The sequence below is a fragment of the Enhydra lutris genome, unplaced genomic scaffold (assembly GCF_002288905.1).
Source record: "Enhydra lutris kenyoni isolate GAN:26980312 unplaced genomic scaffold, ASM228890v2 scaffoldscaffold20, whole genome shotgun sequence".
Lineage (NCBI taxonomy): Eukaryota > Metazoa > Chordata > Mammalia > Carnivora > Mustelidae > Enhydra > Enhydra lutris.
This window is the reverse complement of record NW_019154104.1, coordinates 7,655,143-7,727,231: the sequence shown is the minus strand read 5'-3', so window position 1 is coordinate 7,727,231 and position 72,089 is coordinate 7,655,143.

Sequence of the window (72,089 nt, the reverse complement as noted above, 5' to 3'; positions counted from 1 at the left end):
GTCCCTCTGCCCCAATAATAATAATAATAATAATAATAATAAATAAATTTAAATAAATACATAAATAAAATCTAATTATGAAAAAACATATTTCTGATCCAACAGCTGACAAGTCCTCATGTGTTTATGCAGAGATTTTTATAATCTAAATTATAAAAAATATAAATAATACAAAATTTAAAATTTTATAATTTTAAAATCTCCTTATAGAAGGAGATTTTTTCTCCTGGGGCACAACACTAGGAGAGAAAGGAATTAACTTCCTTTTCTTGTCCTACCCATGAGCTGCCAAACAGTGCAAAACAGAGTGTTTAGAAACAGGCAAAATTTGTGTGCAGGACTCCTCCTCTACCTCTTACTGATTGTCGACATCCAGTTAGGGTGATAAAAATATTTGCTGAACTTCTGTCACTGCCGTTTTCTCTAAATCCACAAAAAAATCTGATCCTGCACAGAGATGTCTCATGGAGTGACTGCAAACATCTTTATCCACTGCAGGAACTTCACAGCTGAAATAACAGAATGTAAATCCAAATGTTTCTAGCATGAAACCCATGACACGTTAAGTCCTCATTCCTCTCCTTCTGCTTAAGCTGAACAACACAAGAGAAAGCCCCTGTAGACTTCCAGTCCCTGACTTACGTGACTTAGATCACACACTGCCACACGCCACCCAGGACACTGGGTTCAGCTCCTGCCGTAATGGCAGAGCACCAGCTGAAGTCCTAGCAGAAACATCAGAAGAGGTCATAAAGGATTCAGGGATGTGTTCATCACTTGGAAAGCAACTGTCACTGTGTGTTGGGGAAATTATTCCGGAATACAAAAGCTGAATGTTAAGGTGTTGAAGAGTGAGAGGTTGTCATAAGAAGAGGCAAGTTGGTTTCTGACCAGAGAGAAAAGAGTTGTAATCCACTGACTACCACCCACTGCAGCCTCCCCACCCCCAGGCCCTACTGTGGGTAGAGGGGTTTCACTGATGGCCAAATGTGCAATTGTGAATCTGCCAAAGATGCAGTTCCTGTTTGGTATTTCTTTGCATCTTTCCAGCATAGTATTTGGTATGTGTTTAAATATCTAAATCTAAAGATGCACATGACAATTTACAGTAGAAAGTGCTTACCAGCTGGCCCAAGCTATCGAATGCAAATACAAAAATTCAGCACAGCACACTTCTGAGAGTATAGTTGGTGTGAGTGGAAAATGAATTCCAACACGAAGTCCTCATCTGTGGCTCCAACGGAAGCTGATAAGGTACTTAATAGACTTTTAATAGAGCTTCTGAGACCCAGGTCATGAAAAAAACCAAGTATGCCATGCAATTCATTCCCCAGTTTTCCAATGGCAGCATGAAGCTTTCCAAAGAAAAAGATTCACAGAGGTTTTTCCATGGAGCATACTTATAATTTGGAAGAAATTCTATCGCAGTGGATGGTTTTTGTTAATAATTTCTCAGTAGAGAGGCAGAGTTCAACAGACAGAAAGAGCTAGAGGGAATCTTGTAAAAACAGGCAAGTTTCAAAAAAAAGTGTTAGTGTGGAAGGTTCTTTAATGGCAGAAATGTGGAGGGACTAAATCCTCAGGCATTCTGCTAGAAACCAAGGAGCAAGGTAAATGTGAGTTAACATGTAGACCCTAGAATTGGGAAATGAGAAAATGCAAGGAAAAAAATAAATCATCTCTACTAAATGATTGTTCTTGTGACACTAGTCTCTCAAAATGACAACATTAATACTTCATTCATTATTGGTTGGACTATGAATTCATAGAATCTCAGGACTACCTCTTATGTCTCTTGTCAGTAGAATTATGCCCCTTCACTCCCAAAATGCTCACATCCTAACCCTGGAACCTAGGATGTGGCTGCAAAGGGACTTTGTAGATACTATTAGGGTTAGGTCCCTTGGATGGGAAGATCATCCTGGATTATCTGGGTAGGCCTAATCTAATCCTGTGAGTTCTCCTAAAGCAGACAATTTTTCTTGGCTGTAAAGAAGGGATAAGGAAAAAATGGTCAGAGAGAGGCACACTGCTAATCTCAAAGATCGTTTGAATTTGCTCAGGCTGCCACACAAAGCACCACAGACTAGGAGACTTAAACAGCAGAAATTGGTGTCCTCAAATTAGAGAGCCTGGAAGTCCAAGATCAAGGAGTCAGTGGGTGTGGTTTCTTCTAAGGCTCCTTTCCTTGGCCTGCAGGGCTTCGTGCTCTCTGGGTCATCAGGTGGCCATTTCTCTGTACACATGCATCCTTGACCTTTCTTCCTCTTCTTAGAAGGACAGCAGTCGTACTGGATCAGGGCCCTCCATAACAGCCCCATTTTAACATAACCATCTCTTCAAAGACCTTATTGCCAATCGTGGTTTCATTTAAAGGTACTAGGAACTGGGACTTCAACATACAAATTGGGGGTGTGGGGGACATAATTGAGCCCACAACAAAGATGAAAGAAGAGGTTCTTGAGCCAAGGAATGGAGGCAGCCATTAGCTGGAAAATGCAAGGAAATGGATTCAGCTCTAGAGCCTCCAGAAAGGAACATGGCCCTGCTAATGCCTTGATTTTAGCCCAGTGGAAATTAGGTCAAACTTCTAACCTATAGAACAATGAGGCAACAAATCTTTGTTGTTCTCAGCCATTAAATTTGCTGTTGTTTGCTATGACAACAACAGAAAGGTAATGCAATGTGCAGGCTTTAACCAACAGATAAATGTATCCCATCTCCCTATTGTGTATCCATCAAAACGTCATGGATGGTAACCTACCTTCCAGGGACTTGTGCTTTCTTTCTGCTGCATATGGAACCACCCTAAGAATGGTAGTTTATTTATTTCTTTTTAAGATTTTATTCATTTATTTGACAGAGAGCACAAGTAGGCAGAGAAGCAGGCAGAGAGAGAGAGGAGGAAGCAGACTCCCTGCTGAGCAGAAAGCCCGATGCGGGGCTTGATCCCAGGACTCTGAGATCATGACCTGAGCCGAAGGCAGAGGCTTTAACCCACTGAGCCACCCAGGCGCACCAGTATGGTGGTTTAAAATAGCAATCATTTATCATGGGTCACATGTCTTCAATCCACTAAGGATAGGCTGCTCAAGGTCAAGCTTGGCTGAGTCCGCCCACTTCAGGCTTTTTAGAGAAGCTCTACTTCCCCTTCCAGGTCTGTGGGTCACCTGGGGTGGTTTTGCTGTACAGGTACCTCATTCACCTCAAACCAGAAAGCCCACAGAACACGTTCTTATGCAATGGCAGAGACTCAGGAGAACAAGTCTATATACATCTTAAATCCTAGTCCCCTAGTCTTGGGCTGACATACTGTCACTTCTAACCACATGCCTTTAGCCAAAGCAAACCACATGGCCAACCCCAAAATCAAAGAGCAGAGAAATTGACTCTGCTCGCAATGAGGCCATGGCAACATTATGGATGCAGGAGAGGTGAAGGCCTGGTGCCATAATGTCATCTACCACAGGCTGGCACTCCGATCGCAGAGAGACAACTAGTAAACATGAAACAAACATGGATTTGGATACTACAAGGTGGAAGTACTGATGTATTGACAAGTATAAACTAAAATACAAAAAGGAATATAGTAGTCAATACACTATCCATTCTTTTGCTTGTCTCAAATTTATTTGCATACATTTGAAAAATAACTATTACATTTTACCATGTTGAGAACCCATCTTCAAAATGTGGGGAAGGTAATGAGGAATTTATGGTCCCACATTGGAATTGAGTTGAATACCCATTTCAGAAGAGATTCCAAATGTCCTTGAAAGCCAACAAATTATCAAAGATTTGAAGCTCAACTTAAATGCAAGTGAATAAGCTTGGAAAATCCTGAAATTAAATTTCTTTTTGTAATAAGAAACAAAATTTCCACAAATATTTCCCATCCCTCTTTGTATTTCTACCTTGCAGCAGCTCTGGTCCATAAATGGAGTCTATTTCTGTGCCACTGGAATCTGGGTTTGGCCATGGGATCTGCCTTAGCTGATGGAACATTAGCAAATGTGAAGTGAGCAGAAGCTATAAAAGCTCTTGCAGACTGGGCTTTTCCCTTCTTTCTGGGACTCCTTCCAAAACTATGTGAATAATCCTGGACTGACCTCCTAGAGGTTTGGAAACCATGTGGAGGGATGTCTCTGCCATTCCAAATGGCCAGTTGTCCTACCTGAGCCCACAGACATGTGAGTGAGGCTGTCCTAAGGCGCTGAACCTCAGCCAACCTGACCCAAACCAGAGAAAACAATAAAGCAACACTTAAAAGTGTGAGAAATAATTAAATGTTTGTTCCTTTTAGCCATTAATTTTTGGGATGGTTTGTTACTCAGAAATAGCTTACTGGTAAACCTCCCTGGCGTGTGAGGTCTGTGTGGCTGGCAAGCAAAAGAACAGCAAGGACTCCAACCCAAAACATTCCATGCTGGCTCCTTCCACAAGCTCCCAACCTGGAGGCTGAGAGCTCACACAAGCTGGCAGAACTCACATGAGTAATTCTATAACACACATATACACCATGCATTGTCTGTCATAATATTATTGACCTCATACTCTTGATATGTATCTGGAAGTGTGCTAATGATATAGCTGCATCATATCATTTAATCTTTACCACAAGCCTATGTGGTGGGTCTTACTAATATGTTCATTTTATGAGTGAGGAAGTCCCCAGAAGTTAGGTATCAGGTATGTGGTATCACCCACCTAGTCAACCACTGATAGGGAGCTCACAACTCTTAACAAATATCCTTCACTGGATAAAAAAATGCCTTCTGCACAAATATACCTTTCTTCAAATGTCTATAGATTTTTTTTGTGATGCGTAAAATCCAAAGGGACTTAATGTATTCCTGATTGCAAAATGACGTCTAAGTGTTATTTAATTTTTACTATAAAATGGCATTCTTCAACTTTTACATCAATTTACCTATCTTTCTTATGTCAACACACAGAGCCAGAAAGCTAAAATTGACCAATTCATATATGTATATATTTATCCAACAGAGAATTCCTAAGCCCTTTCTATGCAAGATTATCTTTACAGGTATAGATGTTTTCCAGATTTTGTAATAGTCTCAAAATACGTAAGTCAGTCAAACGCTACAAATATAAGATATCTTTACAATAATATCTGATATTTAATAAGCACTTCCTGTGTGTTGACTGCTGAATACATGAACAGGTCATGAACAGTGTTAAGCATTTATATGTGTCATTACATTTATTCTTCCAAATAACCCATGAGGTACTATTAACAGCTTAATTTTACCAAAGAGAAAACTGAGCCACCCAAAAGTTAAGTAAAACACTTAGGGTCACTTTTAATAAGAGGGACTTGGGAGACAAGACCAGCACTCTGGCGCCATGCTCCAGATTGCTTTGTTTTGGATACCTACTGCTGTCCATCAAAGCCTAGGTTAGGCCTCAAATTTGCCAGGACAGTCTTATTTGGAAAATGATGTATTATTTTACCATTTTACTTTTATTTGTGAAAAATAATAATGACTTCAAAATTGTAAGTATTCTGTCATGAGAATTCTGACAGCCATTTAGAGGAATTTCATTGTGCATGGAATCTTTCCTTTGGTTTTCACACCTATATCTCAATTTTAGAAAAAGCTTTTTGATTCTTCGAGCTATCTGTAGCTAAACGTTCAACAAAATATTCAGTGTTTCTGAATAGTGCTAGAGCCAGGCTGCTGTTCTTCCATACATACGCTCCCCTTCCATTCCCATTGTTCTCTCTGGACTTCATTTGTTAAACAATTCAAGATCTGTTTCATGTTTTTGCAGGCATTCCCATCTGCGGCACTACTAACTCTTCATTCGACTAGTTAACCTGAAGAACAAGCAGAGAGAACGGAAGGAAGCCAATTTCATTTAGATAATTTCTTAGATTTTTTTTTTTAAAGCACATCACTAGCTTTTCCATTTTAACATCATTAAGCTTATACTAATATGCTAATTACATCACGGTTGTGTTTTTAAAAGCCACATTACTAATTCTAATATGTTATTGCTGGCTAGTGGTAAAAGTTTGACAGCCAATGGGGGCAAATGAAGACTTCTCAAGAGTAAAATCTTATCTGCATATATTGTTGAAATTGAGCTGATGGAATTTGTTTCCCTACTCCAGACGTTTTGAAAATAACTTTTCTTTGCAAATAAGTTCTCCATGTACCCTTCTTCCTGATTTGGTCAGAATGATAGACTACAGATTATAAAATTGATGGATGTCTCCCTTTTTCCATTTTCTTACCAAACGAACTGGCCAAACATGACAGTCTTGAGAAATTGATATATTTTCTTGTCCAGATAAAAAGGAGAACTTCTTGTCAAATTCTTTTGCAAAAGAAATTCCTTCCAGGATGATATCATTGTCTATATTTATCTTAATCAGTCCTCTACCTTAGTAGGTAAATCCAAGAGTATATTAAATATAATGACAGGATCCTGCAGCCCATAATGTGTCCTCATACTCAAAGTGCTTAGGAAAATAAAACACTAGGATATATAGTACCTTAGGGATCCTGAAGACAAAGTGTCATAGCAGACTCCATGGGCATCAATCATTTTATTAAAAAGTCTCATTGCACTCAACACACAATGAACTCGATCCTTCTGCTTAGAAACAGGCTTAAGGTCAAATGGATCTCTTTCTAACATTTAAATGACTTCAGATGAGTCCACTCCCCTATTTTACCCTCATAATCTGAAAGAAAGAGAGAAAGAGAAAGAGAGAGAGAGGGGGAAGGGAGGGAGGGAGGAAAGAAGGGGTAAGGGAGGAAGGAAGGTAGGGGAAGGGAGGGGAAGGATAAGGAAGGGAAGGGAGAAGAGAAGGGAAGGGAAGGGAAGGGAAGGGAAGGGAAGGGAAGGGAAGGGAAGGGAAGGGAAGAGAAGGAAAGGGAGGGGTGGGGAGGGGAAGAGAAGAGAAGAAAAGAGAAGAGAAGAGAAGAGAAGGAGGAAGGGAAGAAGGAAGGAAGGAAGGAAGGAAGGAAGAGTAAGGGAGGGAAGGAAGGAAGGAAAGAAGGAAGGAAGGGACAAAGGAAGGAAAAGAGATATACTTTTTTTTTTTCCTATCCCAAATCTCCTGGCTTATTTCACTATTATTCTGATAAATTTTACTCTCAATGTCAGTAATAGCAAATATAATAGCTTCTTCTGCAGTAAATGGTTCTCCCTTCATAGAGACAGCAATCAAACACCAACAGGACCAGGCAGGGGGCAAGGACGGCAGGCATCAAGAATAGTGCAGTCCCACTGATTGGGACCACCAGTCCCCAATCCCAGCCTGTATTGCTAGGTGGGCAATGGAGCAAAGTATGCAAAAATAAATACTGACTTTTGTAGGAAAGACCCTATTTTTTTTTTTTTTTTACATCTGGCTTAAAATTTTCTGTAAGTCAGATACATATCCAAAACCACCTATGATCTAAATGCGCTTCCTGTGTATGCACTGTACTGCCTGTGACTGCACTGTAAGTCTGATTTTTCTTATTGTCTCCCCTTGTCTCAGTGAATTGTACTACCTCCTTCTCCCGAATTCTTAAAGCACTTTGTATCTCTCTTTTTGTGTTTCTCATATTCTGCTTTAATTGTTACAGTAGATTTACCCTTTACCAGTTCCATCCTTCATCAGAAAGTAAGCATTCAGCCGGTAAGTAGCATAAGTACCATCACAGACATCTGTCGTAGAATACCTCTAGTCTGGGTTATTTGAACAACTTAAAGAGAGCATCACGAACCCAGGTTCTTCCCACCTTTTTGCTATCCTGTTGGTTCATCTGAAGGCAAGCTCTCCTTTCGAGGAATAAGTGAATATAACATTCCCAGGCATCAAACCTACAAATGAAAATATCCTGCATTTCTGTGTCTCTTTGTACCCATGAAGGAATCTTTCCTAGAGGGTTCTGCTGACAACTCCCCTTTATGTGGACAAGTGTTGCATCACATGACCCCCCCACAAAACAATCACTCATTGGCCATGATGGGTTTGGACTGATTGGGATCTTGCCTAAGTCATGGGGTGGAGGAGGACCCAACAAAACAAAATGAGGTCCCTTCCAGCAAAGAAGAGTAGAAGTAATGCTGGCTTGGTTTTTAATCAATAACATCTATGGCACTCTCCTAACAGACTATAAATTTCTTGGGAATGAGGATTATATTCCCACGTACTACAGTCCAAGAAAGAGCTGGTAAGGATTTGAAGTAATACAGTAAGATAGGGATGGTGAATTAACGCACTGCTGCTGCCCTTTAGCACAGAACATGACATCTAATAAGGACCGAATAAATATTTGATTGAACAGATTTGAGAAGTCTTTTAACAGATGTGTATCCAGGCACTATGAGAGAAGAGAGGAAGGAAGGAGTCATTTTGCTTGGGAGAGTCAGATAAGTCTTTACCACAGAGGTGATCCATCAAAAGCAACAGCTACCCTGTCATTAAGTAAAATCTCTCTGTCTCTCTTAGACCAATTAGTCTCTCCCCATCATTGCTAGGTGGTGTGACTAACATGCATGTCAAGCCTACTGTAGGTCACAGGCAGAGTAGGTTACCATTCTGTAGATCTTCACCAGGATCACAAAATTGTCTGAAAATAATGCGATAGTCACTAACAAAAGGGCAAAGCCACTGCCCATCATGTTCCAAATATTAAGATTTTGAGACCTTTGCCTCATTACAAAAAGTAATCTGTAATTCTCTTGATAGTTTCTAAATACCTGTCTTGCACATCTGAGTAGTAGCATCATTGAGATGCAGGTATTTTTTTGGCCATCAGAGAGCAGACATTTCTTCATTCCTTGCCTCGAGCTTTCCTTACACTCCATTTTCTCACAGATTGATATGAATAAAGATTGCCACTGCACTTTAGCCTTGCGTTTTTCTTCTGAATGATCCCAGGATTGTGTAATCAGATCAATTTATTGTTAATCTGAAGGAATTTTCTTTCCAATGAGACTTGTCAGACACATTTATGTCCTTTGAAATCACTGTAATTGACCCAGCAGAGGTAAAATGTGGAACAGCACCTGTCTGCTTAGGCAATCAACGACAAAACGGCAGGCACTGAAAGCAGAAATCCTGGCTCCTTGTCCCTCTTGGAGCACTCACACTGCAATAGATGTAAGTCAAGTCCTGGGAGGCTCCCTAGCTCAGGTAGCAGCTAATGAAGGTACCCCATGAAATAGCATATGGATAACCATTTAAGATAAAAAGCAGTAGCACACAGAGAAGAACCAAAGGCCTGGCCATTAGTCCCAGCCAGCACTAACTGCCATTCAAGAAGGGGGGGTACATTTTGGAAATTCCAGCCAACCCAGAGCACTAGCTGACACTACTTAAAGCAGAAGAAGTACCTGGCCAATCCACAGAATCATGAGAGATAAGATATTCTCACTGTTTCAGACCAATTCACTTTGCAGTATTTTGTTCTACAACAATCAGTGGCTGAAACATTGAGATCCTATCACAGAAACCATGAGGGTCATGAGAGGCTGATACCAAGAACATAGCTGGTCCTAAGAGTTCCCTTGGTTTCCAATGACCTTCCTTTTCTAATTCCAAGAACTTGTTTAGCTTCACAGTAAACCTCTTTTTTATTGAAGATGGTTTCTGTTCTTTGTAGCCAATAATAATTAATTGACATCAAAGTGACGGGGCTCAGGCCAAAGAGTTCAGCTCTGAGTCCTGGTTATAATCCTTGAGACTGCAAAGGGAAGTGGGCTTTACCCTGGAAGGATCCTGAGTCCAGGGAAAATACCAAGGAGGCATTCAGGGACAGGACAGAAGTTCAATGTGGCATCGAGAGATGCAAGGCAGACCACACTGAACCTAACCAGTAGGACAGCACCTGCTCAGGTCTCCCGACCATAGTGCTGGGACCTGGAAGCATGATTAAGGATACATATGGAGATGAGGGGACCTGCACTGGTGAGGAAAACAGACAGACAGCTCCAGAGGCAGACAAGGACAGACAGACACAGGCCTTGCTCACCATGAGCTGTATAGTTGGAAGGAGGACAAGTGGCCCAAGACTAGTAATGCAGCCTCTGTCTAGCAGCCCCAGGACCAGCCTACCTATTTGTAGCCCCAGCCTGTCTGTGGAAAACTGCAGTGCATGTCAAGTTTGAGCAGCAGGCAAAAAGAATCAGAGACAGGAAATGCAGGGAGAATAGAAGAATTGAAGAATCCCAGAGCCACCCTTCACAGCCCCATCTTTCTTTATACCTGTGTGCAATTCAGTTTGACGTTTGGAACAGGTTTTAGCAGGCTAGATTCAGAGTACAATAAGTGGGAAGAAAAGACAGATTGAGCAGAAGCGTTGGCTTGTGGCCTTACACACCCTCTGACAGCCATTGGATAGGCAGAACAACTTGATAGGGACCAAAGATCCACACAGATTGATGGAGCTGCTGGCAGTTATAGAGACATCTAACTGGAGCTAGAATTGAAGGATAAGGCTCAAAGCACTTAGGATGGGCCAGGTTATGCTGCAGTAACAAATCAAAAACCTCTTGGCTTACAACAGAAAAGTTACTTCTTACTCACATTCCTTCTATCATGGTCACCAGGCCCTGTTCATCACAGCTTCTCAAGGACCCAAGCCTTGAGAAGATCCATCCCTGTGTGCCTCTGTCACTGGAGAGATGGAAAAAAAATGATCACCCACAGGTTAAAGGCTCTGCCTGGCAATGACACATCACTTTTGCTTATATTTCACTGGTCCAGGTAAATCACATGGCCACATATGCACTCGAGGAGATAGAGCTGTCTAATCCTCCTGCAGGGAGGGTCTGCAACATGGGTTAGGAGTCAAAGCCTGTCACGGGCTCAGGCTATAAGAAAGGACCAAGCAAGACTCCACGCATCTATAAGTTAAGGGACCTTGCCAAATGAAGGATTTGACCAGGAGGAGGAGTTCGACATGTGTGGCTGAGTCTATGGGTAAGGGCATTGGAAAACAGCTGAAAGCAAATTCATGAGCCAGGGATAAAAATAAGCAATAGTGATATTAGTAATAATGACTACCATCTATTAAATCCCCCTTTTTTTGGAACCAAATACATTACACAAAATTTTTATCCTCATCACACATCGTACAAACATTATTTTATCCTCTTAAGAATTCTATGAGTTTAGTGCTTCTATCCCTACATTATAGATATGAGACTGAGAGTCAGAAAGACTGTATCACTTGACCAAGATCATGAAACTAGAAAATAGCAGAGTCCAGATTTGAACCCAGCCTTAGCTGGCTTTAAAGCTCTTGGTCTGTCTTCTCTTTCTACGACACCCTCCTACCTCCTTTGGTACAACAGCAATGTAGGACCAGCAACAAGATACATGGGATCTGACCTGCCAAGTCAGCATCCTTAAATCCTCTACAGAGATGTTGAAATGAGCAACTTAAGTGTATTTTGAATATATGATATGGGCAGAGGCAGTGGTGAAAGGAAGAAGGTGGGGAGACCAGAGGGCCAGGTGATAATCAATTTTATTCTTCCAGTCAAACCCCACTACCTATTCCTTGCACATAAATCAAGACCCTAAAGCAGCAGAAATCGGCATCTAAAGAGTTACATGTTGCAAATGAGGGTCAAACTTTTCTCTTTCATGCCTTATGGAGAGTCCAGTGAACCTTATAACAAAAACAAATCCCCCCGTCAGATTGCACTGCCGAGAAGCAGCTGTGGAGGCTTCTGTCACACACAGATTACCATATTCACTGACTTCACAGATGAGCTGAGGGTATTTCACTTTGCCAGACTATTTAAGATTCACCCAGAGCATCATTTCTGCTGAACTGCACACTCGTAATGAAGGCAGTCACTGTTCCTCCATCTCCTCCGTGTCTGCATATACTTGTTCCCTTAATGTAAGCCTCTTCTTGCCTTAAAGAGTTCAAATTAAAATGCTATTTTTCATTTAGCATTAAAAATACTGCAACTACAGGACACAGTAGTTAAATCTGAAGATCGTCTAGTGGCTTCTGGTTCCCCATCTAAGAAATAAGGCTCCTCAAAACCCCACATATCAGGTTGGCACATGCCCCAGGCTTTCTCAGAGCATATCTGAATTGTGTGCTTTTTATTGTCTAATACAAGCCAAACAATTGGAAGAAGACTTTGGTCAGCTCTTGAGATATAGCTGTCTGGGAAATCAAAGAACTCTAAGAAAGTGCATCAACTCACTGTGCGAGATCCAGAGATATCGAGCAGCATTAAACAAGTGTTTATTGAGTTCCCACTCTGTACCAGATATTGTGTTGGCAATAGGAAAACAATGGTAGATGAGACATTACACCTTCTCTCAAAGACTCTGCCTGAAGGGGGTTGTAGATGCACAAACACTGTGTCACAGGAACAATACAACGCACCAGAAAAACACTATGGAAACACCAATGTCAATGAGTTACTTTTCCTTCTGTAAAATTCATAAGCCAAATTAACATAACTGCTTTCAAATAAAATAGGGTCGATTTTTGATTGCACAACTCCAAATAACAAGATATCTACATTCAGGGCATAAAGGAATAATTCTGATTGTCAGGTAGATCATTGCATGTGCTGCATCAGGTAGATCTAGATGTGCTGTCTAGATGCTGCTAAGTATTTGCCTAAGAATGAGTTAATTAAAATACACTGTATACCAGTTTCAGCTCAGAAATATGGAGAGCTGCAAAGAGCATTCAAACTTACAACACTAGACCAACTCAAATGACCAACTTTTGTTGGACCCCTCAGAAAGTTTAGCTCATCCAGAAAATAGACACTTTTACACCTAGAAAGAGATTGGCATTTGCAGGGAGAAACGGGAACCAAGAATTTGTTTAGTTGGAGCAGAGGCTGAGGGGCAACACATAAGCTGGTATGAAGCTAAAATGCTTTAATGAATTGCTAAAACCATAACAAATTACAATTAACTAATTATATCAGTGCAAGAGTCTGAAGCCCCTGGAAGCCACAGATGTATATAGGAGGGTTTGCATCCTTGGGCACACTTTCCTTCCATGAATTCACAGGCGCTCACAGGGAGGATGAGAGAGAATCCTGGAAAATTTCCCAGATATTGCTGTTTTGGAAAGTGGAACAGCAGCCACTACTGAAATTCTATCTAGACTTAGCTCCACTTTCTTCCCTAAAGAACACAAACTCTAATTTGCATGGAGAAAGGTAACTACCTTGGGATATTGGTGCAATGACTGCCACTAGGTAAAGAGGAGAAACAAACAAAGCTGGGGGAGGAGCAGAAATACTCACTAGGACCACATGCTTTAGTTAGAGAACATGCAAAAGCATGTATCTGACAGCCTGGGTGAAGTGCCTGTGTTAAGACTGAGGCTTCCTATGGGTATCAGAGAATTCCCTTACTAGAAGTAATAGGAAAGTATAGCTGAAGAGGTACAGGAGACAAATTCTCTTCAGGGCAAACACAAAGGAAAAATGCAGATCTAAGGAAAAATAGAAATTGAAAAAGAAAAAAAAAAGACCTCAAATCAAACTTCACCTTTAACAGGAGATGCCACTAGAGGAATTTGATGCCTGTGGTGCACTCAGGGTAACCATAGCAACAACAAACCTCCCACACAGCTCACCTCCTATCTAGATTAATTCACCCTTGCCCCCAACTCTAAAGGCCTCTCAGTAGAAAAGGCATTCACGGGACGCCTGGGTGGCTCAGTGGGTTAAGCCTCTGCCTTTGGCTCAGGTCATGGTCTCGGGGTGCTGGGATTGAGCCCCGCATCGGGCTCTCTGCTAAGCAGGGAGCCTGCTTCCCTCTCTCTCTCTGCCTGCCTCTCTGCCAACTTGTGATCTCTGTCAAATAAATAAATACTTAAAAAAAAAAAAAAAAGGCATTCACATCTCTAAACATAAAAAATATTTACATACTGATAGCTCTCCTACATAAGATGTCTGACTTTCAACAAAAAGCTATGACACACACAAAAAGTCAAGAGAAAACACAATCACTGGAACCAGACCTGGCTAGGACAAATATGCTTGAACTATTGGACAAGGCATTTAAAACAGCTATTATTACTACAGTAAGATCCTAATGTAAAAAGTAGGCAACATGAAAGTCAGGTGGGTGATTTCAGCAGAGAGATGGAATTTATAGCAAAGAATCAAAAGCAAATGGTACAATTGAAAAACTGTAAACTGAGATGAAAAGCACCTTCTATGGATTCCTTAGTAGACTGAACAGGGCAAAGGAAAGAAGCAATAAACTTAGAGATAGCTCAATATAAATTACCCACACTGAAATACAAAGGGAAAATGAGTGAAAATAAAAATAGTATAGGACCATTATTAAGAAGTATAGGAAAATCTCAAATGGTCTAAAATAGACATGATTGGAATCACTGAAAAAGAAAGAGATCTAGTTTCATAAAAGAATATTTTGCCAATAATTTCCTAAAAGTAATTTTGGGCACCAAATTCCAAATCCAAAAAGTTTAAAGCACATCAAACAGGAAAAAATAAAAATAATCTAGGCATATCACATTCAAACTGCTATACACAAAATTGAAGGGCATCCAAAGAAATGAAGCATATTACTAATAGAAGAATAAGAGTAAATGTTACAGGAACCTCATCATTAGAAACCACATAAGCTAAAAGGAAATAGAGTGCTATCTTTAAAGCTCTGAAAAAAAAAGAAAAAGAAAAACCCTGTCAACATAGAATTCTACACCCAGTGAAAATATCTTTTAACATAAAGAACAAAGGAAGATTTTCTCAAATAATAACTGAGAGTATTTATTGCCAACAGACTTATTCTAAAGAAATATTAAAAGCAGCTCCTCAGACAAAAAGAATATGTCAGAAACTTGAATCTACATAAAGTAATTAATGATGCTGGAAATGGGAAGAATGAAAGTAAAAACAAAAGGGTGTTTCATCCTCATTTTTAATTGTTCTAAGAGATAACTGTTTAAGGCAAGAATAGTAATGATATTCTATGTGTTTAGAGCACATATAAAAGTAAAATAAATGGCCACAATAGAACAAAGGATAGGGGCAGGAGGATGGGAAGTAGGCATAATTATAATTCTAAACATGCTAGTATGCATGCTCACCAGAGGAGTTCATGCTCTAATCTAAATATCACTCCTATGACTACAAACATAGACTATAGACAATATCACTCCTATGAGGATAGACATTAAAGCACCATTGACCTTAATCAGCCTAGGTTAATTATCCTGATGAGGCTGATGTAATCACATTAGCTCTTAAAGCAGAGAGTTTCCTCAGACTGGAAATGGAAGTCAAAGACATATAAAATGTAAGGAAGACTTGACCTGCCACTGCTCCTTTGAAAATGGAGAGGACATGTGTGAAGGAATGCTGGTGGTCTTGAAATGTTGAGGACAGCCAGCAAGGAAACACGGACCTCGGATCCATAGTCACTGGGAACTGGATTCTACCAACCTAAATTAACTTGAATGTAGACTCTTTCTCAGAACCTTTAGATGGGAGCTCAGCCCAAGCAAGACTTGGAGTATGAGACCCAGAGAAGAAAACCCAGTTCTGCCCACCCAGATTTCTGACTTACAGAACTGAGATAACAAACCGAGAGTAGGTTTAAGCTGCTACATTTGTGTTAATGTTTTACAGAGCAACAGAAAAATAGTACCTGGCCAACCAATGCAGGCAAAAGAGAAATAAGCTTAAAAAGCAAATGGAGACATTTTCAAAAACTTATCTGAGAGGGGAAAGATATTCTGAGACATAGTGGGCATTGCTTCAACAAGCCAGAAATAGCAATAAAGAAGTTCATATATATTAGTCAAGGGCATAGATCCCAGTTATCTTCATCACACCATAACCAGAAACCAAGAACAATCTAAGTACTCATCCTTGAAACAATCCTTTATTGTATAGCTCTCTTCCTAGTTCCTTTAAACAATAGAATAAAAACAATAAAGAAGTCCCCACACACAAAATAGCAGGGTCAATGAAAAAGGAAAGCATGAAGTTGTTTTTTGTTTGGGGGCTTTTTCTTTCTCTTTTGACAACAGAGCTTTTAATAAAAAAGAAATTTCTGCTCTATAAATAAATGATTTTGGAAATTTCATTCTAGTGTTGATAAAAGTCATATTTCTTCCCAATTGTGTTGCATCTCCATGTAGGCAACACTGCTGCTGTTCTCCCCCAACAACAGCCAGTGTCATTGTTTTTGAAGTACACACGATTCTGAGTTTCAGTAATTCTGAGCCCTAAAAGATGTGGCCGATACTATTTCCAAGCTAACCGGTGACTGTGTGGAGCTAAGAAGTACAATGAACTTAGCTGATCAAAAAAAAAAAAAAAAAAAGTTCTGTGTGATACTGCGGACTTCAGTTAATAATAATGCTATCAAAATTCACTCATTGACTATAAAAAATATACAACATTATTCCAAAATGTTAATAATTGGGGAAGGAAGAAGGGAGCAAGAGAATGTATGGGAACTCTGTATTTTCTGTTCATGCTTATATAAACCTAAAACTCCTCTAAAGAAATTAAGTCTGTGGGGTGCCTGGGTGGCTCAGTAGGTTAAGCCTCTGCCTTCAGCTCAGGTCATGATCCCAGAGTCTTGGGATCGAGCGCCATGAAAGGCTCTCTGCTCAGCTACTCAACAGGGAATCTGCCACTCCCTTGCTTGTATTCTCTCTCTCTCTCCCCGTCAAATAAATAAATAAAATCTTTTTTAAAAAATTAAGTCTAATTTTTTTTTGTTTTTAATGTATAGTGTAAGACACTTTCTTCCACTTTGCTGGTCAGATGACACAGATTGACAACCAGGCACTTGTTGGAACCATTAGGGAATGATCCTGGGGTCTTCAGATGCTGAAAGCTCCAGCATCAATGTCACACTCTCCTTCATTTTCAGGGACTTCAGCAATGGGGCAGAGAAACACCCAGATAATTTAGAGATAAAAAGGGACACAGTGCGATGGAGAAATATTAATCAGCAGAAACCACTGAGTAAATCAGAGACTCTTACCATACCTACCTAAACTAAAAATAATCACATGTAAAATTTGCTTTTTTTCTTAGGAATAAAATTGTAGCCACCTTGGCTCTGGAGAAGATGAAAGAATATCACCAGGCACGCTGAAAAAAATCGTCAGATCATAAAATGACTATTTTGAGTCTTCAGGACAAATATTTTCCTTTGAGAAAAATTCCCTCCAAGAAGAAAAAAAAAATTCTTAGGGAAAAATTTCTGATTCATTTTCTGAATGAATCTCAAGAGAAAGTTGCTTATTTGAAGTAGGAACAAGATTTGGTTCTTTTTTTTTTTTTTTTTTTTTTTTTTAAAGATTTTATTGATTTATTCAACAGAGAGAGAGATCACAAGTAGGCAGAGAAGCAGGCAGAGAGAGAGGGGGAAGCAGGCTCCCTGCTGTGCAGAGAGCCTGATGTGGGGCTCGATCCCAGGACCCCGAGATCGTGACCTGAGCTGAAGGCAGAGGCTTAACCCACTGAGCCACCCAGGCGCCCCAAGATTTGGTTCTTGAAAGACATGCCTAGCAAAATTTAAAATGCTTTGGGTTTTGCTTATATGTGGTATCTGAAAAATAAAGCAAAGGAACAAAAACAGACTCTTAGAGAACAAACTGGTAGTTGCCAGAGGGAAGGTGGGTAGGAGGATGGGTGATACAGATTCTCAGAGAAACTTCCAGTTACAAAGTAAACAAGTCACAGAGATGAAAAGTACAGCATAGGGAATATAGTCAATAATATTGTAATAATGCTGCACGGCACCATAGTGAGAAGTGAGTAACACAGAATTGTTGAATCAATATGTTGCACACCTAAAACAAATATAACACTATATGTCAACTATATTTCAATTAAAATAAAAGGTTTTAGGGACAATGAACTATATATTGTGTAATGCAGCAAATCAAATATATGATTTATAATATCAACTCAAAAAAAATCCTCCAAGTACATAAAGACCAAAAAAAATTGTAATGAGAAAAAAACCAAGGGCATGATGAAGGATTAATCCATGACCTAAAACACCGAAAACTAGAATTCCAAAAGACAGCAAAGCAAAGAGAATATATGCAATAAACAAATGATATTTGAATATTTACTTAGCAGAAGAAGAAATTTTCGGACTCAAAGAGCCCACTGAGATCTAGGCAAAGTAAAAGGAAATGTGTGGCTTAAGTATACACAAGCTACTATTTTAATTTCTAAGGAAAAGAAAATATGTTATAAGCAGACAGGGAGACAGACAAAAAGAAGGGGAAAAAAAAAACAAAGAAAATAGGAACAATAACAACAAAAACCAAACTTGTCTTGACATGAAAACTGCAATAAAACTCAGTTTCCTTATATTTGAGTTTATTTACTGGCTCTACTAGATTAGATACAACCAGAAACCTTATTTTATGCAAAAATTCCAGACTTTATTGATAAATTAAAAGCTCTGACCCACAAGCCTACATTCCCTGGGACAACACTGGCAAAATGGGAACTAAAACATGAAAACCATCTAAATTATACTTAATTCATCACAGTGTTGTCAATGGTCAAGCGTGTTTTGAAGTAGTTGAGAAATGTAGTTATCTATCAGAGAAAATGTGGGAGTCAGTTAACAATATCCTGGATTGGAACCATAAGGCTGACCTGAATCCAAATCCTGGCTTCTCCATACTTACCAGTTATATGATTTTAGGCAAATTATTTTTTTTTCTGCTTGGGACTTTGGTTTCCTCAACCATGACATGAGCATAATGATGTGTCCAGTGGCCCATATCCCCTGACCAGGGTCCAGCTATTAGGATGCATTAAGACAAGAAAATTGATAACATATTCAAAAAGTTGACAAGAGATTAGGAGGGTAGCTTTAGTGAAATTTGGGGGTTAAGCATAAAATCCAGACATTGAAAAGAGTCACAAGATATCTACTAAATGCTGATATAGAAGAACTGCTATATTGCCCCAAAAATTCATTAACTTGATCAATAAATATTAATAATATGCTCATTAGATGCATAAAAATGATCTTAGCTTTGCAAATTTTTTAAAAAAATGAATGGCATGACGAACTGCCTTAAAAGTGCTTATTAATTCTAATGGAAAATAAGACATACATCCCTGAATAATATACAAGGATATTTATGGAATGAGTAAATGAAAAGAGCAAGTAATAAGTGTCATAGGCATTTAGAAGACATCCCCCTGCCTGAAGCAGTTCAGAAAGAGATACGGCTTTTAGCTGGATCTTGGATAATGAATGAGCAAAGCAGAGACTGACTAAAAGTTTATCAGAAACACTTTCTTTCCCCTCTATACAAAAAGATAGATGACCTTTCTCAGTCTCTCTGGCAGTTAGATGTGGCCATGTGACTGAGTCCTGACCTATGAAAGGGAAACAATGATGTGTTTGCCTCCGTTCCTGACCCATAAAAGAGTCCTGCACATTTCTTCATGTGCTAGCTCTTCCTTCATGGAAAGCTCAGAATCAGGGGTACAGTGAAGAGCTAGAACATCCCTGGGTATAGATGAGCCACTAGATAGAATGACTGCTCCCCAAATGACATAGGTACTATTGCCCCCCACCCAGTCCACAATTGACTAAGGGGTGAAAAATTATCTTTTTTTGTTAACCTTCTGAGATTTAGGGTTGTTTTAGGTGAAGAGACCTACTCTGATATAACATAATACTATTTGATAGAATAGAGCAAAAAGGAAAACAGAGGCATCATGGGAGCCTAGAATGTTCTCTACCTGTTCTCAAATATTAATCTTGCCTATGAATATTCATGAGGCTTTAATAAAATGCAGATTCCAACTCAGCAGGTCTGTAGTATGACCTGAAATTCTGCACTAACAAGCTCCCCCGTGATGTTGTCACTGCCAGTCCATTCTGAGTTGCAAAGATCTCCAGAAAATGGATTTGTAAAAATAGTATCCCTCTTCTGAAATCATGTTAGAGCCTATGCTGTTGTGTGCTTCATTTGGAACTAAGCTCTTTGAGTTCTGTCAGTAATGGTGCAAATGTCAATGAAGTTGTGTTAAATGATGAAATAACACAGTTTGCCCACGGATCAAATGGGCTTGGGCACAGAGAGTGTCTTTTAAAAACTCAGAATCACTTTGTAGCATCAGAGCCTCAGCATTCTGCTTACTGTGTTTTGGTTGTTTGCTTTTGGTTGTGTAATGTCGAGAAAATCCTTATTCACATACATAGTTTAAATGATAAAAAAGAGGGGTGCCTGGGTGGCTCAGTGGGTTAACACCTCTGCCTTCCGCTTAGGTCATGATCCCAGGGTCCTGGGATCGAGCCCCTCATCAGGCTCTCTGCTTGGCAGGGAGCCTGTTTCCTCCCCTCTCTGTCTGCTACTCTGCCTACTTGTGATCTCTGTCTGTGAAATAAATTAAATCTTTAAAAAAAAAAAAAAAGAAAGGTTATAAATGATAAAAAAGAAAAAAAAACCTCAGAATCACAATCAGAAGTAAGTGCCATTTTCCCTGCAGTTTATCCTAATAGAACATTTAAAGAACTTCATATTGCAGCTCTTCAACCAATTAAGCACCTGAATTAAGGTGCATAAAGTAAACTACAAAAAATTTTGAATTAGTTCGTCTTTAGGAAAGAAAAAGAAGTTCAGCTAGGCACTGATGTGTGTTCTATTATTAAGCTACTTTGACGAAAGGGTGAAAACCCACACTCCACTATAAGCGTTCAGAGCAACAAGGAAATTAAGTTGCCTTTCACACTTAACTTCCTATTATTGCTTTTCCATTTCTACTTAATCACTACATCTTTTCCTAAATGAGTAGGAGACAGAAAGTAAAAATAAAAAGAGAAAGAAAATCTCCGACCCAGTTATTTCTAGGAAACGGGGTATAACAGTTTGAGATTTGCATTGTAATTACTTATGAAAGGAAATTTAATTCATTTGCCTCTCATGACTCTTTCTTCAGATATAATTAAAATGACCCCAGGAAGCAGGTTAAAATAGCAGTCAATTTATACAGAAAAATTCCAGACTTCCCAGTGTTGGGTGCTTATGAGTTCTGGTTTGTGAGAATCAGAAAGAGTGTCCCTGCCATTCTCTTCTAAATAAGCATGTTTTTGTTTTGTTTTGCTTTGCTTTGCTTTGTTCTGTTTTCTTTCTGAAGTTATCCAGTAAAAAAAAAAAAAAAAAAAAAAGCCTGTCATACATATGAATAGAGACTTGTGTTATCATTTCAAGGGTAGGGGAAGTGCTGAGACTCTAAAATATCTCCATGCATCTGCAGGTCCAACTTGGAATGCCTAAATTCTACAGACACTTATTTCCTGCTTCCTGGAGAATTACAAGCCTCCTTTCGGAATTTAAACTGATCAGTAATTTCCACGCTACCCCTGAGCTTAACAGATAAATTTTTAGAGCTGGTCAAGCAAATGTCGCATGAACACTGAAATTCTGGGACCTGGATGGAGAAGAGAGTAGGAATAACAGAAAATGGAATTTGGGAATATCTGAAGTTACTGGAGCCACTACTTATTTTCATCTGGGTCCCTCCCTATGAATTTATGTCCTGAAGGCGGGATGACCACGAGGGAGTTGGGAAATACCAAGGAGACTGGTTGGTTTCCAGTGAAAGTTCTCTCTCTGCCCATCCTGTTTTCGGCCCTTGCTGCCCATGGTTGTTGATCCAAAGACCTCCTCTAAAGTTCCTGAACCCGAACTGATCTCTATGTGAGAGTCAGCCTCCCAGCCAACCTAGCCTACAATAGCACCTCGTGCATGCTTCTTTCACTATCCCTGTAGTTCTGTGAAGTTGTCAATTTTCACCAGGTGTGAACTCCATAGCACTGAGCATAGCACCTGATTCATAGTGGTCCCCAATGTATTATGAAAGAACAGAAGCCCAGGAAAAAGCAACCAGAAAGATGTGCATTCAAAACCATATCATATGAGAAGGAAAGTAGGGATGGATAGTCAGGAAAAGGAGAGGCTTTGAGAAACTCAGCATGGTAGGCAGATTAATATCCCCCAAAGGGTCCATGTCCTAATCTCTGGAACCTGTGAATGTGTTAGGTTACATGGCAAAGAGGAATTAGGATTACAGTTAGAATAAATTTGCTGATCAACTGACTTTATGGGAGAAATTATACTAGATTCTCTGAATTGACTCATTGTAATCACGAGGGTCCTTAAATGTGGAAGAGGAAGGCTAAAGAACAGAGAGAGCTAGAAAAAGAGACATGATGATAGAAACAGAATCAGAAAGATGTCACGCTGCTGGGTTTAAAGACAGAGAAATGGCACAATCAACCAAAAAAATGTGGGTGGCCTCTAGAAGCTCCAGGAAGCAAGGAGATGGATTCCCTCCTAGAACCAATATAAGGAGCGCAGCCCTGCTAAGTGCAGAAAGGATTTTAACCCAATGAGACTCGGAACAGACTTGTGATCTCTTGAACCATAAGATAAGTTTGTGTTTTTTTTATCCACTAAATTTGTGGTATTTGGTTAAGGCAGAAATAGAAAACTGACAGGAATGGGATTTATACCTATGAATATTTAGAGCAATGGCTGCTTCAGAATTTTTATTGGCATAGTCTTAAGGGACTGTGATCAGATGGTGACTTCTCTAGAAGCAAGGTTTATAAACTCTTTGTTCTCACTGAGACTGTATATTCATTTGAAACTGCTTTTGCTTTTATGGAGCAAAAGATAAGCACGGTGATATTTAAACCAAGAATGTCCATTCATTTGCACTATGGAGGATTTGGATGGTAATAACAGGGAGAGGCTAAAGCCCTTCTCTAAGCTACACCTTAATGTCTCTGATCATTGTATTGCTTGCCTAAGTAGAAGGAGGAATAAAAGGATTTTGTGTTATTATAAGAGTTTACCTGTGAGTGGCGCTTTGTAGTTTACAAAATATTCTATCTGCGTGGTTCTGAAGAACAGAACTGCGACAAAAAGGGGAAAGTTGTTATAAGATTGTAGCTTACAGATCTATATATATGTTTATGCCCACACACATACATACACATATATGTATATAAAGGAACTAAAGATAGTAAGTTAGATCTTTTTAGCTAGTTAGTTCTAGTTAGAATTGCCCAAATCAGGGAGCTAGTTTTTGAGGGAATATGTTATACTTTCAAGAACAGGTTTCAATCCACTGGAGGGAAATGAAAGAGGTCAAAACATAAGAAATTGAAAAAAGTTTACTTCTGGGATTTCTTCCAATTTTTTTATACTGTATGATCAGAATTGCTTTTTTTTTTAATATCGAAGACAACCCTAAGATGATTTTCAGAGCCCCACCCATCATACCCATGAAGCAAAATAAAATATTGCTAAGAGGCCAAACGAGTGCTATAGGATCCCAAGAATGGTGCCAGTTAGTTAAATAAGGCAAAACTCACTTGTAGCATTTTAATGTTTCCCCAAAGTGGTGTTTATCTTTAACTTTCACATCTAATGTAAACACCAGAAGTTGAATGGTAATAAAGATCCCTTTAACTGAAAGTGTCAGCAAACACTCACTAGCCATACAGTGTATTCATTAGAGTCCTGCTTTTTCTCCTTTTAAATTAGGTGTCCTAGTTACTATTCAGTCTTACTGCAAATTATAAAATGTATAAAATGCAATTTATAGTGCCTGTAATTGTAAAAGAGCATCTGGTCAACCCTGAAAGAGCCTGGGAGGCAACACACTATAGTGAAAAATACCAGAGCATTTGAATGTAGAAAACCTGGTGTGGAATCTCGGACTCTGAGTGGCTCTAACAATGGGCAAATCACGTCACCTTTCCCCATCTCAGTTTTCTTATCCAGAGAATGGACTTAAAATATACCACATCCTTCTTCCTTCACAGTCTTGAGCCTCAAAGGACATCATGGGTATAAAATTGTTTCAAGTTCAAAGGTGACTTCTGATAACCACTCATCAGAGATCCTTTCAAGACTGTAAAATATTTCTGTGTAATGCTCTTTAAGACTAACTGGACAAGAGCTTCTGTTTCGTATTTAACACCCTCATAAGCACTGAATCACCTGTGTTCTGATGGTTCACAAAATGTGATCATAAGGGTTCAGCTCTGGGGAGAGAAGAAGTCTGTGCCACTTGTTTTATCAACTGAAAGCTTGCCCATTAGATATTAAATATCATAAAAAAATGTGTGCACAGAAATGTGAAGAAACACTTCTCTATAAAATGGCTAATGAATTTAATCCTTGATGCTCCTTGTAATTTACCAGATTTAGAGTGAATGAGAGAATGCAGGAATAGTCTAGAATATATAAAAGCAGACTGAGGGCCAGAAATAGCAGGTTCTCGGGTGGTTACTCATAAATGGTAAAAGAATGATCACTCCTGCATTCATAATAAAGTGAAAAATGAGGACATCCTTAAAATTTTTTATCCTACAATAGAGGTGGTATACATATTTACCTTGCAAAACAAAGTTTCTAAAACTTAGAGATAAGTCTAAACCCTTTGCGGCCATCCTCAATCTCATCATCCCTCAACTCCTTCGGGAGGTAGTCACTTTTAAGTTCAAGGTACATCATCTTTGATCTTTTCTCTTCATTTACATACATACATCCCATATACATAACTCACAAAAGTCCTATTGGTATCATTTTGTAAAGTTCTTTTTATAACATAAATGGCATCACACCAAATATATCATTCTGATATATAAGAGTGTATATAAGAGTGTAGCTCTAAGTTAAGACCACTAGATTTATATATCTTGACTTAATAGATGTGTCACCTTGGAAAATCATTTAACTTCTGTAATTCTCAGTGTCTTCTTCTGTAAAATGGGGATGATAAAATAGTCTACCTCACGAGATTGCGTTAGGATTAAAGGAGCTCATGCATGTGAAGAAGTTAGCTCAGCACCTACTAGATCACAAGCATCCCATCAATGTTAACAGCTGGTTTACCATTATTCTTCACCATGTGGGCAGCTCGTATCCATGTCTTATTAACAACTTGAAATGTCTACGTTTCTGATACCTTGACAACATAATGGATATGCGGCAAACACTGCTCAACCATGCAATCTGTTCGGAGAACTGGTCTCTTATCACTAAAATGGGTTATGGAAAATAACCCAATGCCTGGCACATACCAAATCCTTAGTAAACATTAGCTTAAAAAAAAAAAAAAAGCATTTCACAAATGAAATCAAAGAATGCAACTGGAAGTTTCTCAAACTTGTGTGGGGAAGCTCTGGTGATAAAATCCAAATATGTCAGAAAAAGAAAAAAACTTGAATGATGAGAGGGAGTTAGTATGAAAAGATACAGACAACAGACACTCCAGACTCAGGGCTGCAGAAGAGTGAATGCCCCGAGGAGGAAGACCACCTTGGCTGAATTGACCTGGAACGTGAAGCAGCCAAGGTAGCTGACGGGCAGTGAACCAACAGGAGAATGGTGGCTATGAGGTCGGAGGGGAGGCAGGAATCAGACTGCAGCCTACAGAGCAGGCTTGGATGTTATTCTGTGGGAAAGAGGCTGTCACTGAAGAGTGTAAGTGAGGGAATTACAAAATCTTATTTACATTTTTAAAAATTGCACATGGATTGCAGTTGAATGGGGATGAGTGGAAGCTGGGAAGCCAGTCTGGAAGCCTGGACCCTGGCCAAGAAGTAGGAAGAATAACAGATGAGTATCCTGTTGTGGAAGTTTTTGATATAAAGTACTTCGTGACAGGAAAAGTGTTCAAGAATGTTGAATGTACTCTAGGTTCTGAAAAGAATAGGACCGAGACATAAGCATTGGATTTGGCCTCATGGAAGTCATCAGTGGCAGAGACAAAAATATGACAGAGCCTTTATTGGAACAAAGAGGAGAGAAGTAGCAGTAAAAAGAAGGATGTTACAGCAAGTATAAGGACACCCTGAAAACATTATGCTATGAAAGGGGTTAGAGAATAGGTTGGTCACTGAAAGGGAAGAGGGGGTCGAGAAATATTTTTTTAAGATGGTTAATTCTAGAATTCGTTTGTATGCTAATGAGAATGGTCCTGTGCAGAGGGGGAAATAGGTGATACAGGAATGCAAGAGAGAACAGGAAAGAAGACAAGACAAAGTCCTTGAAAAGGTGAGAGGGGAGGATTCCTCACACAAGAACAGAGTTCATGTCAGACTGGATTGGTGACAAACCCATGTGACAGGAGAAGGTATCTGGGTACCTGCACAGGTACACTGATAGACTGAGTTATAGGAAGATGGGAGTGGTCTTGCCTCATTTGTTGTATTTTTAATATTTACCCCTCCACTGGCCAACTTTATGTAAGCTCCGCAAGAAAAGGAACTCCTCATTTACCTGACTTGTCTTCAGCCAGAACCTAGCACAGCCAACACGAAGGGCAAGTGTGGGCCTATTCCTAGTTGAAGACTCTCACATACTTTGAATGTCTGACCTGCATCCTACCCCGAAGTACAGGGAAGTTGTCTCAGAGCCAAGTGTGGTCTTATTCCCCTAAAAACTTCCACCTGCAAAAGTAGCCTGAGGGACAGAACTCTGTAGGGCTCATTATTGAACCCCAAGGTCTAGGACTTTCAGCAATCATGTGGTAAATGCTTCTTAAATGTTGAATAAATGAATACAGAGAAATAATGACATACAGTTACATACACACATAAGATATGATCTCACTTAAGTTTACATGCTTGGAAATATGAATTAAAGGAAGCACACTGGGTACAAGATTCAAAATGGCTAACTCCAGTTGGAGGAAGAGACACCATGACCAATTTCTTTTTCCTACTTGAGAGATTTCCGTACTTTCCAAGTTCTATTCAGTAAACAGGTATCACTTTTATAAGCAGAAAATAAACTTAAATATTTGTAATTCAAAAAGTGCAATCATCACTTTGCTCACATCAACCAACTTCTTTGGCCCCAAGAGCTTCCTTCTCTATGTGTCACTCAACATTTATGGCCACCTTTAACCCCTGGGGGTCCTTCCTACAGCTTCTCCAGGTCTTTGTTCTGACTCTCCTATTCTGATGTTGTTTTTACTGGCCTTAGTATGCCTCCTGGGGTGCCCAGCTTCTAGACCCTGCCTTGGGGTGGGTAAGTTGCCCCAAATGTAACCCAAACCCAGACAGAAAGGACTCCTTTCTCCCAGACTTCACCAGCCCAAATAGTCAAGAGGCTCTGTCCCCAATTTGGCAAAGCACTGGAGAACACATTTGTAGGTATAAAGTAAGCTTTGCTTTTCCACACATTTCCTAAGTATTTACCTAAAGATGAACAACTGAGATTCTCTCTTACCTACTATATTAAATTGCAAAATTCGATCTAGTATACTCTCTGTAGGGAGCATATTCAATTTAGTTACAAAGCAGAAGTTATAATATGTAGACGAACTACATGAACATCAAAAGTCCCAACTCCAGGGAAGAAGATATGAAATTTCATATACCATCTATCCTGTGAGATTTTCTGTGAGTGTAGAGTTAGCTTACAGCTAAGAGGAGAGCAGAAAAAATAACTTATTAAAAAAAAACTCATCCACATTTTTTTTGTGTGCCTTTAAGGTGAGTAAAAAATGCTATTTCAAACTTACTAAAATTTGTTCATTGGAGTAGGTGGTTACTAATAAGCACTTTTATTTTATATTCTTACACATGTGTAGTGATAGATTTATTTCTGCTTGAAAGACACTGCCTTGCCATTGTTAAGTATTTATACTTTAAATTATAACCCAAAGACAGAATTGAAACATTTGGCCGCACTAAAAGGAACAACCTTCTTCAACAGATACACACTAGCAAAGTGTTGGGCTTGTCACTCAGCTCAGCGACATGAATATTTGGGCAGAAAGACCCACATCACTGGACCACTGGATGACTATCATTGCTGGTCACTCCTGACCTGAGAAAATGTGCAAGGGAGGTTTGTATTTTCCCCCCCAATAATTTCTATATCAGAGGCACAGAGTCTCCTAATCTCCATTCCTCAGAACATCTTTCAGCTGGAATAATCCTTCTGGAAGCAGATTTTTTAAGTGAAATAAAAAGCCTACAGAAATTCAAGGGGTAAAGAAAAAAAAAAAAAAAAAAAAACCAAGATCGTTACAAGAACGTTGAGTACAGAGCCATAAACCCCTATACTCTGACCGCAAATCGGATGCCTTCAAAAGAGCCACCAACAGCTGGGGCATCCTTATTTAGAATAATGTTTATAAATGATTTTATCTAATTTTAATTGTCATGCGTTCACAGCAATCTGTTAGCTTTTAACCAGGTTAGACATCCTCACAGCTGGAGAGGACCCTCAAATCACTAGAGAACCCAAAAAAGGAGCAAGCCAGAAAAAAAATCTTCCATGCTTCCCTTCCTTCTGCTGGTCTGGAGCATACTGGGTCCAGAAGCAGCCACCCGGAGCAGGAGCTGCTGTGGGCTCCTGGTCCAGTGCTCCAAAGCAGGCACTCTTGGTAGCACTCTCCAGCATCTCTGGGGGATCATTTCAGCCTAAGGGCTCTTCCATCCAGCATTGCCTTCACTGACAGCTCCACTAGGTCAGCACTTTCCTGCCAATCATTCCTGAGAGCATTTCCTCAATTGGAATTTTCAGTTTCTAACAAGGTATTTGGGAGATCAAAAGAAGAAAACTTCTCCCTTAAGAACAAAACAGCAACAGCAGGGGCAATGTGATTTTCCCACTACCAATGAATGCTCACCTTCTCCTGCTTGTCATTTTCAAAGTTTCATCCTGCCTTTGTAATTCTACATTTTCCTTCAGCTTCATTTTCCTTGAAGTCTCCTCCTAAAAATGCACAACCCAAGTGTTGTCTCGATGCACGATGAGAATTCAGTTGTGCCTTCTTTCTCTCATTCCTAGCCAGCAGAACCTCATAACACGGATAAAATGGGACTGGGCTTGTCATGGCATGAGGCACAAGGTGAACTACTGACAAGCAATTTAAACATTCCCTGAAGTCCTGAAGAGTGGAAAACATGGTTTACATCTTCATGACACACAGAGGAAATTTCCTCCATGCTTCTATCCCCAAAATCTAGCCAGAAGCTGCTCGACAGTCTCTCCCTCCAAAATTTACTTTTCTAGATTTGGTTTGCTGCCCTTCCTAATGCGAATCAATCTAGTCTTTTTCAGCCAATTCCAGTGCTGTAACTTTAGATATCTACCCTGCTCAGCCAAAAGGAGTAATGGCTAGAGAGTGGCTGAGCATCTAAAGATCTATCCCCATTGGGGCGCCTGGGTGGCTCAGTGGGTTAAAGCCTCTGCTTTCAGCTTGGGTCATGATCCCAGGGTCCTGGGATCGAGCCCCATATCGGGCTCTCTACTCAGCAGGGAGAGTAGAGCATCGGGTTCTCCCAAGGCTGCTCCCACAGCAGCTCCCAAGGCCAGCTTTAGGCCACCATAGTTTGGATTTGTCATGCCATTTAAAATCCTATTTCTAAGAAATAACAAGGTGGCCTTCAACTTTTTCATCAAGAGGATTCCAGTCTGGTTCTTCTGTGCAAAGAAGGACCCATGGACACTAGCAACTCTGAGAACAGGAGCCCTGTTTGGGCCAGGCTCTTGAGAACTGAGGCATTCAGGCACACTCCTCCAAGGGAATGTTAGAAAGAGGGCTCATAAAAGCATTTAAACAAAATGAAAAGAAAGAAAAGGTCTTGGAGCACCAGACATCCTACTTGAAGGCCTTTGCTTTCAAAGAAATACGAACAATTGAGATCCTCGGCGTTGGGGTCAGAGAGTCTCTGGTTTCTCCATTTACTGGCAACATAACCTTCTGATAAATTTGCCCATTATATATAACAGGACAATAATGGTAATTATTAAGATTATTGAGAATATAAAATGAAAATGAAACATTCTCTATAGAAGTGTTTGGTGACATGCCTGGCAGAGTGGATACTTTATATATAGTTACTGTTACTACCACTAGAAGCTAGTGCTACTATTACTTTAAGAAAGGCGTTGGATTAGGTTTTGCATAGAACATACAGAAAGGGTTGAGATATGGATTTCAACATAAAAAAAATCATAATCCAGCTAGACTCTCCTCTCTTCCCCTATCTCCTTTTCCTTCTCATGGGCACAGGTGTGCTGAAAAGCAAAAGATAAACTTCCAAACAATAAAGAAGCAGGGAGAAAAAGCCTTGGGAAAAACATTCTCCCCCCAAAGCTGAATATAATAAACAAAAAAACAGGGTGAGAAAATAGTGAAAGGATTTCTCTAGCCACTCTGAACAGACCACAGGCAGCAGACCATTGTCCTCTACTTCCAGCCTCTCAGACCCCAGCTTTGCTTGTATCAGTATGAAGCCATCAAACGACAGAACAGGGGGAAAAACCTACCAAATACTTTCCATGCTCCATGCTTGACCCTAAAGAAATATTTGAACACTACCCATGAAAACAAAGAAGCAAACCAAAATAAATCTATGTGTGGTTCAGGGGATTGAAGGAAGACCTGGATAGAACTGTCAGCACTCAAGAAATGAATAAAAACTTTTAAAGAGCAAGAAAGACATATGCAGAAATGATCCATAAGGATGAAAACACACAGGAAGGAAGGCAGGAAGGGAGGAATGGAAGAAGGGAGGAAGGGGGGGAAGGAAGGAAGGAAAGAAGGAAGAAAAAAGAGAGAGAGAGAAAGAAAGAAAGAAAGAAAAGAAGAAAAGAAAAGAAAAAAGAAAAGAAAGAACATATAAATGAGAATAAAGACAGCAATCAAACTTACCTCCAGGAAAGAGAAAAAATATTTCAGCAACAGTGCTTCATCTTCTCAAGGAAATTAAAGAAACATATACTCCATAAATTCAGATGAAAAGGAAATAGCAAAACATTTTCAATGGAATTAAAACAAAATAGCAGCAGCAAAGAGCTGATGAGCACCACAGGGGAGAAAAAAAATTGTACTGGCTTTAAAAAAAAATCAAGCGCAAAAAAAAATAAAATAAAATAAGGGAAAATTCAAGGCACACAGAAGAGGGTCTGTATGGGTAACCCATTTTAGGTACCCAATACTTAGCTCTTCAGCCCTGAAGAGAAAGACAGCACAGTTGCCAGGACACATACACTGTTTAAAGACATAATAGAGGGGCACCTGGATGGCTCAGTTGGTTAAGCAACTGCCTTCAGCTCAGGTCATATCCTGGAGTCCCGGGATCGAGTCCTGCATCAGGCTCTCTGCTTGGTGGGGAGTCTGCTTCTCCCTCTGACCCTCCCTCTTTTCATGCTCGCTTTCTCTCTCTCATTGTCTCTCTCAAATAAATAAGTAAAATTTTAAATAAATAAATAAAGACATAATGGAAGGGAATGTTCCTGAACTGAAGTAACTTATGAATGCAGATTTAAAAGGATCATCATGCACTATTCAACATTTGTAAAAATTGAGAAACATACCTTAATTTTTCAATAAATTATTGAATTTTAAAACTACCCCAGGTTTCTTCAAATAAATGTTGATGACAGAAACCAATAGAGTCAGGACTCTAAAGTCTGGAAAAATGAAGGGACCTGGGTCCAAAAACTTTCCCCAACTTAGTTTTCATTCCTTGTGACCATGACAGAAGGAGACTCTCAAATATGCAAGGATTCAGGAAGCATAATGAATATATACATTCTTCTTTAAAATATCATCATGAGGGGCACCTGGGTGGCTCAGTCAGTTAAGCCTCTGCCTTCAGCTCAGGTCATGATCCCAGGGTCCTGGGATCGAGCCCCGCATCAGGCTCCCTGCTCAGCAGAAGAGAGACTGCTTCTCCCTCTCCCACTCTCTCTGTGTGCTTCCTCTCTCTCTCTCTCTCAAATAATAAATATTTTCAAAAATTAAAAAATAAAATATTATAATGATGTAACCGTGCTAATCAAGATGAAAATCAAGATAAATCACAAATGGACAAATTTCCATATGGACATACTGGGAAGACCTGAAAGAATTGCAGCAGAAAATTTAGTCTACATAGGTTTTTTGACTGTGGTTACAGAACTCAATATAAGTATTCTAATTCTTGAAAAAAGAGCCATTTTATTATAGTTTTATATCATAGTCTTATGCTATAGTTTATTATAGCATTTTAGTTTTAGTATAGTATTTATTATACCATTATAGTTTATTATAGTTTTATTATAGTCCATTATAAGTATTTATTATTTTAATTATAATGAACTGTAATAAAAACTCTTGAGTCTACCTATAAAAAATAGAAAGTGGAAAGAGCTCACAGGTATATTGTGAATCACTGAAAGTGAACTTATTTCCTTATCTTTCATGGGAGGAGTCAGTGGTCACCAATAATGTCAGGAATGGAAATATGGCTTAAGCATTTTAATTAAAAATCAAATCAATAACACAAAGAACAAAAAATTTTGACTATGTTTTCCAAATTAAGAGGAGGAAAAAAATGACTGAAAAATAAAGTTGAGCTAAATGTGAAAATAAACAATCAACAAAGAAACAAATATTTAATGTTGTCTTGGGATTTTCTGTTCAGTGATGATTGGGGATTGAAGGAGAAGGAGGAAGAGCCAAGATTCTTCTTAATATCATGATTGGAAGTCATCAAATAATGGTTTTTATTTTGTTTCTGTGTAGCAGCTTAAAAAAAATATCTGAACCAAAATGTGCTTCCATGGCCCATATGCTGAATTCTAGCATTTTTATACTTGTTCAAGTTATTATCAGGTAATAAATAAATTAGTTTTTATATTCAATTTATTTAAACAAAATAAAACAGTTCATCTACTTCTCCCATTTCCTGTTATCAAGTTAGGAAATAGTGATTTAAGTAAAGTATTTAGTAATATAAAAATAAGTATAAGAAAAAATAACAAAAAGATTGAAAGAGGCTATATATGATGAGTGAAAACACAGTGAGACAGGAAACCAGTTTTGTTATTTTGTTTTGTTTTGTTTTGTTTGTTTTTTAAAGATTTTTTATTTATTTATTTATTTGACAGACAGAGATCACAAGTAGGCAGAGAAGCAGGCAGAGAGAGAGGAGGAAGCAGGCTCCCTGCTGAGCAGAGAGCCTGATGCCTGGCTCAATCCCAGGACCCTGGGATCATGACCTGAGCCAAAGGCAGAGGCTTTAACCCACTGATCCACCCAGGCACCCCTGTTTTGTTTTGTTTTAAGTAAGACTTTTTGAATCATTTATTTTTATGAATGCTTTACTTGGATTTTTTTCTCCAATATAAAAGGAAAAAAATGATTATATGTAGGTAAATTCAAACTTAATGAAAAGAAGGTACTGGGATAGTCATACATAAGAAAATTAAATTCAATATAAATAGCAGACACTGAGACTAAGAAAATCATGTTTTCCAAAAGGAAAAAGAGGGGGAAAGAGATTTGAAGTTTTATTGTCAGCTGAACAAGATAACAAGGTACATATGCATAGCTTCTGTAATTAAAAGAAAGTGGGACTGGTGCATAAACACACAAATAGACCAATCGAATAAAATACAAAAGTCCAAAAATCAATACAAACTTCAGTGAAAACTTAGTATAAGATAAAGGTGACTTGTTAAATCATTCGAATAATGATGGACCTTTAAATAAATTGGTTCAATCTGAACTCACGGCTTTATGAATGTTGATGGGTAGAAATACAGATGTGCATATGTTCTGTTTTCTATGACTGCTTGATGAAAGGGCCTAGAACCATAGCACCTTGTAGGCATGAGCACACCCAGGATCCAGATTTTACTTTCTAAACACCATTCTTCAGTAAGAAAATCAAGAGCTCCTTGGGAAATTGACTGATACCAGAGCTGGGACAAGTAAATTACAAGATAAACATTGGAATATTTTATGGTGCCAGAAGGTAAGGACATTCTCAAATAATAAGGAGAGTATATTTAAAGAACACAAGAGCCAGTTCGAAGGAATTTATCAGTGCTCAAACCTGGTACCATTTGAACATCAAAATAAATAATGATAGCGATAGATTTTAACATGGATAGTATCCATGAATCCATCCATATATAAGTAGAAGAATACATGAGTCAATGGGAAAGACGGGGCAGCTCTTCATTGCAGTACAATTTCAATTAATAATAAATAATTAGAATTCCCATTAATAAATAGAATTCCAAGTAAATAAATAAAAGAATGATAGAAACAGGAGATCTCCACTAGACAAAAAACACAGGATTGATGCTATAGATAAGAATCAAGAAACGATGCTAAAATTAGTGAGTAGAAAGCATGGTGAAGAAGGGAATCTGTGCATAGTCCCTAGTTATCTCCCCATGAATTACTTATTAATTACAAAGGGAAACCTAGTCACTTAGCAGTGGACATGACCATGATAACCAAATGACCCTAGTACCAAGCCATCAACAGTACTATGAGACAGCAACATCATGTACCCCCTGACATTATATGCTGAGAAGGAAACGTGGTGTTCTTACCCAAAATACATAACCTCAGTTGTCATGAGGAAACATCAGACAGATACAAATTGACCCCCCCCCCCCCAAAAAAAAACTGGAAAACAAGGCGCCTGCCCTTTTTTAAAGTCTCCAGGTCATGAAAAAGAACAACTAAGAAACAATCACAGATTATAGAAAACATAGGACAACTAAATGCAGTGTGGGATCTTGGACTGGACCCTGGACTAGAAAGGGGGCATTTGTGGAGAAACCAGTAAAATAAAAATAAAGTCTGTAGGTTGGTGAAGAGTATTGCAACAATGTTAATTTCCTGATGCTAAGGACTAAGCAATGGTTACATAACTTGTCAACATTGGGAATGCAGTACCTGGGAACTCCATTATTTTGTAACTTCTAGAAGTTTAAAATTTATTTCTAAAGAAAAAAAAAGGCCAAAGAAATGGTCAAAATTGTACCATGAAATAAAGTCAAAAAAGGGATTGGTTTACTATAAAAAAAGAATTATATTTTACCACTACATGCAATAAAAATTAAACATGAAGATGACAGACTTCAGGACAGGGAGGACAGAATCACACACACCTCCACCTGGAAACACAAAGAAATAGGAAAGAGCCAACAGTCCATTTACAAAGGAGAGCTAAGCATGGACACAGTATAAATAACTTCTGGAAGGTACAAGAAGGGAAGACCAAATTACTATAATGTGGACTTGGTTGGTTTTACTTATCTTGATTAAAAACAAGTGGTTTTATGCTATCAAGAAACAGAAACATTTCACATTTACATCCATGAACATTTGATCTTTCTACCATATTTGCCCATCAAGGAAATTAGAACAGCAGATGCTCTCCACACGTACTATTTCCCACCACCACCATCACTGACTCGCAGCCTACGTGAGGAGAAACAGTTATTCTACGAAACCGGATTCTCTGATGACTGACTGCCATACAGAACTAAAGGCACACAGCGAGACAGGTCCCAAAAAGATTAATGACAAGGGCAACCTGCATTGATTATTAAGTTTCATTTCTTGGAAATAACCCCAATGGTGTAATATTTTCATTCAGTTAGTTATTGCCATCAACCTGGTTGAGTGAATCCCACATTACTTTATTTTTTTCCCAATTTTAATATGAAAATTTTCAAACAGAAAAATAAACAAATTTTACATTGATCACATTTAGATTTTGCCATTAATATTTTGCTCTACTTGTTTATTATTTACCTGTCTATTTACTTGGCATCCATGCATCCACGGGTCCGTCTTATCTTTTGATGCATTTCAGAGTAAGTAGCAGACATCCACACATTTTCCCCTAAACATTTCACATGCCTCTCATTAAATTCCAATGGAACATCCTGCTTTCTGGGTCTCCTGATTACAACTGTGGTTTGTGGCTCTAGGGTTCTATCCTTGCCTCTGCTGACCTTGCATGTAAATTAAGCCTGATCTGCAAAACTGGTCATGTAAGGACTCATGAAATCCCAGCAATGACTCCCTCCTGCTGTGCCTGGCAGCCTCTTGACTTAGAGTCACGGTGCTGCATGAAACACCTACCTACTCTCAGGGAGGGTGAAAGAATGGGGGAGTGATTCCTTTTTCATGGGCATGGGCGATGCTCATGCATAGGAACTGCTGAATATGAAATTAAATACTGACAGTACATGACTATTCAATAAGAACATTCACTCCATAATAGGCTCTTCAAATTTTTATATGTGCATAACTATTTCTAAGGAGAGTTTCTTAGCTTTCATATTTTCAGAGACATCAGTAACTCCAAGAATATTGAGGGCCACTGGTCTAACACATCCCCCCTTCAGAGGCTGTACATGAGTAATGTCAGATTGCATTATCTCTTTTCCCTGCCACATCCCACAGTTGACTTATATTTAGCTTAATTCAACCGAAACTCTAATTTATTTTCCCCCCATTACACTTTCAGTGTAGATCATTTTAGTTTATTTGTCTGTCCTGGTGATTAGTGAGTAACTTTGTCCATTAAGCTGAGTTGGATGCATCATTAACCAGAGAAAAAGAGAAAACAGGTAGTGGGAAGTCAATAGTTGGTGGTATTTATGACATCCCTCAGAGTGTGAATAAAAGAAAGATGGTTCTGGCATCGTGATTTTGACCCTAACCCTATGACTCACTACTTGGAAGACTTTGGTGACTTACATCTTCCAACTACCTTTCGGCACAGAAACATCCACCAGGAAGTAACAAGTACAAGAAAGTGTCTTGGAATTATCACTGACACAGGGTGCTGGATCCTGGACCACTTCCTCCATACTGTCTGAATCTCCCACAGAACCCAGCACAATACCATCCCCAGAATAGGGGCTCAAATGCTAGAACATAATACCATCCCCAGAATAGGGGCTCAGGAAGCCCTTATTTTGCTGGAACTCTCAAATGAAGAACGAATGAAGAATTCACCTTTGTTGCAATGATATTAACCTTGAGGACCAAAGTTTTAGAAACAGCAAGACCCTAAAACTTCTAATACACGTATGCATATGCAGTTAAAGTGATGGTTGAGGATGTAGAGTTGATGAAACTGGATTTTCTAATTTTGCTATTCTAAACCAGCCTCCTCTACTTTCAAAAGGGAATATCACATTTAGGAATATCATGTTCTTTAAGACTTTAGTTCCTTCTCACATCAGTTCTGTGGATAACAAACTATATGGTCTCTCACAGCTGGTCTCCTCATTGGGGAAATGCTCTCTGGGAGTGATTGCCTGCAGCTGGAGGGCGGTAGAGAGGCCCACTGGGAACTTTCTCTGAGCTCAGAAGGACACAGAACTAAGAATGATTACAAAATCTGTCCTAGATCTCCTATCTGAAGAAATCCTAATCCCAAACTCTCTGAAAGAGTCCAGGCACATAGAAAAATAAGTGTTAGTTTGGTAATGGGCAGCATTTGTGGAGTGACTGCCCAGAGCTGGTATCTTTGTGCTTCCTGCTCATAACAACTCTGTGAGCTAGGTATTATTATTATCCCCATTTTACTGATGGGAACACTGAGGCTCAGAGAAGTTTTACAACTAAAACTCTTTGGTAACGCAGCTGTGTTTAATCTGGGAAAAGAGTCTTGATCCTCGATCGGAAAATCTTCTGTAAACAACAGAGTCCATCTCTCCGGCATGGCTGAGTGTCTAGGGAAGTAACCCTGGTGAGCTGAAGTCCTCCACAGAGTACTCTGTTTAAGAACAGTCTCAGAGCAGCTCTCTGCTGCTCTCTGGTGGTCACTGGCCACACTGTTCTTTTTCCTGGAACACCAACTGCCCTCCCTGCAAAGCTGGGGGCAGTTGCCCAGATGAACAACAGCTAGTATTTAAGTATGCACACACCAACACAAGATACAAGAAACTGTATCTTCTGCTTCCCTTATCCCTATTAAGTAATTCAACGTTTGGGTGGGGGTTGTGTAATTTTCTTGGGTTTGGTTTTGTTTATTTTGTTTTGTTTTGTTTTGTTTTGTTTTGTTTTGTTTAGGAAAAGCTGTTTTTTGAGCAGCTGAGAAGTTTGCCTTGTCTTCTTCATTTGCCTGAATTTGACACAGATAAGTTCAAGACTTTCTTCTTCCACCATCTTCATTCCCCACTTCCTATTAGCCTACACTTCAAATTTCACCTTAGTCTGTCCCTTCCCTCCCTCTCTGGGGCCACTCACGGGCTGATCTGTGTACCAGCAATCTATCTCCCACGCTGCTTCCTCAAAAGCAGTATTGGAGTATATCTGACAGAACCACACAATCCCCCTGTTCTGATTTAAATATAAAGGAACCCATGAGTTCTGGATAATAATAACTATCTTTACTCTCTTCCAAAAAGTCCAAAAATTCTGCAGCATTAAAGAAGTGAAAGCAACTAGGGAGAATAAAATAGTGACCTATAGTAAATGCCAAGAGGTATTATACTGATGGATGGGAACCGGAAGAGATGGGTCACTTTCCACTGCATTCAAAGAGAGATGGTAAGAAAATGTATCATCTATAATTGACTTCTTGTACCCACATGGATAGTGATTTTTTTTCCTCCAACTAATGAGTAATAGTCTCCCTAGTGGTAAATATTATTCCGTGATTATAATCATTCAATAAATATATTTCAGCTCTGTGAAGACCTTTGAATATTCATTACGGCCTTTTTTATTTTAATGTTTTTTATTTATTTATTTATTTGACAGAGATCACAAGTAGGCAGAGAGGCAGAGAGAGAGGAGGAAGCAGGCTCCCCGTGGAGCAGAGAGCCTGATGTGGGGCTCGATCCCAGGACCCTGAGATCATGACCTGAGCCGAAGGCAGAGGCTTAACCCACTGAGCCACACAGGCGCCCCTCATTACAGCCTTTTAAAAGATCTCTATTTACCCCCCAAACATCTCAGGGTTATTTTTCCTTCCTCTAAAACAGACGCATCTCATGTACTTAACGGCACCTCTTCTCAGAGTTAACTTTTGCTTTTCACGGTCTCCCTGGAAACAGCATGTTGCCTCTGTGTGGAACTATTTCAGTAAGAGGAGACAAAAGAACATAAAGTTCTCAACTTTCCTGTGGAGGAGGGGAAGAGGCAGAAGACAGCAGGGGGTGAGACTACTCCAGTGTTCAGAGCTTGGATGGGAGAGGATCGTGGCTGCTCTTAGCAGGTCTGTAGCAGTCAAGGCAGCTAACGAAAAATAAGTGCTTTGTAGAAGACGCTTTAACAGTCAGTAAACAAGCAGCTATATTCATCCTGGAAACCTGCCTGACACATAGCTGGTAGGTACGATTTTTAAAGTGGTAGAAAATTCTCAGGTCCGAAAAACCCATCTACTTGCTACATGCTGGTATGTGAAATTATACGAGTGTGGCTAAGCCTTTCAAACCCATGACCTCTTAGGATAAGCATATCTCAAGACCTCCTGCAATATTACTTAAGAGTTAAAATTTAAATTAAATCACTTACCAAAAAACAATGACCCAGCTCTGAAATAAATAAGACATAATCCATAGCCTAGCCTTTCACTCTCTCAGCTTGGTCCTCCCGGAGCATAGATTCTGAAGCAGAGATTTACAGGAGAGAGAATATTGGAAGGTATTTCAGGATCACTCCTTGGGTATGTTAAGGGTGGGACAGTAAAAAAGCAAGACTGGGCAGAGACAGATGGTGAATTGCAGTGGAGTGGTGACAGAGGCCTCTACAGACGCCATAAGGAGCTCTGCAACTGGCATGTCTCTTCCAAGTCGTCCTGTATTGAGGCAAGAAGCCCGGACTTTTGTATCCTGGTATCAGAAGTCACTGGAGAAGAGACATGACCTGGGGCAAGGCAGCACCCTTTAGCCAGGGACAATTCCTGGGAGGGACAGATCAGGGAGCTGTCAATAAGCAACACTCCAAGTAGTTTGGGGGGTCAGGAGGACGCCCCAAGTACTAGACCAAGTACTAGAGCATCTACTAAGCTCATCAATCAGGTTAGTATCCTTCATCCTTGTGGCAGGAAGCAAGAGGGACCCGGGTAGTGGTCCCCCAGCTAAAGACCTATAAATATCAGTACAGTCATCATGTCATCCAAAGTCTCAGAGCACAAAGGTGGTTTCCCTTAACTAAATTCACACAACACTCCAGAGGAGGAGTTAGGACCAGAACTGAGGTCACCAATCCCTCCTCCTGTTCTCTAAGCAGATGAAAACTCAACCCTTTTTAGGCAATCACACTGGCCTAGCAATAAATCTCCTGGAACGCCCATTGATCCAACACCCCCAAGAAAGTATTATAGTTTACAATTACAGAAATCCACTTTATCTCCTGTGACCACGTTTCCACTATAATTCTTCTCCGGACTCCACATGCTGGAACAGACAGTGATTTCAGTAAGAATGCAGATTCACTCACTAGGTAACCTTGAGTCATAAATATTCTGGAAGATTCACTGCAAAAAAAAAAAAAGGGCAACACGGAAGATTGGGCTTTTCTAGTGGGTTATGGTACCAACCTCCTAGACATGTTGAAAAGAGGGTACAATGCTCCTGGCTTATTCCTGGTATATCAAGGGCTTCTTATCAGCTCTTGAAACAGAGAGTTTGGGAGAACAGAGAGTTTGGGAGCCCACTTTCCTACTCTCAGTAGGATTATGAAGACATTTTTATATTCTGTAACCCATTTCATCTCTTTGGCTGCTTCCCACAAGGCAACTCACAGAAACTAACTCGGCTTTCATTTTCCACCTCACATCTGAACCCCCTGAATTCTACTGTGTTTATCACTTCATGGGAAACCCTCAGTTTCATTGGCTGACAGAAATTATATTTATGAGCTCCTCTAAGAAGACTCTCTTCATGTATGAATAATAAACTAACAGGCAAACTTGGCAGTTTTTGTGAAAATGGGAAATTTGTGAGCCAGTTAATAAGATTTTAATAGACCAGGCCTTGCTTTGAGTGTTGTGCATTTGCTGAGATTTTGACCCATCATGTTGACCCTCGGCTAAAATTTCCTATTCAGGAAAACACAGAAACCACTTTGTCCAACCCTCAGCAGGCAGCAGAGAATCGGGAGCTCTGTCTACACCTCTCCTGGAGCTGCGATGAATCTCTAAGTTAAAGACTAGCAGTCAAATTTATTTACAACCCATCAGTGGCAAGAGAAAACAATGCTCTTCTCCTTAACCATCCCAGGCTGATGACTGACCCCACTTTGTTTTTAGTCAGAGGACCTGTGGAAAAAGAACAATTCACTTCTTGGTTCCAGTTCAGGCTTTGCTGAGAGAGAGACAGAAAATCATTACCAGTTGGAAAGAGTTCAGCTATTTATAGAAAATGATTAGAAGCTCTCTACCCTGGTCCTGTGGTCAGCTGTCCACAGTCCCCCAGATCACCCTCACAATTTACACCTTTGCCGGTAGAGAGTATTAAACCGTCAGAACAAGCCTTTCACCCTGTCACAGTAGAGGTGAATGCAAAAGCTTGGAGTTCAGTGTGACTGTGGAAAAGACCTTAAGGACTGAGAGGACATGCAGGAGGGATTCTATGTTGATGCTTTGTCCCTAGCAGAAACTTGACCTTCTCTGGAAGAGAGTGTTCACCTGTGAAAGTGCCCCATGGAGGCCATTTTGGCATTTTCAAAGAGGCCAATGGATTTGGGGAAAGTAGTCCTTTCTGCCCTCGCTTAGCACACTTCATCCATTTTCCCAAGTATCATCTTTTAGTAGTGCTGCTCTTTGCATCCCCATACCTGAGGTTTCCCATTTCTACTTTCCACCTACAGCATTCTTGGCAATTCAACTTCTATCCACCTTGATTCTCACCTCTTCCCTCATTCCCAAGACCACCATGATCTTTCCTTCTCTGATTTTTCCAACAAGAGTTTTCATATCTAGCACAGAAGTTGACACTTAGGTACATTCTTGTATTGGTACGTTGCTTTCTGTGTTCCTGGCACCCATTGTTTGGGCATCTAGTGCTCTCACATCATACACATGACCTCATGCTTACTCCACCTCAGCTGTTCCTGCCTTGATTCATGGGCTCTCTGCTCTCGATATCTTCATGCCATTGCTTCTGCCCCCTCATGGAATCTGTTCTCTGCTGTTCCTCTGCACATGTTCTGGTTTCTGCCATACCCTGCTGGGCTGGCTCTTTTGCATGTTTCATATTCACACTTGCAAAGAGAAAACACATGTTGGGTCCAGCAGCTCATTTCCTGCACTGACTGCAGCTCTCACACCAACCCACATCTAGACCACATTGGCCTCCCTATTGTACTTGTCCTCATTCCCATTGGCCATGGCTGGGATGTGGTGTGGGATGTGGTGGCCAGGGTCATGTGGTGCCAAGAATGGTGACCTGGTGCAAGGAACCATGCAGACAGGGGTGAGGATGTGGTATAAGCATTGGGAACATCTGGAAAACAACGTCCCCAAGCCATCTTCACAGTTCCTGACCCTTTGCATCCCCTCAATGTACCCTTCATGGCATGAGGAAATACATGTTTTAACGACTTTTTTTTTTTTTTAACTTTACTGACAGATCATTTTGTGGTAGACAACTCATGACCTACCTCCACCTTTGGTAGAGTTAAGTATCTACTGTTATACCTCAGCATTTCTCTATTTTGTCATTTTTCCCAATCATTTCTGAGAACTAAAATCCTTGCTTCATTCAAATTTTAACTCAAGTTATATGTCTTCAGGATAGTTCTCTTGGTTAAATATTCTTGGTCAGTCATGTAGACAAAAGTACATCTGGTGAAGGCAGAATGTTTTTTGAGTGTTTGCATAACTTCTGGATTGCCCAGAGAAGTAGACACCACATAAGAGGGGCCAAAACGGTTGTTGAATTGCATTAAATTCCGTAACAACATGATGGAATCTTACTGTAGGAAACAACCACAGAAACTGTATGGCTCAATCTTTAATTGAGCAGCATGCCTGAAAAATGGTCATTCAGGCCCAAAAAGGACAATCCCATTTATGGAACGATCAACTCTCAGCAGAAAGGCTCTCCGTACATTGAGTCAAAATCCATCTTCCTACAATGTCCACTCATTTGTCTTAATTCTAAATAAGATTCAACGCAGAGAAAGTGTAATTTTATTTTCCACATAAAAGTCTGTTAAATATTTAAAGATCGCAATTGAGCATTTCCCAGCTGCTTTTTCCTGGCTAAATATGCAAAATTAGCTGACTCAGAGATTCTTTTTGATTTGGTTTCACTTTCTATAATAAGGTATCATCGATTACAGTAGTAATCGCAATAGGAAACCCTCAATCAGCCATTCATTCCTCAAGTGACAGAGTTTTAAAATGTTTATTGTTCATAGTATCCTCCTCTGGATGCATCTTGCAATATTCTTTCTGAATACTCCCATTTGGTCCCCATATTTAATGAGACTATATAATAAGTCTATGATCATGCGAGTCAAATAAAATAGTAAATGACATTCATGTTTGGTTGTTATCCACATTGCCTGCCCTCCCCAATCACTTCCATGGCCGAGTTGTGTTGTAACTGCCATGTTCACTATTATACTCCCTATTTCTAACACCTTCATATATTCCTCATAGCAACCAGAATGTTGACTGGCACTTTAGCTGTTGAGCCAAAATACATGCTTTAACGAATAACTCACAGACAGTCTGACCTCTAGCCCTTTGTCGCAGCTTATATTCTTGTAAGCCTAGGATTGTCTATCCTGATCTTATTTTTAACTACCTTAAACCATGTTAAATTCCACCCTCATAGATTTGGTTCATGATGCCAGTCTATGAAAATATGTTTGAATTGTACATTAGTCACAGAAGCTTTATCTCTTTCTTCTAACATTGCATCAGTCACATATTCCATAATCATGTTTGATGTGTCCTCCATGAATCCATGAATTAAATATTAAACAGGACAGAACCAACAACAAAGTTCTCCAGCTATCACTGGAATCCACTCTCCAGGCTACCATAATCCATTAATCAAACTCTCTGAGTAAAGTTACTGAACTGACACAAATCTATCAGATTTACCACCTAGCCTATGTTTCTTCTCCACAAAAGAACATAAAATAATTTGTCAAATGCTTTCCTGAAGCCAAGCTATTATGGGATATATTAGCAGTGTGCTCCCTCTCAAATTCCTTTAAAACAAGAATTTCTCTATGGAGATGTAGAAATTGTTACACTGAGAAGGCCCTTCTTATCCCTCTCATGCTAAGATAATTCATATCCACAGGGAACCTCATATCTTATCCTACAGGGTCTGTTTATGAGCCCTGCATTACTGCTCATTGAATGCCTGCCGAAAACAAAAGATTGCCCAGTGACGGATGCATGGCATCTCGTAAATGAACTTCATCATAAGTCCACTTATGGGGTATTCTTATCTGTATGGCAAAGGGGAGAAAATCAAGGCTTGGAAATGCTAAGTAATTTCCCCAAGTTCCAATAGGTAATAATGTTTGTTGTTATGTTATGTGACTTATGTTATTACCAGGGATGACCACTTAATTTGTGGAATGAAAACTGAAATGAAAAGTGAAAATGAGGAGAAAAATGAAAATGAAGGACCCCCTGTTAGGTACTGACAGAATTCGTACGTTGAAATCCTAACCCAAAGGGGATGGTATTAGGAGGTGGGGCTTTTGGAGGTGAGAAGGCTCTGCTCTAGAGAGGTCTCTCGTCCCTTTCATCATGTGAGGACACAGCAAGGAGACACCATCCATGAACCAGGAAGAGGGCCCTCCCCAGATACCAAATTTCCCAGCCTCCAAAACTGTGGGCAATAAATTTATGTTGTTTATAAGCCACTCAGTCCATGGTATTCTGTTAGAGCAGCCTGGATAAACTAAGACACCCCCTGTTCAAAAAAGCAGGAAGAAAAGTGTGTTGTTCAATGCACTAATATATAAGGCTTTTTTCCTTTCTTCCACAATTTCTCAATGTGTCATGATTTTTTTTCTTAATTTGTTACTTAATGTCATTCTCAGTAAAGGAACATGTAAATTTTAAATTATTGGGCATGAATTTTAATGCTCACCTTTACATTATGCAATGTCAGTATTACAGACATATGTAAGTGCATGTAATTAGCATGTGAAATCACAGGTATTATACAATCTGTAATTAGTACCTCGTACATGTATATGTATTCCTTTCTTACCAGAAGAGTGGAAATTCTGCACAAAACTAATTTAACTGTTTTTACTTCACTTCTAGATACCGCATGTTACACCAACACTGTCTACCTTTGGCTTATTGGTGAATGAGTAAGGAAGGACTAAAATGAAAATGAGTTGCTCTACCTTTCCTCTTCCTCTGGTGTCATGACTTTCAATGGCAGTCATTGGGCAGCTCGGGGAAGAAACACGAGTGAGAAAGGATAGGATATGCTTCTTTGATCCTTAGTGCTTCCTAGAATGTTGTTGCCTGCCTTCCATGTTCCAGGAGAATTCTAGTTCAGAGTACATGGTCACTCTAGGCTGTCAGTGCCGCACTTACTGAGTCGTTGATGTAACACAATTAACTTGCACTCACTTGGAGTCTTGCTGAACTTCCACACATGGGGGGTCTGCTGGAATTCTGTGTTTATGGGTCATCACAAAGGCTATATTCAAGTGGCTGGTAAGGAACAGCAGAAAGACACATACCAATGTCTCCTCACAGACGTGATCCATTGTCTCACTAGACTTCACCTAAGAAACACAAGTTTGAAGGTAAAATCATTACAAACTTCAACACAGAAACAGCATAGCATTAAGTCAGATCACGAGGTCTTGAGTGACTGACTGTATGGGTCATTCACCTGTGAAGTTGACCCTCTTACCTATCACCACCAATCATTAGAACACTGATGACCTCTGAGATCTCCCCTCCTGCTCTCTGTTCCCTTGCTAACCATGCTCCAGACTCTTTGGGCATTTTTCTACTTTAAAACATTTCAAGCAATTTCGTGTACTTGCTGTTCCCTCAGCCTGGAAAGCCTTCTCCCACTATGTTCACATGTTCCACTCCTCATCATTCAGATGTCAGCTCCAATGTCAAGTCTCAGACTTCCCTTGAGAGCCCCCTGCCCTGCTCCCCCATCCTTCTGTCATACCAGGCTATTTTATCTTCTTCACACCACATGTAATCATCTGAATGCACCTCATGTATGCCTTTACTTGTTCAATTCCTGTCTCTTCTAAGAGAATGTAGGTTCTAGGAGAGCCATGCCATTGTCTGATATACTCACTGCTGGGTCCAGCTCCTAAAACCTTACTCAGCATAGGGTAGTTGTTCAATACATATTTATGGACTGTTTGCCCAAACCAATGAATCATTATGCCTATGCTAGACCACATTGCATGGTCCCTTCTCAATAAATATTAATTAAATTATCAATGTGCATAAGAGGACTCATTTAGCAGATCTCAAGGTCCTTGAGAGGAGAGAATTATGCAAAAAAATTAACTATGACAGAGGAGGTAAGATCAATTACTTAAAAACAGATATGTGGAAATGGCCAAATGTTCCCCTCCAAACCTGCTCATTTTTCTTTTCCTTTTCTTGCAGTAAAACCATAATATTGAGCTGGTAACAGCCTAGCTGTTGCCATAGCAACAAACGGCGGACACAAACTTTCAGCCCAGATGAAACCACATGATGGAGAAAGAATTGTTTGGCCAAGGCCTATCGGAAATAATTACAAAGATGACAGAGGAGAGAATTAGCAAAGTAAATTGGTTTTGAACAACTGCATCTTCTTAGGCAGATAAGAAAATAGAAGATAAAGCTGAATCACACCTAAGAATATATATCTGTGATGGAAAGTCACACAAAGTCAAAAAAAATTTTTTTTCCATTTTGTAAGGAAATAAAGTTAAATATAAACTGATCTGGAAGAAATAACACCCTTCAGACACTTGGGCCACTTCTAATTCAAGTTGAAACTGAACTGGCCTGGCTTTACCTCCATTTCAATGTGTTTTTATGCAATTGCAGAGTTCGTGAAAAATTGTGGGTGAATCAAATATCTAAAAATCAAATTGAAATTCAAGTACACTGAGCACTTTGTTTTTTAAAGGAACTTTGGAAAAATCCTTCTGTAAAGCAAATAGTTCCTTTGTCATAGGACCTCCCCTCATGTACAGATCTTGTAAGTTTTTACATGATAAATATTCTTCAAGTCAAATTCTCTCAGTGACCGAACCAGGGTTATTTAACTGATTATTTTCAAATGGTCTTCATGTTTTTGGACCTCAGTTTATCCACATGAAACCAGGGAAATGATTGTTTGCTGGCCACCAACCTCACTATTGGAATGTCTTTTTTTTTTTTTTTAAGTTCTCTGAATTCATTTCTTGAAAAGCACACACAAATCAAATCCCCCGATGATTACCAAATGAGCTGTTTCTCTTCCACATTCCTCCTCCTCTGCATTTTCTCTTGGTCACTGTCAACATAGACCTCACCTTTGTGACTCTTGGGACATAGAGGGCTTTTGATTCCTGCTACTTAGGGCCTCCATTCCCTTGCCTCAACCTGTACAACCAAACAGCAACAACAACTCTTATCTAAACTCAGATGCAGTCTTCTCCAGGCATAATTTCAGGACTTTTGGAGACATGAGATTATAGAAATTCAATAAATACAGAATGGCCTAAACAATCTATATTAATAAATTAAAGCCTCTTGACTTATTTAAGCCTCTTGGCTCATTTGTACCTGGGTGTGTCCAAACAGTGACTTGTTTGTTCTTTTACCTGTTTCTAGAAGAGGGTCATTGCTTAGCCCAGCGATAGAACAATTCTAAGTTTCTGTTATAGATTTATGTTATATTAAGTTGACTTACCAAATTTTTCAAAGATAATGCAGGATGATTTCCATGGAAAATTCTACATTTATCTGTATGTATCTCATTCTTCTAAGACATAGGATTGTAGTGGTCATGATGCATGGTACACACTGAAACCCGACTTGGTTCCAATCCCACAGCTAATTATTTGTTTTCAGCAGTGCTCAGCACCAAGGATAAAAGAAAAAGAGTTACAGAACCACTGCCTTCCAGGAGCTCATGATCTAATTAGAAGGAAAAGTGAGGCCCAGGAAATAATCCAACAGTGTGTCTCAGTATGAAGACAACAGAAGAAACTATGAGTCCAAAATTGAACTTCAGAAGTCATGGAGATGAGCATGGTGGAGAGATGTAGGAGGTGGAAGAGACTGGGTTGGATCTTAAAGGAGATGAATATGGCCTGGTGGGGTCTCATGGGGAAAGTACCCTAGATTAAGAGACTGGTAAGAGGAGAGACATGATTCTATTTATGACCCACCATCTCGGGATAGAGTTGAAGATCTTATAGACATTCTGTGATTAGAAAGTGCTCATTGCCTCCCTCACCTAGTCTGGTCTGATCAGGTCTGGTCTAGTCTATCCTTCTGATATCCCACCTCCTGCCCAGCTCCCCTTCCCAGCCCTTCTTCCCCCATGCCTGGAAATGATCATAAATGATCATAAAGCATTCCACGCCTACAACTCATCAGTGGCTCCAACATCCAAACAGCATCGAACAACTCCAGAAGACTGATTTATAACCCACAGCAACACATTTTCTCTCCTTCTTCTCCTTTTCGTCCCCCATATGTCACAGAGCAGAGCATAGGAGATATTCATCAGCCCTCTATTCTCCCAGTTTCCAAAAGCGTTCTCAGACATCAGTCTGTCTGGCACCCTGCCTCTTCTCTCCTCTGGCTACAATTACAAGTCACTTCCAGGACTATATCTCTGGTCTTACCAGTGTCATTGCAGATGGTCTTCTAGACCTTCCCAAACTGCCTTCTCTACCCATTATCCCCACTTGCACAAACAAAGCAGCCAAGAGAGCCCAAAATTTCCTTAAGGCAGCAGATAGGCAAAAGGCTAGGTAAAACACTTCAAATTGTTCCTGCTGAATGCATTATCTATTCCCAGGGGCCCTTTGATATAGACTCGGTTCTTATGGATAAGGACATGGCCCAAGGCCTGAGTTAAGAAGAGAAGTAGGGTTTACATCTGGGTCTGTTCAACGGTAAAGGTCAGGGTCCCATCAGCAAAAATGCCCTGTCTCCTTCTGTGCCTTGGGAGACGTAGATGCCCAATAATCCTTCAAGAAAAGATGCTAAGCAGAGGCTTGGAGGCTCTGAGCTATCGGCAACACACGCACTCAACAGTTAAGTGGATATTTCTGCACAACCGTGAGGCTGTCAGACAAGCCAGGAGGGAGCCCAGGAGTCCTGCCTCGGCAGCCTCCTCAGACAATTTAAACAGCTTTAGAAACTTTTCACTTAAGGAAATTAGAGGCTTCATCCCAGCACCGCTGAATGTTTTCAGGAGCTTGTCTCCCTAGAATCTGTAGCAGCTGTGTGCAAATTAATCAGAGATTTGGAGGCTACACAGAGCCGAGATTGGAAAAACAGCTGGGTATATTTATGAAAGTTTGTCAGGGATGTACCAGCGTGTTCTGAGGTATCTTCTTCGTTAAGTGTCATTTCACTGGCAAAGAAAAGGAGAAGGCGAGACAGATCCCGCCAGTGTCTAGAGGATTAATGAAAGCCTGGCAGAAATCTGAAGCTGAATATCTCTTCTCGTTCTAATTTAGGTGGAGATTTATGGGCGAGGGTCTGGGGAGCCAAACGGCATCAGGCACTGTGCTGATGGGTGACTCGTCTGATAACTACAGTAGCATTCAATTCTCAGTACGTGCTGCCAGCTGCTCTGCACGGGAGCCGTGACATCCCGCCAGGGTCTGGTTTGAAGTACGGGGCCAAGCCAGTCCCATCTCTGCCCGTCCCTCCTGTGGTGGCTGCTGCCTTCCCCTCTCTCTGCTTCTAGCCCCTACCCAAGTTTCCAGAGAAAATCAAAGAAAACACGCCAGAGAATCCACAGTGGGTCTAATATGCCATGACTCACTTTTTTTTTTTTAATCTTTAAATACATACAGAGAAAGTACAGATGATGAAAAAAGTCAACAGCACACATACAGAGAGAAGGGAACAAACTCTTCTGGAAAAACTAATTGACAAGCAGGATAACCTACTTTTGGAGACCAAAGGTCCTATTTCAAGCTCATTCGCTCACTTAATTTGACATATTTGTGTGTCTTCTCATGAATGCAAATCCCAAATATGTCATGGGACATATTTCTACCCCAAATTACTTGTCATATTATCTGAAATTCAAACTGAACTGTGCATCCTATACTTTTATGTTTTAAATCTGGCAACCCTACCTGTAAATAGGAGAATGGAAAATATTTAGCAATCATACTAAGTACAACCACAGGAGACAGCCCCTCTGGGTTCCTGACCACAGCCTCATTCTTCCGCATGGTTCCATGCATGTACAACCAGAATTTATCCTAGCACCAATAGCTAGATCTGAGCATTATGTCCCTCTGGCTCCCAACTTCCTGTCAGAGACATAGTCCAAACTTAGGTTTCACATTAGTATTCTACAAAAGTTTACCAGATTCATTGGGGGATTGCTTATATGAAGTTGGGTTTAAATGTACTGTGCAATTACTATTTTTTTTTTTTTTATCATACCCGAGTGTGATATTTTTAGTGCATTCCTGTATTGGTTAGGAATGAATTTAGTTGCAATTAGCCGACAGTGCTTCTTAAATGGTTTACTTTCTCACAGGACAAGGAGTTTGAAGATAGAATGTTGATAACACTGATTTCGTGGTTCAATGGGGTTAAAGCCCACACTTGTGTTGTCCTCTGGATCTTCCTTTTAAGACGGCAAGATAGTTGCTACAGCTCCAACCTTTGTATTGACAACCCAGCAGGAAGAGGGAGAAGGAGAGGAGCCAGCTCTGTTCCTTGGGTTAGGAAAGCAAAAGCTTCTCTAGGAACTACCTGAGTAGCCCAGGTCACATGGACACTCCCAGCTAGACGGGGTGCAAGAAACAACAGGATCTCATGTAAACTTAGACCAGTCATGATCTACCTCCTGATGCTGGGCACATTACTGCCTGAACAAAATTGAGATCTTCTTTGTATCTGGGTTGAAATGAATACTGAGTAGGAAGTCTGCCAGAATTCTTTGTCTTTAAATATAATTCTATCTTCATCCTGTTGGGGATCCTACAATCTTATTGTTGTTTCCCTTATAAGCCAGGACCTCCCCAGAACTTAAACATTGTAAATAATGCCAACCATAGGGAGGACATTTTATTACATTTGGGGGAGGCCCAGTGCCTAGCACAGTATATAACTTAAAAGTACTGAAGAAGTGTTTATGGCTGGCTGAGAAGATGAAAGAAAAATGTGACTCAGATAAACAGCAAAAGAGGAGTTTTAGTGTGATGAACTCTGCTGCTAACCATAGTTTCTTAACAGTATTTTTTCAACTTAAAAAGGCTTTATTTGGGGGCACCTGGGTGGCTCAGTGGGTTAAAGCCTCTGCCTTCGGCTCAGGTCATGATCCCAGGGTCCTGGGATCGAGCCCTGCATCGGGCTCTCTGCTCAGTGGGGAGCCTGCTTCCTCCTCTCTCTCTGCCTGCCTCTCTGACTACTAGTAATCTCTGTCTATCAAATAAATAAGTAAAATCTTAAAAAAAAAAAAAGGCTTTATTTGGTCTTATTGTATTTCTACGGAAGTACTACATCACTAATACAAGTAATATTGTACAACTATATTGGTACGGTAGATAGAGTTACACAGAAAACATTCTTGTTTTACAATATGGGGGTACAAAGTGTGGAAATCTCCCCTCAGCCCCTCCAGCCTGTTCCTTCCCCACAGAGAACTTTGTCCACTGTGTGGCCATCCCCACACATCCCATCATTTCTCCATACACTGACAATCATCTGTGAACACAAACACACATTTTTTTACAGTTTCTTTTGACTGTATACAAATTTGCATAAATGTGCTTCACACCGTCCAGACTGTTTTGTTTTACTTTACTTAACAATAAGTCCTGCAATTCTTTTTTTTTTTTTTTTTAAGATGTTATTTTGGCTTACCTAACAAAGATGTTATTGGGCTTAACCCACTGAGCCACCCAGGCGCCCCAAGTCCTGCAATTCTTTCCAGGTCAGGACATAGAGCTCTCCCTTATTTTATTTTAGACATTCCTCCCTCACATATATCTAGCACTTCAGAGCTCATAACGTCCTTTCACGTACATTATTTCATCTGACCTTCACTATGTGGATCATTATCCACATGCATCAAGGATAAAGAATCTAAAGGTCAGAGAGGTTGTCAAAGTCAGAAGTAAGGGGTGCCTGGGTGGCTCAGTGGGTTAAGCCTCTGCCTTTGGCTCAGGTCATGATCTCCGGGTCCTGGGATTGAGCCCCGTATCGGGCTCTCTGCTCAGCAGGGAGACTGCTTCCCCCCTCTCTTTCTGCTTGCCTCTCTACCTACTTGTAATCTCCATCTGTCAAATAAATAAATAAAATCTTTAAAAAAAAAAAAAAGTCAGAAGTAAAACCCAGCTATGCCCACCATCCAAGCACTCCCACCCATCTAGCTGTGCACCATTCCAACGATGTGTCTTTGCCTCCAAACACCTACTCAGTTTGACTTATGACCACTTGACACACGCTCATCATTAGAAGATGACCGTTTGGGCAAGGTTCTGCTATCTTTACTACCCATGACTCCCAAAACATGCCCTCCTGGTCTAAGTTAAAAGAAAGAGAGAGGAAAGAGAAAAGCAAGGATTGTGGGAGGAAGGAAGGGGAGAAGAAAGGAAGAAGTGTCTGGCAGCAGGCTTAGGGGGATTTAAAACCAGAAGGGACTGTTTCTGGTGAAATTTTCACCTACAAAACTGTAAGACAGAGTTATGAGCAAATGGACACAGGTTTCAACAGAGTTAGGGTGCAGTCCTTGGAGTCAGCATGGAGAATATGATATTCTAATCTAACCTGTGGTCTGTGGTCTGAGGATACGCACTTCCCAGCAGAGAAAATCTGTCCTATCTCTCATGCCTCCAGGCTCTAATAAAGGGCTTTACATCAACATAGAGCCAGACCTCAGGGGAAAGCTGGACATGGGCTCACCCAGCATATTTGGGCTTCCTCAAATATTTTAAGAGGCACTGTCACGTGTGTTTCAAAACATCATAAAAACAACTTGGAATGCCTCCTCCAAGGGACATAAGATGAAATCAATACATTCTGATTTTCTCCTCCGTTAAACTCTCAATGACTGAAACAGTAGTGTAGCTGGGGAGATTTTAGTAGCTCAACTACCACATACTAAATTCTTCTTCTTCAGGATTATGGGGCTTTATTTAGGTGCCTATTGGTAGAGTTTTGAGGCTTTAATGGATTCAAAAACGCACTAATAATCAGCAAAAATAAATAGAGCACTCATGGAAGAATGAAGATAATTATTTGTGGAACCATCTGGCATAATAGCTACCCTCATAACACGGTAACTAAATACAACACTATTAAAGTTAATAAACAAGAGAGATTGTTAAGTAAAATGATGCCATGAAATTGGTGAGCAAGGATTTCAGAGACACTGTGAATATTTCTCAGCAAAAAGACACAGCGCATTATAAGTAAGACAGAGAGGGACTCGGGGACTCTGTCATCCTTGGGCTCTTCCCTTCTCTGCTCCACACATCCAACCCACTACCAAATACCATGGGTCCACTGACAAAGTTAATCAAGGATCCATCTACTTCTATCTATTCCCACAGTCCCTATGTACATCATCTAAGACCTGGCTCTCTAAAAGTTGCAGTCTGGCCTCCCTCCTTCTGCTCACTTTCAATGTACTCTTTACAAAGGCATCTTATAAATATAAATATATTATGATATATTTATAATATATATATGTGTATTATAAATATATAAATTGTGATGGGGCACCTGGGTGGCTCAGTCAGTTAAGCATCTGCCTTCAGCTCAGGTCATGATTCCGGGGTCCTAGGATCGAGTCCCATATTGGGCTCCTTGCTCAGTGGAGAACCCACTTCTCCCTCTGCCTGCTGCTCCCCCTGCTTGTGCGCTCTCCCTCTCTCTCTGTCTCTTTCAAATAAATGAATAAAATCTTTATACACACACACACACACACACACATACATGTACATGTATATGTATATGTGTGTGTGTGTGTGTGTATGATATATTTATGTATAAAATAAATTGTCACTCACTGGCTGAAAATTCTCAATACCTTTCCATCTACATTTTTTTCCTATAACTACAGGAAAAAAGCACCCCAAATTAGGTGTCTTAAAATGACAGAAATGTATTATCTCACAGTTCTGGAGGCTAGAAGTCTGAAGTCAAGGTGTCAACAGGGTCCTGCTCCCTCTGAAACATGTAGGGAATCCTTCATTCCCTCTTCTAGCTGCTGGAGATTTGCTGACAATTGTTGGCATTTCTTGGCACGTGGGTACATCTCTCCAACCCTCTGTCTTTGTGCGCTGTCCTCACTGGGCCTTCACTCACCCTCCATCTGTGCATGCCTGTCTCTGTGTCCAAATTTCCCCTTTTATAAGGACACAAGTCATTTTGGTTTAGGGTCTACCCTAATATCCTCATGTTGACTCGATGATAGCTGAAAGACTCTATTTCCAAATAAGGTCACATTCTGAGGTCCTGGGGGGTTAGGACTTCCACATATCGTTTTTCTTTTGAGTTGGAGATGATCCAGTTCAACTCATAGCACCAACCTAAGTGAACTCTAAGTTTGTCAAATTGGTTGACAACTCTCTATTGGATCTGGCCCCTGTCCATTCTCTGACCTTACCTCACCACACCCTGACTCTACTGGCCTTTCTAATGTCTCTCAAGCCTGTAGAGTCATTTGTAGAGCTTTGCTCATGTGGCCCCTTCTACCTGGAAGACACTGCCCCTGGGTCTGGACATGGATCAGCACTTCTTACTCTATAGTAAGGTGGTTGGTCATTTATCACCGCTCAGCAGAGGCATATCCAGGTTTTATGGAGGCTTATATAACTCAGGGGAACCCCTCTGAGAAGAAGAGTACACAACCACATATTAAAACAGGACTCAGGCCTTGGAAAGGGCCTAAGCTGCCCCCTGATTCAAAAAAATGCCTACTACTTATATTCCAAAGTTACCCTGTCTCATCTCCTTCTCATCACACCTATAATTTATCATTAACACTTACAACAATCTGAAATTATCATTAAAATATGCTTTCCTACACATTGGCCCCTTCATACCAGATGGGAATCTCCACAAAAGAGAAGCTCTATTTATTTTTACTAGTAGAGATTAAATCTTAGCATAGGGTCTTGCCTGTAGCTGGCACTCAGTGAATATTTACTGAATTTAGAAATGCATGAACTAGGGGCTCCAATTAGCCCCTCAGCCAATTGAGGGGTTCCTCAAATGGCTAAGCCACTGCCTTCGGCTCAGATCATGATCCCAGAGTCCCAGGATCGAGCCCTGCATAGGGCTCCCAGATCCATGGGGAGTCTGCTTCTCCCTCTGACCTTCTCCCCTCTCATGTTCTTTCTTACTATCTCTCTCAAATAAATAAAGAAAAACTTAAAAAAAAAAAAAAGAAATGCATGAACTAGTGAACGATAAGAATATCAATAACATCAATGACAATTAGTCATAAGGTACTTACTTTGTTCCAGGTACCTCTATCATTATCCCTCACCTTACAGGAGCTCCAGGCTGGCTGCTAGTAAGTGACAAAGCCAGGGATGTGGAGCCAGCACTCTGGATTTAGACTCCATGCTCCTGACTCGGATACTACACTGTCAGACATAAAAGAAGTTTGTTTGACTGACTCAATGTTCATCACTATGCCCCAGAGATGCCCATTTCACAGGGATAAGGATTTGGTAGAGAAGAATAAAGTAACCTACCCTTCACACCAGGTACTTGGGAAAGAGAAGACACACGTAACGTCCTTTGTGCCAAGGATCCCATAGAACAACGGAAGCCTTCCATGGAACCTAACTGTACCTCTTTGCCAGACTTTTTCTTGTTAAAACTTCAATGTACGGTGCATTGGGAAAAATATAAGTCATCAACTTTAAGTCAAATATGCAAGTCAATACGAGCCTTCTGTGATTTATCCGTGGGTTCAGAATTATTATGGAAGGCTTCGCGGTCACAGTTTATATGCTTCTTTTTCTGAGTGGGTTTGTGCGTGCAAACATACAAAAATGACAATAGCTGGTACGACTTATTCTTCCACTGTGCTCACCCCTACTAACCCACTGAATTCCATTCACATCACCTCTTACCCATTGAGTTTGGGAAGAAGGAAAATAAATATTCAGTGCTTAAATAAAAAAAAAATTAAAGACTTTTGCATTCTTCATAGCTTAAAATAAACTCTTTTTGACTTTTCACTGATAAGTCTGACAGCTTCTGTCTGTTTGGGCTCTTGCTATCATAAATAAGGCAAGAGGAGAAGTCTACAGAGGTCGCTAGCTTTTTCTGAACCATAGCGGCAGCAATCAACTTTATTGGGAATGAATGGGTGAGATAAGAGGACAAAGTTGATGGGAGGAAAAAGGAAAGTGCATATTTTTTAGCAAAACTCCCTTAAATAAAGAAATGTCTCTATGGAGCCCTTCTTTGAAATATAGCAGCAGAAGACCATGCTGTCTAGCACCACCATCCCTGCTTGTTTAGCTCTGCTCTGCTCTGCTATAAAACCTTTCTTTAATCCATGTCAACCTAGGATGCCAGATGGCGGGAATGGAGCACTCTTTCCCACCACAACTGGGGCCAAAGAATATGTTTTATTCTCAGCAAACCACACTTCTAAAAGTAGTATCAAAAAGATGAAGTGAAAAGCATGAGGCTCAGTCCATCTCAGCTTCATATTTCCTGATGGTAATGATGAGAACAAGACACCATTGGCCATAAGAAATATCTGGCTTTAGGCTTTCATTTAACTACAAGGGGTAGAGGAAGGGGGAGAAAACTTAAGTCCCTCTGCTTTATTTCAGTCAGAATTTCCTCCCTTGGCTGAGAGTTTTGTTATCACCAACCACCTTGTAGATGAAGCTACCCATGCTTATACTCTGAATTTAGAGAATCATGAGAGAAGGTGCAGAAAAGGAGCCATTTTTTTTCCCCTATCCAACTTGTTGTACCAAGTTCCTAGTGACAAAGGTTTTGCTTCATGTAGCAGATTATGTCTCATTGTTGGAGCAGAATGGTGCTTAAGGACATAGTACTGGCTCATTTTGTTTAGACTTGAGCTCTCATTAGCTCATGGGAATCATAGCTGAGACCTGTAGGCTGCGCACATTCAACAATTTGTTCTTGTCTGAATCCACATAGATTATAACCAGTCTCCAGTCTGGGTTTGGAATATATTAAACATAGAAGGACACACACCAGGTACCTTAGTGACTGGTGTTAGAGTGAATCTGATAGAAAACTTCCTGTTCTGAGAGTAGGGCTCAGATACTACAGAGAGATTCCACAGTAGGGTCATTTGTACTGTACCTCATGCCCCTCACAAAGACTGTGCCACCTCAACAAGTTTTGATGGAAATGGTGACTATGATGTCTACTGCCAGATAGAGGCAGTGTCCTTGTTCCATTATCAAAAGAATTTTCCAGCACAGTGGTTTCCCATAAATAGGGTCTTTCTGTCCATGCTTGAATCAGGTCCCAGTACTATTTATCAAACCTCTGGGGATACCAGGCCAACAGCACTGTCCGCAGACCCTCTGTTTCTCTCATACTAAGTCACATCACTGCCTGTTAAACACCAAAGCAACAGAAAATGATGCTTTGATTAACAGCAATTCTCTTTCAAGCTCTCCAGATTTATGAGTTGTTAGAACCATTCTTTCTTCTAAAGAGTAGGTTTTTCAAAAGCAAAGACTTTTTGCTTGTCCTTATACTTCCAAACTCCAAGAAGCAAGACTTCAACAAATGCTTGTTCTTTCTCTCATTCAAAAAAAAAAAAAAAAAAATCCTTGAACTCCTACTATTTCCTAGGATGCAGTGGTGACTGAAATAGATAAAAATCTTTCTGTCTTGGAATTTAGAAACCAATCTCAATAGCAACCAAGGACTTATATAAACCAGTCATTCCAATCTGTCACAAGAATTATGAAATAAGATACACAAGACATAAATGAAAACTAGATAAATGTGTAAACTTTTACTTTCCAAGGGCTGGCCATCCCATCCATGGTGTGAATTGAGATCTCAAACAGAAGGAACGAGTTCATGTTTTTACAGTTTTGGTCCTCTACGTCCCAGGCAGGAGAGCACACATGGACAATCTTCTTGCTAAATTAAATTCACATGCGCTGCTCTTGCTCCTACACCCTCCCAAACACAAACAACACTCCAAGACCTCATTGATGTGATTCCCTGTGCATACGAGGGGAGAACATGTATCAAATTTCCTATCAAATTATTTTTTCTATTAAATCTATATCTTGGAAAAGCTTCTACCAATATAACTTTTTTTTGCCAAATGCTATGAGTAGAATATATGCTGGGACATTTAATATGAAAAGGACAATTTTAAATAGCTGTACACATGTTGAAAGTTTAAAAAGTTGTTTGTTAACTACTTTAGTTATAATTCATTTAAAAATCCCATTATGTTTGGTTACACAAGAGTGACTTTAATACACTTAAAGATGCAGTACTCCTTAGCGGTGACATATTTATAGTCTGAACATTAAAAGGTTTATAAAATAAGGCTGTATTTTCTCAGTGTCAAACATCCCTCATTGAAGACAATTATTCAGTCTGCCTATTTGTAATTAGGTATGAAATAATTTATGATTATGAAGATAAGTGAGCAAAAATTTTTAGAATAACTGCATATTGTATTTTATTATTAAAAGATTTCCATAATCTTTCCAGGGTTTGAGGAGTCATAAATTGCCCAGATCTGATTTCCAATGGATCTCTCTTGGAATTAATAAACATATGGATCTAATCTAAGAATGTGTGTCAAAAATAATAAAGGGAATAGCTTTACACAGAGCTGAAAATGAGATGGATTGACATAAGCTGACTTTGGTTTGGACAACTACAACAAGCTGCCTATAGTCAACCCACAAAGACAGAGTCTGGCAGTTCTGAGGGAGAAAGAATACCTCACTGGGGTCAGAAATGCAGCCTAGGTTCAAATAACACACACTATAGAAGTTTTCTTTGCCACACTTCCTTCTTCTTGACAGGGACCAAGAACACTTTCAATATGTCATCCCCATGTGGTATCTATGGCTTCCTGGGCTATGTAGTCAGTTAAAAGGAATGGACAGAGCAAAGTCAGTTGTTTTTTTTTTCCCTCACTACTTCTGCCATCAGAATGACCAAACATACAAGGCATCAACCTACTTCTTGCTTCCTTTCCCTTCCATTCAAAATGAGTAGTGAGGATATGGGGCTGCTCTTGGTTTCATTTAAGCTACCATCTGTCCAACATATTTCTTCTAATAACTCTCAATGTATATCATCTCTTCTAAAACCTGAGAAGAGACTGTCTAAATTTACTGCTTAGTTTAAATTACTGGACAACTCCAAGAAACTATTTGGTGTCATCCTCATTCATTCTTTCATTGATCTCTCTTTCATTAGACAATGCACAAAAAGCAAACTTCCAGTATCCTGGTATAGAACCAACCTATAAAAACAAGACTTTAGGGCCTGCATGCAGTTCTCCAAGCACAGGTGCTTACACATGCCAGCCACACAGTCATGGCTAGTGAATGAAGAAAGTATTAGTGTCCATCTCTCTCCATTTCTTTGCTCAAAACACCTCCCATTGAAGGATATGATGCAAAACCAAGACATCAGTGACATGGGGGAACAGATGAATCCCGAGATCAAAGACATTGAAGATATTATCTAGTCCAACTCACCCTGCTATGCAGTGAATCCATTTATAAACCACATTCATCAGGGCTGGCTTGAACATTTTTAAAGAAGGAACATCTAATTCTTTGAAGAGTAGATCATTCCTTCGTCAGAGAGCTCTGATTATTTTAAAGCTCCTTTTCTATGTTGAGCCTGAACACTAGTAATTTCTAACCACGGCTCTTATTATGACCTCTTAAAACAGAATATGTCAACTCCTTCCCACAGGCCTTCAAATATTTAAAGATAGCTATTAAGTCTTCTCCAAATGTCCCCCTCTCCTAGGAAAACCATCCTATTTGCTTCAACCATTTATTCAATCATCCAGTATGATTTCCATTTCCTTCATTATCCTGGTCACCATCCAGATACTTAATGATGGTCTCACAATGTAGCGCCCAAAACTGAAATCCATACTCTACACATATTTCTATAGTACCCTGGCAATTGGCAGGGATTTTTCCATGCAGGGTTAATGTTATGAAACACCTTTTAAATTAGCCAAAGCAGGGGTCCACATTTTCTGCTTGCTCTATGTTTCCTATTTAATTTACAGCGTGGGCCACCAGCCATTAAGTAGGTGTGGGGAATGTGATTGTTGCCAATAATTGACCATTCCCTGGTTCAGGAGATACATAAAACTCTAATGGAGCCGTTATTCTTAAACCCACAGGATATATAACAAGAACAATAAAGTGATACGTTTGCAATATCTGCTTTCCTTAAAAAAAAAAAAAGAAGATGCATAATGAAAATATCCATCTATATTTTATCTCACATGATGATGTCCAAAGTAACTACCTGAAGATGAGATTCTTATGTTAAGTATTAAGAGAAGAACATAACCTTGCATTCACGTACACTCCCAGGGCATACTAACTGATAAAACATCTTATTAATGCATCAGCATCTAGAGCTAGATGACTTTGGGTATTGTAATATCAGCTTCCATAGCAACCTATTGTCCCTTGCACACTTATTTCTTGAATTGTATGTCCACACATGGAGCTTTGACATACCTAGAGAAGTAAGAGTTCAATCACCAAGCAGCTTCAGTAATGAGGATGCACAAGGTGCTCAAAGTTGATGTGGCTTGGCCCCATATCCAGAGTAATCTTCTGAAAGCCTTTTATTTAGAAAAATAGGAGTATGTGTGCTTATCTGGGGCATTATGAACCCCACACTACTATTAAACTCCTGGGTTAATTGTGGCTTAAGAATGGAATCAGGATATGCTGGTACAGAACGGATGAGGTTAGGACTGAGAACTATCCAGTCTGGCTGGGACAAGCCAGGAAAAAGCAAAAATAGTCATGACCATAGTTATAGTAATAGAGAATAATATCTAATATCATTGAGGATTTGCTACATTAAGCTCCTCTGTCATGAACCTTATAGCCATCATTTTGGTATAATGTTGTGAGAAAGTATTTTGGAGGAAAAAAAGTTTATCTTTGGAAACTTTTAAAAGATATTCATCACTTTGGATAACCCAAGGTCATCATGATGATTACCGGTAAACTGTGTAGAGTTTATAAAGAGGGTTGTAGTAACACATTGCCATATGTCCCTGAACTAAACAGCCTCACAATTCTGTGCTTTTTGAACTTGTGATTCTATTTTGTATTTATTCTGTCTTTCCCAGAGAGGTCACCCCTTGACACCCTTGGGATCTCAACTTGCAATACCTCATTTCTTTCCATTACTTCTCTCCTAAGGACAAAGAAACCAGGTAACTAAGACTAACAGAATTATAAAGCAAATGGCAAAACCTCTGAGAAAGTCTCTCCCTTGAGTAAGAATATGAGCATTTCTATCCTAGCTTTTTAATATCTACATTCATAGCTCATGTGCCTTTTTATTCTTCATTATTACATGTTCTTTTAGGTAGAGACAAGAGCCAGGAGACCTATGGATACACTGCTTATTCTTAATGGCAGTCTTATTGCTTCAGATGTAACAATCTTATTAAATAACCCTCTTAAAGTGAAAGAGCCATTAAAGAGACTTCCTCTTATGGACAGAGTTGGACTCCTACCCACCCTAACCTCTACTGAAGAATCCATCTGTGTTGCCAAGGCTAGTGTTTCTCAAGTTCTTCTGACATTGAGACACGTTTTTGGATGGAATGAGGAACCAGCACTTATAAAATATAATGTGTACTTAGATTAAATGGCAAAAACAGTTTTTAATTTCATTACAAAATAATAAATTCAAAAAAGAAACTCACTCAATAAAATGCTACAAACACAAGTTGAAAATTATAAAATAAACTCATACCTTGAATAAATGATAAACATTAGTTTTACTGGCAGGTGCTAAATTTTGCTTATGCAGCAATGAATTGCTGAAACATCTTACATAAATCCATAAGGTAATTTCACAGGCAGTTTTTCCTGGGGTCTGACATGCCACTATTTAATGGAAGATTGTAGCAAAAGAAAGAAAGAAAGGAAGGAAGGAAGGAAGGAAGAAAGAAAGAAAGGGAGAAAGAGAGAAAGAGAGAAAGAGAGAAAAAGAAAGAATCATATACAAGTGTGTAGCAACAGTCATTATTTGCTTATCTGTGGTGGACATACAGGAGGGTGATCCCCAGTGAGTCACTCCATGTGTAATCCCTCCCCTTCAGCATGGACAGGACCTGCAACTTGCTTCTCAGCAACAGAATATACCAAAGATAAAGAGATTTTTGCAGATGTTACAATCTTATTAAATAACCCTCTTCAACTCTTTTGATTTAATCAAAAGATAGATTATCCTGGGTGGGCCTGAACTAACTAGGTGAAAACTTCAAAGGAGGATCCAGACCTTCCCTGAAGTTAGAGAACAAAGCAACACAGACACCTTCTCTGTTGTCAGCTTGAAGAGGTAAGCAACCATGAACTGCCACAAGGAAATGAAGTCTGCCCACAACCTGAGAGAGTCTTGAAGCAGATCCTTCCCTAGTGGAGACTCCAGATGAGAATGAAGCCCACCTGACACTTAAGATTTCAGCTGGTGAGATCCTCGGCAGAGAACCCAGCTAAGCTGTGCCTAAACTCTGACCCACAGAAACTACACAATGATAAATGGGCATTGTTTGGGGCCACTAAATGTGTGGGAATTCATTACACAGCAATAGAAAATGAATGCATTACCTAACAGGATTTCTACTTTTGTGGTGCAATCTGTATTTCTAGCTGAGAACATTGCTACACAGTTAAAAACTACATTCCCCAGACTTATCTGAAGTATGATGTACACAGCAGTTAATTTGGCATGTGACTGAGTCCTGGTTAGTGACACTTAAATGTAAATGATGTTGGGACATTCCAGAAGCATTTTAAGTAAGAATTTGCACCTTTCTTCATCCCTTCATTCTGCTGCATGGAAAGAGATTGTGATGGCTGGATCTCCAGTAGCCGTCTTAAACCATGAGCATAGGAGTTTCATGCTAAGTGGAACAGTAAATTGCCAGAATTCTGGATCATAGGTGATTTCATGGAGATGACAAAGTGCTCTGTAATACTACCTCCTCTGGCCTTCTTTTATGTAAGAGAGAAACAAACTTCTGTTTAAGCTACTATTTGGGAATCTGTATTACTTATGGCAGAATCTAGTTCTAAAATATTTTTTATTAAAAATATATACATAGACTTAAAACAAATTAATATAAAAATAAAATATCATGGCTTATTTTGGCTAAGCTATTAGCAATGTCTTAGAGAGAACTAATAAATAAATACTTCAATGCTGGTCCCAGTACTGACATAGACTAATATTGCTAATAAAAATGAGATCCTTCATTAAGAAGCAACCTAGAATCAAGTATGTAAAAGAGGTTGTACATGAAAATACCCAGATTACCTCATGCCTACATAATATTAAAACACTCAATTCTATCCATAACTGAAAATGGTTATTTGAAAAATGGTGTTGCATTTGGACAGTTGAATTCAGCTGTCTTATGAACATATAGCAACTGAGTGACCACAAAGCACTGATATTCATCATCACATACCCACACATCGGGCTGACTGATGCCTAAAAACTTACTTATCAGACTCCCATCCTTCCATGGTAGGTGAATTCTGCCCCTGGTGAACTGCAAATCTCCACGGCACAGGCACCACTGAGTGTGCTTGCTCTGGGTGGAAGCAGCTGAGAATAGGGGGGACTTGGCACAAGTGGAACAAGGCACAGGGGGACTTGACAAGGAAGCCCAAGCTCACAGGCTCACGGTGGAGAGCACAGAGGGTAAGGAAGGGTCCTCAAAGATAAACAGCGTCTACTTCACAAAGTTCTCTAAGCTGTGAATTCTTTCAGCAAATGGCTAATTTAAAAGTCACAGGTACTGGGGATCCCAGATGGCTCAGTTGGTTAAGCATCTGCCTTAGGCTCAGGTCATGATCCCAGGGTCCTGGGGTGGAGCCCCACCTACGACTCCCTGCTCAGCAGGGAGTCTGCTTCTCCCTCTGCCCCCCACCCTGCCCCTGCTCATGCTCTCTATCAAATAAACAAATAAAATCTTTTTTTTTAATTTTAAAAAATAAAAGTCACAGGTACCACAGATATGGTGAACAAAACAGACCCTGCCTTCAAGATAATTCAGGGGTATCAGAGATGAGACACCACCCATAATTCACAGGCAGCCGCCTAGGGCAAGATGCAAATGAGAGCTTCTTTCCATTCCAAAAATCTAAATTTCAAAATGAAATCCTTACATTGTTGGTCAGTTGATCCTCTAATTCAGGCAAAAATATCCAAAACATTTCATATGTCTGGAGCTACAATTTTTAAAAGCCTAAATACATGAAACATATTAATACTAGTGGGGGAGTTGCTACGGTTGTCTTCATGTACCAGCAAAAGCACTTCTTTCTGGCCCTTGACCAAGTTTAAGAATGTTTATCCTGACAGTATTTGGGGGGAAATTATTATACCTGCTCATACTGAAAAAGACTATTCAACCATAAATGTTACATTCCTGTAAGATGCTATAATGTTCTGCACTCTGGTCTACTGTGTGCTCCTACTTAGATGGTAGCATATTTCATGATTATACACATCCACAACAGAGATGAGCATTTATACGCTAATCACCACACTACAGGCAGCTACAGCCTTTCATTATAAGTCATGAGCCTTTTAATCAGAAAAAGCCATTGGGGCACAATATATCACCAAAAAGTGTGTTTGGCTGGCTTAGATAGAAAAATATTTTTTCTTGTGCATGTTTTAAGTGGTAATAGGAAAGCTCATTGTACCTTTACATAAAAAAAGAAAGAAAGAAAGAAAGAAAGCAAATGACTGGGTATAAAAACATAAATATACAGATAAAAGGGGACTGGTGAGGTTCCTCCCCTGAACCCATCCCTGGCAAACATAGAGCCCCATGTGCAAGTGGACAAATGTCCCCATACGTAGTCAGCGGCTATAGAAACAGACCGAGGTGCCCAGGAGAAAACTGGAAGACTAAGAAAAATCTTGGTGTTGAACTGGGCACTCAGTAGTATAGGATAGAAGAGGAAATAGTTTCTTATGACACCAGTAAGGACAGCTTGTGATGACATCAGTAGCCATTGATAACATTTCTGGGGGCTAATATTTACTGAACACTTACCATGTGGGCTAGGCACCCTGCTAAGTGCTTTACATACATTTTGCATTTAATTTTATACACATACTACCACTTTGATGCTACAGCCAACCCATTTCTATAGCTAAGTAGACTGAGGCTTAAAGAGATATGGTAACTTACCCCAAATTGCAAAGTGGCAGATTGGCGTTTTTAACTTGCTTCTGTCTGACCCCAACACCCATGGGCTTGTTTTGCAGAAGAGGAGAGAAGACCCTTGCCTCCCAAGCCGCCCTGTGTGCCCAGGCCAGTCACCAGGGGATGAGCTCAACACCTGGCAGAACAGTGAGGGGTGTTCACACCCCAGGAAGTAAAATTGTAAAAGGTGTGACTGCCCCAAGGGCTATGACCAGTGAACCTCAAAACAGATCAAGGCTGAAAAGAATGAGTGAACACACACTGAGAAGCTCTGAGAAAACATGGCCGGTTGGTGGTGGATGAGGGAGCATGAGGTGAGGGGTCCCCAGGGTCCCACAGTGGTGCAGATAGGAGCTCACCAGCTGGTAAAGGAGAGCACCCAGCCTCCTATCTACCAATAGTGGGGCATTCACTTTAGCCCTGTCCTGTGATCTGGTAAAACTATATAGAACTTTGACAGGATGCCTGTGCTCTTCCTGCTGAAAAGATAACTCCAACACTTCTTTATTCCTTCCCTCTGGGCAGTTCCGGTCTGTATGGAGTTATGCAGATATATTATGATACAAGATTGGCCATCTTGCTTGACAACAGAGGTCTACTGAGGTCAAGACATCTTTGCACCTTCAGCAATCCTTCCTAGAGACATCGGAGACATTGTCCAAAGTGGGGCTGACTGTGTATGCTGTTTTGGTAATTAGGGGGAAATAAGATATGTTTCACTTTTACTTCCATTTTAAGGCTCTTAGATCTGGGGTTTTCCTCTCCTTTTCCTGTGGTATATGCTCTGCTTCCTGACCTTTAATGCCAGGCAAGGCGAGAGACTGCTTTCTGGCAAGAATGGGGTAAGTACTCGTGTAGACATATAATCTGCTTTTGTAATTAAGGTCAGTCAACTATCATTCTACCTAGGATAGCCACAGCTAAGTTCCTTGCCAAAGTTCACAGTTTCATTAAAATCCTTATGTGATACCTGAAGTTAACAGAGAAGAATAGGAGAGAGAGAGAGAGGAGAATAATATCTAGCTAGGAAAATTCTTTGAATAAATACATGATGACTCATTTAACTTGATTGAGAATGACATTTCAAAGTTAGTTCTACAGGTCACAGGCTATCCTTTACCTTGAAATAAGATCATTCTACAATGAACACTATCATTCATATATCTCACTAAACAAATCGATTGCATTGATTGTGGGAAAAGATGTAAGTTGCTTTCGACATGCAAAAATAGGAAAGAATGTCTGAAAGGCAAATCATCTCATCCAAACTAAGGGTTTTTTTTAATTTTTGTAATTTATGCTTAATGACATATTTGATTGGAAAGACACCTCCAGGGCCTCTATTTTGAGTAATTATTATTTAAAGATAAACTGGGTTTTATGAAATTGTCAAAATTATTTGGAGGACAATCAGCTTTAGGGATTCATGACCACTAGAGCAGACATAGAACTCACATACTTTGGCACTAACTCTGCTTTCTGTGACCTTCTTATTCTGGGGGTGACCTTCCTCACCGTAAACTTGGTTCAAAAATCAGAAGAGTTCATTGTCTCTAAAAAAATGCCTTAAATCAGAAACATCTAATATTTTAGTGTGAGTTCTTCTAATATGTGATGTAAAGCTAGATTATGACGAGGCACTGGCAGAGCAAGGACAGATTTCCCAAAATAAGGAGACCTAGCCACGCATGTCATGTGTCACATCAACAAGCCATGTTGAGCCTGCTGTAATAATGTTTTACACTCAGCTTATCAACTACAAACCCCACTCTGGGCAGAAGGCACATTAGAGTAGGTGAGCTCTTTTCCTTTTTTTTTTTTTTTCTTTTTTTAAGAACTCCCCAGACCTTTCTGAAGATATTGATACTTTCAGACAACAGTCCAAGATTCTGTGTATCTCCTGCTTCCCCTGCTGCACAATCTACTGATAACTTCACTCCTCAAATCCCTGGTTCTATGGGTCAGAATTCAGCGAGGAATGACCATCTGGTACTAGGAGGGCTCATTGAATGGTCTTGTAGGACTGGGTGATTTCAGAGGCCCCTTGGTGAATCTTCACATCTGAGTAAAGAGCCCTCTTGAAAGACTGTGCTCATGTTGTTTTCTATTTAACCCACTGAGCCTTTCCTGGTGGCTTCAGTAGGAGAGACTTCCTGTATCCCTTTCCTGTCTGGACCGCTAGTCTTTGCACTCCCATACGCTAAGTATCAGAGGTCGCAAGCTGGAGGTCTGCAGGGAGATCTTCTAAGATGCATTTTGTTTGGTTGACACAATGGATTCTTAATTTCAATGCCAACATTTTTGGATTGGGAAGATTTCTCATGGGTTACTGTGTGGTGAAATTGCTGATGCATTGGCAACCTTGGGTTTGATTCTCATTGTTTGTTTTGTATTGTTTCTCTTGAATCAGCCAGAGCCTAAAAGCAGCAGCGGCTCTTTTCAGGCAGGCTGTGAACATTCCAGTTCACCAGAATGTTCTGTCTGTCAGTTCTGTAGCAGCTGGACCCTGCAGATTTGTGTGTTGAGGCCCCAGTGATGGCACGAATAGGATGGTATACTCCAAATGTGGGTCACAGAAATGGGTGCTATAAAGGGGTCCACTGGGAGACCTGAAGTCCATTACCAATATGTCAGAGAGGGAAGCCTAGATGAGAATCTAAGAAGGAAGGCACTGGGGGCAGGGGAGGGGTCCCAAGCAGCTACAGAAAAGGAGGTAGAGAAGATGAAGTGTAGCATAGTTCCAGGAGGAAGCTGTCCAGTTGCCCAGCCAGCCTTTTGAGGGATTCCCATGATACTGTGACTAAACCCCCAGTACTACTCAGCCATGATGATGGTCTGCTAATTAATATGGTGATCTTGGACTACTAACTTTTCCATTTATAGATCTTATTATCCCAATGAGTCTCTAAGCAGAGTATGTGTGTGTTCATGCGTGTGAGAAAGAGAGAGAGAAGGAGTATATTAGAAGTTAATACATAGTGCCAACATTTTTTTCCCTCTAAAGGAAACATTAGGGAAGTTTAATAAGAACTCCAGAAGCCAGTGTCCAACCCACTTGGTGATAAGATCTCAACACATAGACACACATATATACACATACACACATACACACCCCTCCTTAGGATCATCTCACCATCAGGAATTTGGAGAACAAATTTAACTCTATTATAGTGGAGGGATTTCTTCATGAATAAACAAAATCGTTTCTCATCAACGACATGGAAATTCCGAGTCACTATCATGCACTCTGTGACTTTCTTCACTGCCTCGTGATCTTTGGAGTTAGTTTTCTGGTATTTCTCATTTGAGGGGATGATGGAGTAGAAAAGGACTCAAGCTGAATAAATGTTTAAGGCAGAGGAAAAAGTCACAGGAAGACTGAAGTTACTTTCCTCAGAATAAAACCCTGAATAATGGAGAAAGACAGACATCGATTTGCTCTTGGACCAACTCGGAAAAAGTCCAGTCAGACAGCGAAAGCAGTGATGTGCCTTCTGCTCCTCCTTGAGGATCAATCCCAAGCTATTCCTCCTAACCCAGCCTGAAGCTGCAGGAAAATGGCCGCCATGGTCAAGGAATGCCCTTTTTCTGCCAGTGGTCTGGGGAAGGGGAGCCTCATGCTACCCTTCCAGCACCTCCTCAGGTCAAATTATTAAATCTAGGACTGGAAGCTGGGAGTGTACAGCAGGGAATTTTGTTCAGGCCCAACTGCCATATCATACACAGAAAGTAAGCCATAGGCAGTTGGCAGATAAAATAATGTTAATAATTAAGGCTCATAGGACTCTTTGCACGCATTAACTAATGATGTCTTACAATGCCCCGGAGGCAAGTAAAGTAGTTACAACCTCCACTTTATTATTCATTCATTTATCCCAGAGATACTTACTAAGCACTTAAGTAGCTGGGACTGGGAGGAGGTCAGAGGCAGGGGGCAAACAGAGAATAAGACCTGTCTTAGCTTGAAGTACTTTACAGTCCAGTGGGGTAGGAGGAGAGAGCAGTGGCCCCGAGAGGGGCATGCTCAGTCTCTTGTGTGTAACCCACCCTTCCCCCACACCCAGACATATACTCAGATCCCTAAGCACCACTGTGAAGTGACATCCTGGAAAATTGGGAAGGAAGGGAAACTGTCTCCTGACATGTCTTCCCTCCTCGAACTCACTCTTGGAAGCCCAGCTCCAATGAGACCTCCGCCACTGTCCACCAGCTCAGGTCAGATTTTCGCTCTTCTCTTGTCATCCCACTCAAACCACTGATAATCCCCACTGGACTGAACCAGGTTATTTGTTTTTGTATTCCCAATGGTAAAGAGAGCCTGGTACAGAATAGACTTATGAATAAATGTTTGTTAAATTGAGGAGCTTTTGAGGCCTTTCCAAGCTTGAGAAGAGGCAGGTCACACCCAGACCAGTCTGAGCACCCTCAGAAGTAGGCAGGCCAGATATCAGGGAGAGGGTAAAGGGACTCGGTTTCTTTAAAATATAGCACTTTCTCTATCTTCGAGAACCTGAAATCACTCCAACAGGGTAAAATGCTTTTAGTAAATATTCCCAGAGGACTTTTTAGAAAATATTCCCAGCGGATAAGAGCCAATAGGTGAAGACATACAAGTGTAAGTGAGTATAATCAAACCATTCCCCAGAGCTGATTTGAACAGGAAAGGGAATAGAAAAGAAAAATATAGGTATCAAATGAAGCCAGAGATAAGCGCAAGGCAGGCAGATGGGGTTGCTACTCCCCAACGCCAGGAGTAAGGACCTCAAGAGAGCCTCCCAACCAGAGAACCTCACAGACAATTCCCCCTAAACCCTCCGAGAGACCCTCAACCCATGTACCAGAACAGAAACCTTGCTCACTGACATGGTGACTTCTAAACTTCACTCCTCCCCTCCCTGCCACACATATTCATTGGACAGTTAATTTAAGCCAAGCAGTGCTCTGAATGTTTTCCCATGCATTGGTCTACCTCCTAGAAAAAAGGAACATCCCACAAATCCAAAGAGGGAAGAAGAAGAGCTTGTCTGGATATTTCCTACACTCAACTCTGTGCTGTGCACTACATATTCTTGTCTGCATGGACCATTCTTTCCTGCCTCTCCACCACCCACCCACCCCCATTACCCATTTAACACCTCCCCTCTGAAGTTCTGCTCAGGTGGCATGGGGACCTCCCTCTCTGCTCCCCTTGTACTCCTAAACACATCTCTCTTCTATTTGCCATATCAAACTGCATTACAATGATGTAGCCCCATCTCTTTCCCACTAGATTCCTTGAAGTCTGCATCTCATTCACAACATAGCACTTGGCACACAGTAACCACTCCAATAATCCTGCTGAATGAAGGACTTCATGTTTGCACATACTATACTTGAAGAGTTGGCAGGACTTCAGGAGAAGATATGCAACAGGGAGGTGGTATGAGGAACTCAAGTTTGGCGCTGGAAATCAAGTGTGGGGAGTCACCAGGATTGAAGTGATGTCTGCATTCTTAGGGGATGATGAAATTATGAAATGGGAAAGAAAAGATTCATGAGAGAGAAAGAAGCCAACCGCAGACTAGATAAACCAGTAGGAAAGGGACCAAAAGATCACAGTGTCTTAGGAAGACAAAGAGAAAAGGCTCCAAGATGTAACGTGTGGCCTCACATGATGACATTCGGCCAAGAAGCTGGGAAAGGTGGGAATTTTTTGCATAAACTAGATTGCAGGGAACTAAGGAATAAAGTTGAGAATGGCTATTACAGACTATTCTTCCATGGGATATGGTAAAGTCAAGGACATATCAGGAAAAGCCAAGGTAATTTTGGAGAAAATATTTGGGGGATGAGAACATTTCCAAGTTGAAGAGGTTAAGATAGAAGTAATGGAGAAATCAACACATAGGGGAAAAAAGGATGGTCCCAGTTCTCAGAGGAGATGGAAAAAGATGAAATCCAGAGCAAGGGGATAATGCTGAACAGAGCTGGGGTAGCTTTTACTCTGGGACAAAGGAAGTTGGAAGTAACTCTACTTGATGGAAAGACAGATGCTTGCAGTTAAAGCACAAACTCTTGGCTTCAAATCCCAGCTCTGCCATTGACCAGCTGTGAGGTCCCCAGTAAATGTCTCTGCATATAACTCTCCTAATATGTATATTACTTCCTTCCTTGCTGGATTGTCATGACAACTGATATGACGCTGTTTCCTCTGCCAAGATAAACTGGATCCCCCAGAAAAACTAGAAGAAAATGGGCAGGTTGGGGCTCTGATCTGCAGAGAGAGAAGGGTTTGATGCAGGGCAGAGGTCACGCAATCCTAAATGAGAGTGGCAAAAGAGATACAGCAGTGAGTCCTAAATGCACCCCATGGCCTCGGGCAGGGATGTTGTAGACAGAGTAATGTTCCCTCCTGCAAAGATACACACAATCAAATCCCTGGAACCTATAAATATGTTATCTTAACAGCAAAAGGTACATAGCAGATGCAATAAATTATGAACCTTGAGATGGGAGATTATCCTGGATTATCTGGTAAGGCCCAATGTAATGATAAGTGTCTCCATAAAAAGAAAGCAGGGAGATCAGAGCAAGTGAAGATGTGCTGAGGGAGCAGAGGTTGGGGTGGTTCTCTTCAGAGATAGAGAAATAGGCCACAAGTAAAGGAGTGCAGCCAGCTTCTGGAAACTGAAAAAA